The sequence below is a fragment of the Triticum dicoccoides genome, chromosome 2B (assembly GCF_002162155.2).
Source record: "Triticum dicoccoides isolate Atlit2015 ecotype Zavitan chromosome 2B, WEW_v2.0, whole genome shotgun sequence".
Lineage (NCBI taxonomy): Eukaryota > Viridiplantae > Streptophyta > Magnoliopsida > Poales > Poaceae > Triticum > Triticum dicoccoides.
In genome coordinates this window covers 96,498,609-96,558,112 of record NC_041383.1, presented here as the reverse complement: position 1 = coordinate 96,558,112, position 59,504 = coordinate 96,498,609, and the positions used below count along the sequence as shown (strand labels likewise).

General features: G+C 48.1%; 1 long non-coding RNA gene across 1 annotated transcript; it reads left to right on the top strand.

The window, feature by feature from the left end:
• Positions 1-30,229: 30,229 nt before the first annotated feature.
• Positions 30,230-31,194, top strand: LOC119367239. The gene is made up of 3 exons (XR_005176240.1): positions 30,230-30,435; positions 30,610-30,873; positions 30,971-31,194. It is a non-coding gene; the product is annotated as an uncharacterized LOC119367239 (long non-coding RNA).
• The last annotated feature ends 28,310 nt before the right edge of the window (positions 31,195-59,504 follow it).

Sequence of the window (59,504 nt, the reverse complement as noted above, 5' to 3'; positions counted from 1 at the left end):
GCACGCTTCTTCCCCTGGCTATAGGGGCCTGTTGCCAGAAGGCTTGGGGCGTAGCAGAGTGGGGGGGGGGGATGCCCCCCTCCCCCCTAACAGATTTTTTTGTCCAAAAAGACCACCTGCCGAGATAAAGTGGTACCTGATGAAGTCATGTACCTAGGGTAGGGTCATGGACCTGTCCAAGGTACCCTTCCCAAGGACATCTATAGAAGAAACTCCCTTTCAGTCGACCTGGAAGGATTCCACTCGATGGACTCGAAGACACTTGACCATGAAGATTCACTCGACCACCAGGAATCCAAGAGCCACTCTGTATACAAACGGTCTATAATTAAGTAGTCTTTATGGCCATGATGACACTTTATGTAATGCGTTACCTGTAACGCCAGGCCTTAATGTACTTTAAACCCTCCGCTACGTGGGCTGGCTGGGTCCTGGCAGACACTATATAAGCCACCCCCCTCCACTGGCAGAAGGGTTCGCACCCATGTAACTCATACACTTATAATCCAGTCGACCGCCTCGGGCTCCGAGACGTAGGGCTGTTACTTCCTCCGAGAAGGGCCTGAACTCATAAATCCCTTGCGTATACAACTACTCCATAGCTAGGTTCTTGCCTCTCCATACCTACCCCCCATTCTACTGTCAGTCTTAGTACCACGACAGTTGGCGCCCACCTTGGGGCCGGTGTCTTAGCGACTTATTGGAGAAGTTGCAATTGTTCTGATCGCCTTCATCATGGTTTTTGGCGGAGTTTTGGTCGAGGCCGCGAGATCCGTCTCGGCGCGCTCACGTTCATCGCCGACAACTCCGCTTGGCTCCAGGAGGCTCCACTCGACATCGACGCGCTTCCCGTCTGCGGGGCGACACATTTTCGTCCATGTGTCTGCGGCGTCCTGCTGCGGCAACCGTCGGCTCCGTATCGGTCGACTCCTGTGTCGTCCTCCCTCCCTGTCTCCTGCTAGCGCAAGCGCTCTGGTCGGTCCAGGCTTCAACGGTGGGTGAGACACGCAGTGGCTCGTCAATCGGTCACCATCCAAGTCGCGGCAATCGAGCCCGACGAATCTCTCTATGGCCTGTTCAATCTGTCGACTGGCTCCGTAGAGACTGCATCCGAGTGCGACAGCAGCGATGCAGCGGCGGAGGTCCTGATGGTCAATGGGCCTCGTAGTCCTCCCGGCTTCCCTCGCACCGATGGAGCGGACGGCAGAGGCGACCCCGCTCAGGTCCACGAAGAGTATCAACCCGAGCCACTCACTTCTCTGCAAAGGGAAGATCTTCGCCGCCGAAATATGGATGCTCTGCATACTCCCATCATAGGAGAAACCCCCGAGGCTCGTGCCTTGGAGGATGCGCGTTTGGCCAACTTGGCTAAGCGCACTCGACTAGAGAACCTCCAGCGAGCACTCGACGAACGCGCGCGGCAATGAGTACCCGACTCCTGTCGACGTCAACTCTTTCCGCAACCAACTTAGGTATATCGAACCCCGATTCAGAATCTAGCAGCTGCTGCCCGTATAGCAGAGTCAATTCAGCCCTCTCAGTCGGAGGCTGGAAGAGGCTTGATGCAGATCCGAGATTTGCTCCGGGCAGCAGGAGATCAGAATTCAGCTGTGTCACAGTCACGTAATAGGATTCACAGTCAATCCGTCGCAGTGAATACAGTCCAGTCGGCTCATAGCCCAAGATCGCCTCCGCAGCGTGAGGGATGCGGGGGTCGACGTGATCAGTATGATGGCCGATTCGATCGCGATGATCGGCGTCGAGTGCCCACTCCTCCCCCAAGGGGTGGGTCTTACGCCCCTCGACAGCAAGATGACAGGCGTCAGCATAGTGTTGGGCGGAGAGCTCCGGTCAACCCCAGGGAACCAGGCTTTGACGCGAGATCCATCATCGTGCAAGGTTTGGTTGACCGGAACAGAGCTCATCGAGAAGGCCACAACAGAGATGCACCCACCAAAGCCGAGTCCATGTTTCAGGACCAGAATGTTTCAGCAGAGCCATCAGGGCCGCGGTGATCCCTCCCAACTTCAGGTTGGCGACTGGCGTGAGTAAGTTCACTAGTGAGTCCAAGCCCGAAACTTGGCTCGAAGATTACCGAGTGGCTGTGCAGATTGGCGGTGGCAATGATGAGGTGGCTATGAAACACTTACCACTCATGTTGGAGGGTTCGGCCAGGGCCTGGTTGAATCAGTTGGCTCCTAGCAGCATTTACACTTGGGAAGATCTTGCCCGAGTGTTCGTCAAGACATTTGAGGGAACTTGCAAGCGACCAGCAGGACTGACAGAGCTGCAGGTCTGTGTGCAAAAGTCGAATGAGACCCTGAGAGATTACATCCAGAGATGGATCACATTGCATCATACGGTGGAGAACGTGTCTGATCATCAAGCAATCTGTGCCTTCAAGGATGGCGTTAAGAACAGAGAGTTAAGTTTGAAGTTTGGTCGGACCGGAGATATGACCCTGAGTTGAATGATGGAGATTGCCACCAAATACGCCAATGGTGAAGAAGAGGATCGACTTCGGAGTGTCAAGTACAAGTCGAGTCAGTCGGAAAAAGGAAACTCCAGTCGGAGGCAAAAGCGGAAAGCCGAGCTAGCTGCTCCTGGAGAGGCCCTGGCCGTGACTCAGGGAAAATTCAAAGGGAAGCCCAAAGGATCCTGGAACCCCAAGAAGGTAAAGGATAAGGAAGGAAACGACGTGATGGACCTGCCATGTCACATCCACACGAAGAAAGACGAAGAGGGTAACTTCATCTACCCAAAACATACCACTCGCCAGTGCCGGCTCTTAATCCAGCAATTTCAAGGAAAACAGTCCAAGGATAAGGAGAAGGAGAAGGAGTCGGACAAAGATATGGACAAAGAGGACAGTGACGAAGGGTACCCCCATGTCAATTCCACCCTGATGATTTTTGCTGATGTGGAGAGCAAAAGTCGATTCAAAGTTATCAACCGTGAAGTAAATATGGTTGCTCCGGCGACACCAAGCTATCTGAAATGGTCTCAGACTGCCATTACATTCGACCAGTCTTATCATCCGACACACAAAGCCACCCCTGGGAGGCAAGCTTTGGTGGTCGACCCAGTCGTCGAAGGCACTCCACTGACTAAGGTTCTGAATATATTGTATGCGGAGACGCTAAAGGGAATGGGCATTCCGATGTCCAGACTCAGCTCCAGCAACATGAGTTTTCATGGAGTTATTCCTGGAAAGAAGGCCGAGTCACTCGGCCAAATAGCTCTAGATGTGGTTTTCGGCGATTCGAAGCATTTCCGCAAAGAGAAGCTGACATTTGAAGTTGTGGATTTCCAGAGCGCTTATCATGCTATTTTGGGCAGGCCAGCTTATGCATGGTTCATGGCTCGACCATGTTACGTATACCTCAAACTGAAGATGCCTGGCCCCAAGGGTGTGATCACCATCACTGGCAATCGGAAAAAGGCAGAAGAGTGCTTTCAGAAGGGCTCAAAGATGGCCGATGCTCAGATAATAGTGGTGGAACTGGAAGAATATCAGAAAAATGCAGATCCGAGTGATTTATTGCGGGCCAAGAAGCCCACCACAGAGTCAGCATTCCAGTTGTCTGGTGAGACGAAACCCGTTCACATTCACCCGACCGACCCCAGTGCTACTCCGACTCATATTTCCACAACACTCGACTCTAAATAGGAAGAAGCGCTCATCCAGTTCCTCCGTGAGAACTGGGACATCTTTGCATGGAAGTCTGCTGACATGTCGGGTGTTCCCAGGGGGCTGGCTTAGCATCGTTTACCAGTCGACCCAAAAGCAAAACATGTCAAAGAACATCTTCGATGGTCCGTCGTCCAGAAGAGAAAGGCCATTGGCGAGGAGGTGGCTCGGCTCCTGGCAGCAAAGTTTATCCGAGAGATTTACCTCTCCGGTGGCTCGCCAATGTTGTCATGGTCCCCAAGAAGGACAAGTCACTTCGCATGTGCATCGATTTCAAACATATCAATCGGGCCTGCCCGAAAGATCATTTTCCTCTTCCTCGCATCGACCAAATTGTCGACTCGACTGCGGGATGTGAGAGATTGTCTTTTCTAGATGCCTATTCTAGGTACCATCAGATCCGTCTGTATGGACCCGACAAGATCAAAACAGCTTTCATCACTCCATTCGGGTGCTTCTGCTATGTCACCATGCCATTCGGCCTCAAGAATGCCAGAGCCACGTTCATGAGGATGATTCAGAAGTGTTTACTCACTCAAATCAGTTGGAACGTGGAAGCGTACATGGATGATATTGTGGTCAAATCATGGAAGGGTTCCGACCTGTTGACTGACCTCGCTAAAACATTTGCCAATCTCAGGAGGTATGATATCAAGCTCAATCCATCAAAGTGCACATTCGAAGTTCCTGGTGGAAAGTTACTCGGTCTTCTCGTTTCCGAACGAGGAATCAACGCTAACCCAGAAAAAGTTGGCACTATACTCTGAATGAAACGCCCTGTGCGTGTGCATGATGTCCAGAAGCTTACTGGATGCTTAGCCGCGTTAAGTCAATTCATCTCTCGCCTCGGTGAAAAGGCATTGCCTCTTTACCGACTGATGAAGAAGTCAGACAAGTTTGAGTGGACTCCAGAAGCTGATGCAGCGTTTGCAGAGCTAAAAGCTCTGCTCTCCACCCAGCCGGTGCTTGCTGCTCCAATCAGCAAAGAGCCTCTGTTGCTTTACATTGCAGCCATAGGACAAGTCGTCAGTACAGTACTTACGGTCGAGCGGGAAGAAGAAGGGAAAGCCTTCAAAGTTCAGCACCCTGTGTATTATCTTTCCGAAGTGTTGACCCCATCAAAGCAAAGATACCCTCATTATCAGAAGCTTATATATGGGATCTACATGACCACGAAGAAGGTTGCTCATTATTTCTCTGATCATTCCATTACAGTCATCAGCGACGCCCCACTGTCAGAGATTATGCACAACAGAGATGCAACCGGTCAAGTGGCGAAATGGGAGATTGAACTCCTTCCCCTTGATATCAAGTTTGAGGCAAAGAAAGCCATTAAGTCCCAAGCAATAGCAGATTTCCTTGCCGAGTGGATTGAACAACACCAGCCGACTCAAGTTCACTCGGAGCATTGGACCATGTTCTTTGATGGCTCTAAGATGTTAAATGGTTCCGGTGCTGGGGTAGTATTGGTTTCCCCCCGAGGAGATAAGCTCAGATATGTGCTCCAGATCCACTTTGATTCCTCCAATAATGAAGCAGAATACGAGGCACTTTATATGGGTTGCGCATGGCCATTTCACTCGGCGTCCGTCGCCTTATGGTTTATGGCGACTCGGATTTGGTGGTCATTCAGGGATGAAGGAGTGGGACGTTAGAAGCCCAGCCATGACTGGATACTGCAATGCAGTGAGAAAGCTTGAAAAGAAATTTGAAGGGTTAGAGCTCCATCATATACCCCGACTGAAGAATCAAGCGGCTGATGATTTGGCGAAGATAGGTTCCAAGAGAGAAGCCATTCCCAGTGATGTGTTCTTGGAGCATATCCATACTCCATCAGTTAAAGAAGATCCTTTTACCGAAGAATCTCCGCAGCCTAAAAGTGTCACAGATCCGACTGAAGTTGAAGTTCCAGCAATGGTCGACCTGATCATGGAAGCATTGGTGATCACTCCCGATTGGACAGTGTCGTATATCACGTATATCCTAAGGAAAGAGCTCCTGGAGGATGAAGAAGAGGCTCGACAGATCGTCCGCCGATCTAAAGCCTTTACCGTGATAAGGGGACAGTTGTACAGAGAAAGCGCGACTGGAATTGGTTAGAAATGTATAACGCCAGAAGAAGGTCGGATAATTCTTGACGATATCAACTCGGGGACCTGTGGCCATCATGCGTCCTCTCGGACCATTGTGGCCAAAGCATACCGAGCAGGGTTTTACTGTCCAAGAGAGAATGAAATGGCAAAGGAGATAGTCGACAAGTGTGAAGGATGTCAATTTTACTCCAATATGTCACACAAGCCCGCCTCAGCTTTGAAGACCATTCCACTCGTCTGGCCTTTCGTTGTATGGGGATTGGATATGGTTGGGCCATTGAGAACAGGCAAAAGTGGCTTCACCCATGTGCTGGTAGCAGTCGACAAGTTCACCAAGTGGATTGAGGCTAAACCCACCAAGAATCTTGATGCTGGCACTGCTGTCAGCTTCATCAGGGAATTGGTATTCAAATATGGAGTTCCACACAGCATCATCACTGACAATGGGTCAAACTTCGATTCCGAGGAATTCAGAGCCTTCTGCACATCTCAGGGCACACGAGTCGACTATGCTTCAGTCGCTCACCCCCAGTCGAATGGACAGGAAGAACGAGCAAATGGCTTGATTCTCAAAGGATAGAAACCCCGATTGATGCGCGACCTCAAGCACGCTGTTGGTGCATGGGTCGACGAGCTTCCGTCAGTACTTTGGGGATTAAGGACCACACCTAATCGGTCGTCTGGAAGAACTCCGTTCTTCTTGGTCTACGGAGCTGAAGCGGTCTTGCCGAGTGACCTGCTTCACAACGCACTCCGAGTCAAACTCTACACTGAAGCTGAAGCAGAGCAAACCTGGCAGGACGCAGTCGACCTTCTGGAAGAAGAAAGAGAGATGGCCTTGATCCGATCGACCATCTATCAGCGGGACTTGCGTCGCTCCCACGCCAAAAATGTGAAGAGTCGAGCCTTCCAAGAAGGAGATTTGGTTCTCCGAGTGGATCAGCAGAAACCACACAAGCTTGCTCCTACTTGGGAAGGTCCCTTCATCGTCACCAAGGTTCTCCACAATGGAGCATACCGCCTTTATAATGTCGAGCACCAGATTGACGAGCCCCGAGCTTGGAACGCGGAGCTGCTCCGCCCCTTTTATACTTAAGTATGCATTCGGATGAGATGTAATAAAAGTACTTCTGTAGTTCATCTTTCAAAGAAAATAGTGTTATAATTTTCCCAGTGATTTTTATTACTTTTGTTCACATAAAGGTCCCCTAGTGGGTGGCTTAGCGTCGAATCCGTTTCGCCTAAGTTTGAAAAAATCCTACCGAGTGGTGAGCCAGTCTCCCACTCGGAGGCTTAGCTGAGAATCCGTTTCACCTAAGTTCAACAAAATCCTACCGGGTGGTGAGCCAGCCTTCCACTCGGAGGCTTAGCTGCAGTCCAGGTACTCGCCTAAGTTTCAAAGAAATCCTGCCGAGTGGTGAGCCAGCCTCTCACTCGGGGGCTTAGCTGCAGCATAGCGCTCGCCTAAGTACAAGTATAACGTACGCTCCGCAAGGAAGACGAGGTGCAGGACGACTGCTACCCTCCCCTTCCGAGCTACGCCACAAGTATAATGTGCACTCTGCAAGGAAGACGAGGTGCAGGTCGACTGCTACCCTCTCCTTCCGGGCTGCGTCACAAGTATAACGTGCCCTCTGCAAGGAAGACGAGGTACATGTCGACTGCTACTTTCTCCTTCCGAGCTACGCCACAAGTATAATGTGCGCTCCGCAAGGAAGACAAGGTGCAGGTCGATTGATGCCTTCTTCTTCAGAGGTACGCCACAGAAATCCTACCGAGTGGAGAGCAGACCTCCCACTCGGGCGCTTAGCTACAGCCCAGTGCTCGCCTAAGTTTTTGAAAATCCTACCGAGTGGAGAGCAGACCTCCCACTCGGGGGCTTAGCTGCAGCCCAGTGCTCGCCTAAGTTTTTGAAAATCCTACCGAGTGGAGAGTAGACCTCCCACTCGGGGGCTTAGCTGCAGCCCAGTGCTCGCCTAAGTTTTTGAAAATCCTACCGAGTGGAGAGAAGACCTCCCACTCGGGGCTTAGATGCGGCCCAGTGCTCGCCTAAGTTTTTGAAAATCCTACTGAGTGGAGAGCATGCTTTCCACTCGGAGGCTTAGCTGCGGTCCAGTGCCAGCCTAAGTATGACGAGGTGCAGGTCGATTGCAACTTGTGCTTCATCCCTACCTGCAAAGGAACATCGCAAACACTTGCATATATACCGAGCGAGGAATATGTTTGTTCGAAGGCAAATGCAAACATATTCAAACGGCGAATCCAAAGTTTAGATAACGTCCTACGGAACCAGAAGTGCTCAGGCACAAAGCCTGTTAAAGTTTATCGGTTACAAGAACCACTCGGCATACCGAGGCAAATTTAAGGTATCAAGCATAGAAGTTTTTTTACCCCTCCTGCGGAGGGCTGGAAGGCGCAACGAACTCATCCAGGTCGATTCCATCTGCGATCCGAGTGGCAGCAGTGATGAAGGTCTCCATGAAGGATTGAAAGTCATGCTTCTTGGTATTGGCCACTTTGAGAGCCGCCAACTTGTCCTCTCGTGCGTCCTTGCAGTGAACACGGACCAGAGACAGAGCAACATCGGCACCACATCTGGCAGAAGACTTCTTCCATTCTTGCACTCGACTTGGGACTTCGTTCAGTCGAGTCATCAGAGATTCAAGGTCATTTTGAAGAGTTTCTCCTGGCCAGAGTGCTGTGTCGATGCGCGACGTTGCAACCTTCAGTCTTGCAAGATAATCGACCATGGCAGCAACGCGAGACTCGAGTCGGAGCACGTTCATGGTAGCTCCATCCTTCACAGGAGAGTTGATAGGATCTAGGCTTGTCTCCAATCGACCAGTCTCCTCCTCAAAGTTCTGGCAGAACTCTGCAGACACAACCCCAAAGTTAGGATAGCAGTTTGATGGCAAGATCATAGTTAAAAGGCATGTCTGATACAAAGGATTACCTTCGAGCATGAGGAATAGCTTCTTGGCGAGTCCTCCCAGATAAGCCTCCAGATCATTCTTATTTCCCGCCAACTCGCTGGCCTTGTCACTCAAAGCAATCTTGTCATTCTTCAGTCGACTGACCTCCTTGTTGGCCGCATCAAGAGCAGCTTTCAGATTGGTATTTTCCTCTTCAAGCTTGGTGATTGAGGCCAGCTTTTCTTCTGCGAGCTTGGTTTTCTCTGAAGCTGCTTTCTGCGCCTCAGCGAGGCCAAGATCCTTCTTTTTCAGAGAATCCCTCAGTTTATCTGCAAAATCACAGTGAAATCAGACTCAGGAATGAACAAGAAACAAAGGCAGTCATCAAGGTTCTCACCAAACATACCTTTTGCCTCCTCCTTCGCCTTCGTGAAGTTCTCCTGGACAAGCTTCAGATCAAGTTTGAGCTGGATATGCTTGTTCTCCAACTCAGTATAACAAGCTGCAAGCTCGCAAGATTTCTGCGAAGAACCAATCGACAAACATCAAAGATAGGTCACTTCCGAGTGACTAAGGAAAAATCGTGGCATTTCTAAGACTACAGCCGAATCTAAACATTCGACTGTAGTCTCGGGGACTACACCCAGTGGGTGCACTCAGCGTGCCCCCACTAGTTCTATTAGCCAGAGTCGATCAGTCGACCAAAAAAGACAGAAAGGCTAACCACCAACAGATAGCCACAAAAAAGGAGGTGTTCTTCAGACTGTAGTCGACTGCCAGCAGTCGACCACAGTCTCGGGGACTACACCCAGTGGGTGCACTCAGTGTGCCCCCACCAGTCTATGATTCCATTCGACCTCATCGAGTAAAGAAAAAGCTTAAGACATAAAGAGTATGGTCGACTGCCAGCAGTCCACCATAGCCTTGCGGACTACAACCAGTGGGTGCACTCAGCGTGCCGCCACCAATCCAGAATTTCAATCGACGCACCTAGTGGGTGTACGACAGATACTAAGATTTTCAGAAAGAAAAGTTTTCAGGTGTCATATCCTAACAGAACAGGTGGTGATCGACTAACATGAACATTGCTCTGAAGAGCTGAACTGGCGTCATAAGCCGCTTGACTGGCGTCTCAGATCACCTTCACTTGCTCCATCATGACCCCCGCCTGGCGTATGGCTTCTTTAGCAGTGCTTGCTTGGTCTTCTGGGACGTGGTGGGTCGAGAAAAGTGAAGGCTGATCAGCACTCGACGACGAAGGGCGTGCACTCGTCAGCGGCACCGCAAAGGATACGGTAGGCCGAGTGATGTTGTCCCCCTCCACAACCAACATCTCGGGTACGGACACGACCTGAGCTGCCTTGCCAGTAGACGCTTTCCTATTCCTCCTCTGCCTCAGTGGTTCCTCATCATTGTCATCAGGAAGGTCAATGATGATGTTAGTTGGAGCTGCAGAAAAGAGTCAAAGTTAAAAATGAAGATCCTACCGACTGAAAACAAAACTACAAAGTTCATACCAGGGTTGGAAGTGACAGCATCCTCCATTTCTTGATCTTCAGGTCTGGTCGAGGTATTGGAAGTAGCAGCACTGCAGTTTCAGAAGTCAGTCGGTCAGCTCATGAATCGACCAAGAATAAATCCATGTGAAGCAAGAAAACTCAAGTTACGCCATTACCCAAAGATAGTGGGGATCGCCATCTTCATCTTCGGCAAGACCTTCGTCGGCTTCGACGACGCCACTCGAGATTGCTTTGGCGCTTTCTTAGTCGGCACAGGAGAAGTCGTCCGAGGATGCTTGGTCGACTGCACGACAGGCGCGACCCCCTTCCCGCGCTCAGCTGCAGGGTCATGGACAAGCTTCATCATCTTTCAGAACGGGGAGGTGCGACTTCCTCCTCCTCCTCCTCCTCCTCCTCTTCCTCCTCATCAGAGCCATCATCTTCATCATCATCATCACCATCCGATTCCCACTCCTCCGGACTCTCGCCTCCACTTCCTTCTTCTTCCGCAGTCTTCGCTTGCGCCCCGTTGGGCATCGAATACAACTCAGTAGTGATCTGAAAGACAACAAAACAAGATGAAATTCAGTCGACTGAGTTGCAGCAAAACAGAATGAACAGAACATGATTACAAGCGGAGATAAGTGGTGATACCTTGTCTGGTTCATAAGACTGGTCGAGTGGTGGGATCCTCCTAGCCCCACGAGGGTTATCTTTGTTCCCTGTGATGGCAGTCATCCACCTCTCCAAAGTGGCGTCGTCGACCTCCTCTGGGTGGACCCGAGTGGTGTCTTCGGTATCAGAGTACAACCACATCGGGTGGCCTCGGTACTGGAGTGGTTGAATACACCGTCGAAGGAAAACCTCCAAAAGATCCATGCCAGTGACCCCGTCGCGAATGAGTTGGACTACACGCTCCATCAACATTTTAACCTGAGCCTTCTCCTCCGGAAGCACCTTCATGGAAGATGGCTTGTTCACTCGATCCATGGAGAACGGAGGGAGACCAGTCGACTGCCCCGGCGTCGACTCGTCTTGGCAGTAGAACCAGGTCGACTACCACCCTCTAACCGACTCGGGAAGGGTCATGGCTGGAAAAGCACTCTCACTCCTCATTTGGACCCCAAGACCCCCACACATCTAGATTACTCTTGTCTTCTCGTCATTCGGACTCGCCGTTTTTCACCGTCTGAGAACGACAGGTGAATATGTGCTTGAAGAGACCCCAGTGCGGCCGACAACCCAGGAAGTTTTCGCACAGAGACACAAAAGCGGCGAGATAGGCAATGGAGTTGGGAGTGAAGTGATGGAGTTGTGCCCCAAAGAAGTTCATAAACCCTCGAAAGAAAAGATTCGGCGGCAGAGAGAACCCGCGATCGACATGGGTGGCTAAGAGAACGCACTCACCCTCCTGAGGCTGCGGTTGCCATTCCGCCCCCGGAAGCCTTGCTGACCCATGGGAGATCAGTCCCTCATGGGCCAGATCGTTGAGATCCTTCTGGGTGATGGTCGAGCGGATCCAGTCTCCTTGGACCCAGACTTGCGGCAGGCGGGACCATGACGAAGATCCGCCCCGACTGGTCGCTCTCCCCTTCGCTTTCACCGTCGCCGTCGCCTTCTTCGCTCGCTCCAAGGCCACCGTCTTCTCCTTCACCATCGTCGCTGGCGAGGCGCGCGAGGAGCAGATGAGTGGAGGTAAAAGCGGGCACAGCGGGCGAGGTTGAGGAAGGGGGAGAGGGGAATGAAGATGCACTGTATAAAAAAACCCGTCCGACGCCTTATGTAAGGTCACTTCCGAGTGGCTGACCGGTAGGCCCAGGCAATCCCGTCAAATCCCGCAACAGTCACGCGAGCGATACGTGGCGAAAAAGCGGCATGGAAATTGAGGCATCTCTGCCTTATCCCATCCGAGTACCGCGGTCTTCTCTGCTTCGCGCGCTTCCCAAAATTCGGATCCCGCTAAATCCGCTAACAGCAGAGCAACTTGTCAGACGGGAGATCTCCTACGATCCGTCGCTCGGAAGTCTCCAAGTTCATAAAGTTCACTCGGCAATTATAAAGAATGGATCAAGGCGATTGAAAGAGAAGTTGACGCCATCACTAAGAAGTCATTGATCCATAGTGAGACACACTCGCAGCACAAAAATCAGGTCGGAAATACTATCAACTCCTTCCTCACTCAAACCTCGATCCATTTGGGGGCTAATGATGAAGTCATGTACCTAGGGTAGGGTCATGGACCTATCCAACACTACTAGGGAAAAGCCTATACACAGAATCTTATCAGCAGCGCGCTTCAAAATAACTCGCTGCTGCTAACTAGTAGTAGCGCGGACAGACGAAACTCGCTGCTGAGACAAATATAGCAGTAGCGCGTCCTCCCAAAGACGCGCTGCTGCTATAATTCCTACGAGGCTGCCGCGAGGCTAGTTATAGCAGCAACGTGTTATAGTGATGCGCGCTACTGCTATGTAGCATAGTAGCAGCGCATTTCTCAGATAAGCGCTACTGCTAAGTTTCCTACAAAAATTTAGTCCCACCTCGCTCTGTGAAGAGAGTTTCCACCTTAAATATGTTACTTCTCAAACTTTGACAAGCACTTGATCTTCATTAAACTCTATGTGTAGAATTTGTGGCTACAATATGAGTCTTCACCTGTTCCTAAACCGGTGAGGACTCATATTGACAAATCAGATTGCACACAAAAAGATCGTTGATGATCAATGTGTTTTTGATATATTGAACAAAGTCTATTTTTACATGCTGACACATAGCAGTAGCGCTTATTGTGAAAGGCGCTGCTGCTAGATAGCTTAGGAGTAGCGTCTTTTCCTGAAGAGCGCTACTGCTAAGTCATTCATCTCCCCCATCTCCTCCATTCCGATCCACTCACACACACAGCCACTCAATCCTCTCCGATCCGTCTGCGCCGCGCGCCCCCGTCGCCCCTCCTCCGTCTGCGCCGCGCGCCGTCACCTCCTCCTCCTTGCTGGACTCGGTACCGGCCTCCTCCTCCATCCTCCCTCTCCACTCGCCGCTGGCCGGCCCCTCCTCGCTCCGCCTTCCTCCTCCGTCCTCCCTCAACTGGCCGCGCCGACCGGCCCCTCCTCGCTCTGCCTTCCTCCTCCGTCCTCCCTCAACTGGCCGCGCCTGCCGGCCCCTCCTTGCTCCGCCTTCCTCCTCCATCCTACTCTCTTCTCCCTCCTCGAGTCGCCCCTCCTTCTCCTCCTGCTCATATGCAACATTTTGATTTAGTTGATATAATTTAGTTGACTTAGTAGGCTAGTTGATTTAGTTGACTTAGAACATTTTGATTTAGTTGATTTAGTAGGCTAATTCATTTAGTTAATTTAGTTGACTTAGAACATTTTGATTTAGTTGATTTAGTAGGCTAGTTGATTTAGTTGACTTAGAACATTTTGATTTAGTTGATTTAGTAGGCTAATTCATTTAGTTAATTTAGTTGACTTAGAACATTTTGACTTAGTTAATTTAGTAGGCTAGTTGATTTAGTTCACTTAGAACATTTTGATTTAGTTGATTTGGTAGGCTAGTTGATTTAGTTGACTTAGAACATTTTGATTTAGTTGATTTAGTAGGCTAGTTGATTTAGTTCACTTAGAACATTTTGATTTAGTTGATTTAGTAGGCTAGTTGATTTAGTTCACTTAGAACATTTTGATTTAGTTGATCGTTAATCCTTTGCTCATATTGCTTTAGGAAGAATGGCGCCACCACCACCACCACTATGTCAACTGTGCAAGTCAAGATGCGCCAGCAGCCTTGCAACTGGCAAGCTGTTCGGCATCTACTTCCAGCCGAGTTTTCGTCATGCAGCGGTAAGAAATTAGATGAAATGTAATAACTATTTTATTTTTAGTGTTGGCATTACTGCATTGTGTCATTTTGCTTATTTTACACAAATCCCATGCAATGTGAGGCTGAAAGTCAACAAGCTGACAGGAGACACTGTGACATTTGAGGCTCCTGGGGGGCGTACACTATGGAGGTCGAGAAAGGACGCAATATGTCGTAGATTGGAGGAGATGGATAGGCCCGTTTCGTCGCTCGCATGCATCTTACTGGTGGTGAGTTGATCAGCTTCAACTTCCGAGCAGAAAGACCCAAGCTAGCTGTCATTTATCTCAACCTGGTGGAAGATGATGAAGATGACGAAGATGATGAATATGATGAAGATAATGAGGACCCACTCGATGAAGATGATGAGGACCCACTTCATGAAGTCATCGTAGCTCAAAGAACAAGGCTGAGTGAGGAGGAGGTGTCCAACCTGTGGGACATAATTCCGCCACGTGCTGACTTTGTCGGGGTGCCATTCGTGACCCGCTTGACAAATACCATGGTTGATCGACATGATATGGTATGTTATACTTACAAATGCAAATTAATAGTGTGAATTACTTAGTGTACAGTCCAATGATATGGTATGTTGTGTGGAATCTAGTCAATGATATATATGTTTTAGCGTAGAGTTCGATCACATGCTTATTAATTGATATGTTTTTCTTATTCAGAAATTGGCAAAGAGCATATCTGTGAGTTATGGTATCGAGCCTGATGAAGAAGGCTCAGCTGGACTACGCCTTACTGCAAGGGGCTCCGTCACAACCTGTACTTACCGCGTGGACACGGACGGTCGCACACACTTAAACTCGGTTGGGTGGAAGAAATTCCTCGATGGCAAGAATCTTCGTGTTGGACAGGCCATCCTAATTACTATCAGGAACACCAACCGCCCAGGCTTGAGGATGATGATTGTCTTCGATATCATCTAGAACTACATATGTGTGTGTGGCTATATCATCTAGAACTACATATGTGTGTTGTGTGGCTATATCATCTAGAACTACATATGTGTGTGTGGCTATATCATCTAGAACTACATATGATGATCGTCGTCGATATCATCTAGAACTACATATGATGATGGCCGTTGATATGACCTTGTACTGCTTGAGGATGCATGTTGGGTATGCATGAAATTATTATTTAGTACTCCCTTCATTCCAAATTACTCGTCGTGGTTTGAACTAAAACCACGACGAGTAATTTGGAACGAAGGGAGTACTACCGTACCTAGTAATGGTTTATGAATTTGATATCTACTAGCAGTACCTAGTATCTAGTATCTGAAAGGAGAACTGAAAGGGAATGGGGCAGTGGGAAAATGATGAAAGATATAGCAGTAGCGAGGGATGGCGAAATCGCTACAGCTAGTTAATAGTAGCGCGTTCACAAAAAGCGATGCTGATATCGTCAACAGTAGTAGCGCGGGTTAGGGCCGCGATACTACTATGAGTTAGCTGTAGCGCCTTATTAGTAGCGCGGCCACCCGCGCGGCTGCTAGCCTAAAAACCCGCTCTGCTGCTAGCCTTTTCCCTAGTAGTGCAAGGTACCCTTCCCAAGGACATCTATAGAAGAAACTCCCTTCCAGTCGACCTAGAAGGATTCTACTCGACGGACTCGAAGACACTCGACCTTGAAGATTCACTCGACCACCAGGAATCCAAGAGCCACTCTGTATTCAAACGGTCTATAATTAAGTAGTCTTTATGGCCATGATGACACTTTATGTAAGGCGTTACCTGTAACGCCAGGCCTTAATGTACTTTAAACCCTCAGCTACGTGGGCTGGCTGGGTCCTGGCAGACACTATGTAAGCCACCCCCTCCACTGGCAGAAGGGTTCGCACCCCTGTAACTCATACGCTTATAATCCAGTCGACCGCCTCCGGGCTTCGAGACGTAGGGCTGTTACTTCCTCCGAGAAGGGCCTGAACTCGTAAATCCCTTGCGTATACAACTACTCCATAGCTAGGATCTTGCCTCTCCATACCTACCCCCCATTCTACTGTCAGTCTTCGTACCACGACAGTACCCTCAGTTACCAATGCTTATATACTCTGGTCGGCAGCAAAACCATATTTACATTCATTGGCATATGCCGTTAACCGAGAAGACTACCAACTAGTATATATATATAGGGCCACACACAATCCGGCGCACAGAGGCCACCGTCGTCACAAAGCCTAGCTAGCTTAGCTAGGAGACTGTCTTTATTTAATTATTGTGTTCAATTATATTAGTGTGTTCATCTGTGCAGTAGTAGAATAGAATTTGTAGATTATTGGAAATTGGACTTCTTTTTCTCTCTCAATCGTTTCAGCCGTTTGGAATATTTTTTGGAGTATTATAGAGGTAGCTCCGGATTGCACAGAGATTCATGACGGCGACTATCCATTGACTGGCTTGCAAATTGCATATTTTTCGCCATGCTTGCAACATCAACCTTTACAGGTTAACTGACCACTGAGCACTTCCTAGCTAACCCCATATCCAAAATAATCATATACATACACTAGATCACTAAAGACCGGTGTGGCCGCCGGTCTATTTTGACGATAGAATGGTAGTATGCCTTCCCTTTTTATTTAGTTCGCATATTAGCTTTGGTCAAAGTCAAGCTTTACAAACTTTGACCAAGTTTATAAACAAAAATATTAAGATATACAATAACATATCAACAACATTAGATTTATTATTGAATGTACTTTCAGATCGTATAGATTTATCATGATAAATGTCTATATTGTTTTCTATAAACATGGTCAAACTTTACGAAGTTTGACTTCAGTCAACTCTAATATGCAGAGTAAATAAAAACGGAGGGAGTAGAAATTTCTAACAAAGACTATCATAAATGAGCAGATGCTACATGATCAACTATTCAACTTATGAAGTCCTTAGAATTTGGTTGTGCTTCTAGGCAACAATGCTGCGAGATAGCATTTTCGCTCTTATAACTGCTCACAACTTGCAAAGGCTGTGATACATATAAGCATACATAATTAGAGTCACTGATCTTTCATTCTACAGCTAGCACATGCCAAAAAGATCCGCGAGATAAACAATAAAGCAACCATCAAAGCAGCAAATTTAACAAAATGACATCTCTGGATTTATCCAAAGAAAGTAAATTTTGATAGTAAACCGATTGATTTCTGTGACCTAAAATCCGCTTTGGACCCATTTAATCGGTTTCAAGCCTTTATGTGAAACTACAAAATGGACTGCAAGAGTTGTACAGTTAAATCAGTGTAAATGCAACCTAATCCAGGTTCACTATCAATTGACTATGACTGTTACGTAGTAGCAGCTATGTGCTGGTTATGCACGCTGTCAGTGTCAAAACCGGCAGATCTCGGGTAGGGGGTCCCGAACTGTGCGTCTAGGAGGATGGTAACAGGAGACAGGGGACACGATGTTTTTACCCAGGTTCGGGCCCTCTCGATGGAGGTAAAACCCTACTCCTGCTTGATTGATATTGATGATATGGGTAGTACAAGAGTGGATCTACCACGAGATCAAGGAGGCTAAACCCTAGAAGCTAGCCTATGGTATGATTGTTGTAATGGTTGTTCGTCCTATGGACTAAAACCCTCCGGTTTATATAGACACCGGAGAGGGCTAGGGTTACACAGAGTCGGTTACAATGGTAGGAGATCTACATATCCGTATCGCCAAGCTTGCCTTCCACGCCAAGGAAAGTCTCATCCGGACACGGGACGAAGTCTTCAATCTTGTATCTTCATAGTCTTGGAGTCCGGCTGACGATGATAGTCCGGCTGTCCCGACACCCCCTAGTCCAGGACTCCCTCAGTAGCCCCTGAACCAGGCTTCAATGACGATGAGTCCAGCGCGCATATTGTTCGGCATTGCAAGGCGGGTTCCTCCTCCGAATAATTCATAGAAGATTGTGAACACCAGGATAGTGTCCGGCTCTGCAAAATAATTTCCACATTTCCCCGTATAGAGAATATTATGTACACAAGTTCAATCTGCTGACGTATTTTGTGGCGTGATGTCACACCACTACCAAGCCTTTACTTGAATCGTTTTTTACTATACCACCTCAGCGCATTTAGCGAAGCGGTTTCCTTGGCACGTCTTGTCGAAGCGGAGATCGTGTTCCCCTTATTCCGGGATTCTCATCAATACGGACGTGGGTAACTCAACCGCGCCCGTCGCCACGCCCCCTCTATCGAAGGCGAGTCCCGGACGGTCACGGAGACGGCTCTTGGTATTCTCCCTCTTTATAACGGGACCAAGGCTCGTTTCTTTTCTTCAATCCTCCATCGAATCTTCTCCTTGCTCCAAGTTCCAACACCCAGAGCCCCAGATTCGAGCGCTTCGGACCTTCAACAATGTCCGGCTCCGACTTTTAGGGCCGGTGGATGCCCTCCTCCGTCACGGAGGAGGACATGCTAAAGCTGCGAGAGGCCAAGTACCTGTCTTACGAGATTTCGCACAGGTTGCCCGCCGAAGGGCAGGCCATCCCCACCCCTGAGCCCGGCGAGTACGTCATTTTTGTATCCCACCTTCGTCGGGGTTTAGGCTTCCCGATGGATCCTTTTGTGAGAGGGCTCATGTTTTACTATGGGTTGGAATTCCACGACTTGGCTCCGGAGTCCATCCTCCATATTTCCGCATTTATTGTCGTCTGCGAAGCCTTCCTCCGCATCACCCCCCACTTCGGCCTGTGGCTAAAGACCTTCAATGTGGAGCCGAAGATGATCGAGGGGCGTCATGCAGAGTGCGGCGGGGCCGCCGTAAGCAGGAGGGTCTATGCCCCGTGGCTCGAGGGCTCCTTCCAAGAGGAGCTCGGCTTGTGGCAGCAGGAGTGGTTCTATATTACCGCTCCGAAGGGCAGCAGGCAGAAGCCGCTGCCCTTATTCCGCCCGGGACCTCCACGGCGGTTGATGTCGTGGGTCAACCAAGGGCTCAACTGGGGGCCGTCAAAGGACTTGCCCCTACTGCAGGGCCGGATTCGAGACCTCCAAGCGAGGGAGATCGATCTGGTTGTGGTAATGCAGGTCATGCTGATTAGGCGTCTCCTGCCCTGCAAACGCCGCCCTCTCCGGTTGTGGGAGTTTAATCCGGAGGGACCACGGATTCTTCAACACTTCATGGGTATGACACCCGTGGAGATGTACAAATTATTCTTCGGATCACGAGAGGCGTGTCCGGAAGTGAACGAGGACGCTGGCCTAAGCTGCAATCGCCCGGATACACAAGTAAGTAGCTCCGAATCCGGACATACCGTTTGTTTGCCTTTCTATGATTCGCCTTTTGACCGATTTCCTTCTAAACAGGAGTGGATGGCGCAAGCAAAACTGATACGGTGTTCTGCCCCCCTCCTAGAGACCGCGCCGGATCCCGTGCTGGTCCGGATGCTGGAGGTTGAGCCTTCAGAGGAAGGCGAAGGGAAAAATAGAGGAGCTACCGCCTTGTTCAAGGAGGCTCTTGAAAAAGGGGGGATCGAGAATCCCTCCCCCCAGGGGGAGAAGAGGACCGCCTCCGAAGACCCGGAGGCCCAAGCCCCTAAGCGTGGGAAGAAATCTTCACCAGAGGGTCCTGCGTCCGGGGAGGTCCCGGCCGCACAGTCTCCCCTAAAGAATCAGCCCTCCAGCGAGCCGTGAGTAGAAAAAGGGAGTTTGGTAATAAGAGACATCCCTATTTGTGCTTCTGAGGATAACCAAAGTTTTTACCTTGTAGTTCGGATCTCCGACCTTCGCAAATGAGCTCGTCTTCGGGGGACCTTCGTCCGGAGATGGTGGGGAGCGAGACGCCTCCGTCTGCTGCGCCGTCGGATAGGGCGGACGAGCCTGAAGTGTCATCACGGAGGGTATCCCCGAGCCCGGCAGAGCCGAATAGTTCGGCGCCGAATAGAGTTCGGCCAGGGGAGCTGAAGGATCTACTTGAGAGGGCTTCTATCTCAGAAGATCACCATGCATTGAAGAGTATGGTGATTGGAAGGATCTCGTCCGCCGAAAGCGGATTGCATAATGCCGTCAGGAGTTTGCTGGCGGGGTTTGAGGTACGTAAAAACGACACACCTTTTTGACAGTTTTGCACGTAAACGTGCGCCCTGTATGGATAGTAGCCCCTGAGACTCGGTAGGTTGTCGAAAGCGACAGTGTGCCGAGGATCAAAATCGCAGGTTTTAATTTTCGCCGTTCCTATGCAGGTGGCGGATCGTCCGGGGGCCAGCCGGACTGATGGAGTTGCTGAACTAAAGCGGCAACTCGACGTTGCGGATGCGGACATCGCGCTAGTCAACAGGCGACTTGATGAATCGCAAGGTAAGAGTTTCTTTGCGGTCACTTAGTAAGGGAGCCGAAGCCCACTCCTTACAACATGTGTGTGAAATGCAGATGGTGCCGCTGCTGTGGAGAACCTTCGGGCCAAACTTGCTCAAGCCAAGGAGCAAGCCAGAAGGAGTAATGTGGCAGCCTCGAGGGCGGCCGAAGAGTTAGAAGCCGAAAGGGGTGCACACTGCCGAAGCAGGGAAGAGATGGCCGAAATGGCCGGGAAGTTAAAAGATGCTACCGACCGCAATGAGGCTCTTGAAAAGGAGCTCCTTGCGGGGCGAGAAGACCTAGGGAAGGCCACCGCCGAAGCCAAGGATGCTCGTTCTGCAATGCGGGCTATAAAGGAAGAGCTGCACCAGGCCGGGGACATTGTGGCTGGCAAGCCTTTTCTGCTGTGTTGAAGGTTTACGGATCCAAAGTATGCTCAGCTTGGCCAGCTATGGGGTCCGGAGGATCCTTATATGGACTTAGCAGCGAGTGCGGCGGATGCCGTTGTGCACTTCCGAAGCCAGAAGGATCACAAGACAGAAGAGTTGTTTTCGTCTCAATTCCATAGTCCGGAGCGTTCACTTCCGCTGACTGACCAGTTGGCCGAGTGGGCTGAGCTGAATAGGTTGTCCGGGCTTGCCATGACAGATATTGTGACTCATGTCTGGCCGGATAGGCCCAAGCCGAAGAGCTATTTTGGCTTATTGCAGCAATTTCTTGGGGTGGTGCCGCATATCAAGGCGATGAAGCGGTCGGCCTGCATAGAGGGTGCACGGATGGCACTCGCCCGTGTAAAGACACATTGGACAGAGATGGATGCCACCGTTGTTGCGACCCAGGGTTCGGATGAGAGCCGGTTACCCGCCGAGCACTATTTTGGGGAAGTTCTGCGTGGTGCTCGTGTAATAGAGTCGCAGTGCTCAAAAAATGTCACGTTCAAATGAACATTTTATTTTGTAAAACAATGTTTATGATTTAGGCGCTTTTTATACTTGTGCGTTCAAGTATTGAAATATCTCCTATGCGGCCATTTATGTATACGTGTGTATAACCTGAAAGATGGCAGTGGTCGGCTTCAGCCCCCACGCACAAGGTGCGGGGGTGTTCGCAAAAATAGCGCATTTTCACACTTAATCTGACGTCTCGGTCCTGTGAAGGAGCTGGTAGCGTAGCAAACGAGGCAACCGGACTATAATGCTTTATCACTTTCACTTAGCCATGGGAGTTCGAGGGTGGGGCTACGATATAGCCCCTGGGGGCACCGCGCTCTCGGAATTCGGGGCGCGTATGTGCCTGACCGGGAAACGGTCCTTCGTCAAAGCGGAGGAATTCTACACATTCCATTGGTCGATCGAGTGGTTGACCAGTCTCTCGTTGTATCATGACAGTCAGTTCTCGGCTTTCTCTACTGAGGTGCTCGCCCAGCCGAACTGGGGCACAATCGCAGTAGTTCTCCTGGTGCCGCGTTAGCCGATGATACAGAACGTAAGGCAGCAAAACACAGGAGCCGGGCAAACCCAACATTTGACCAAAGACATGATTCGAAGCTAATGCATATAAGGCCTAACTCGAGACGCCGAACACTCCCGAAGGTGTTCGGTCTTTATGATAACGGGCAGAACAATGCCCTAAGCCCCTAGTGTCCAGGTATGGGCGAGGTCCTCTGACGCGGCCGATGCCAAAACGCTAGTCTCCTCTCTGGTTATAATGAGAAACCACGGGATTATAGCAACAAGAGACAGTAAGAAAGGTTTACGCAGGGTCTTAATCTGAAAAGAATCCTTGAAACGGGTCCCTCTGCACGTCTGCGCCTGTGTCTCCGTTGTGCCGTATCCTGGACGGGTGTGCATGTTGTTCATCTGTAAAAAAAGAGGAACTTAGTTTGAAAAGAAATCGTGCGAAAAGTGCATAAAAATTGAAATATTAATAAATTAATAAAGCTGAGCCTATATTAGCTCATTATTGCTTATATGCACAGCCCCTTGTGAAGGGGTGTGCGGCTAGGGAGCTCCTAGCTTATTTGTGCCGGACTCGTCTAGCCGTGTCCGGGGTCTTTGAATGACCCTTTAATGAGATGATGCCACGTGGACCGGGCATTTTAAGTGTAAGAGGCGCGTAATGTGGTATTGCATTAAAGCGGACAAAAGCTTCACGTCGAAATAGTGCTTGATAGCTACTTTTAAATGGGGTGACATGAAAGATTAGCTTTGCGCGTCTGAAGTTGTCGGGTGACCCGAACACAACTTCTAGTAGTAAGGAGCCTGTGCACTTGGCGTAAGGGCCTGGCGCCACTCCTTTGAAGGAAGTGCGGCTATGTCGAATTTTAGCAAGGTCTATCCCCAACTTGCGGATTGTGTCCGGATATAGCAGGTTTAAATCGCTGCCGCCGTACATCAGGACTTGTGTAAATTGCAGTCCATCGATTATAGGATTCAATATCAGAGTAGTCCATCCTGCGTTTCGAATACTTCTGGAATAATCCAGGTGGTCAAAAGTGATTGGTTTTGACATCCAATCTCGAGGTTCCGCTAGGGTGGACCGTGCGACACCTATCTTAGCGGGTGCCGCATTGTTTTTCCGTACTATCACATGAAGTGAGTTTACTGCTTTGACTTCTTGAGGGAAAGTCTTTTGTTTTCCGGTGCTCTGCTGGTGGGGTTCGTCATCGTCCTCGCTTGGCGCATCGAGCCCCTTGTGTTCGGCGTTGAGTCTGCCGGACTGTTTAAAAACCCAACAATCTCGGTGGGTGTGGTTTGCAGGCCTTCCGGGGGTACTGTGGATTTGACATATCCGATCCAAGATTTTGTTTAAGTTGGATAGCTCATCACTGTTGTCCTTAAGAGGCAGTGTTTTATTGTTTGGCCGCGAGCTTTTGAATCCAGCGTTGACCGCCGTGTTCTTTGGGCTTTTTTCTTTATTCCCGCGCTGATCCTTTCTGCGCCGTGATTTTCCGTTTCCATCTCTGATCTCGGATGTACTCGGGTCGCTGGTGCTGCATCTTGCTAGCCAGCTGTCTTCCCCCGCGCAAAAGCGGGTCATGAGGCTTGTTAGCGCGGCCATTGTCATCGGCTTCTCTTGGCCGAGGTGTCTGGCGAGCCATTCGTCTCGGACGTTGTGTTTAAAAGCTACTGAGGCTTCAGCGTCCGGACAGTCGACTATTTGGTTCTTTTTAGTAAGGAACCTGTTCCAGAATTTGCGCGCTGACTCTTCAGGCTGTTGAGTTATATGACTTAGATCGTCTGCATCCGGAGGGCGGACATAAGTCCCTTGAAAATTTGCTCTAAACGCGTCCTCAAGCTCTTCCCAACTTCCAACAGTGTTTTCTGGGAGGCTTTTGAGCCAATGCCGAGTTGGCCCTTTGAGCTTGAGGGGTAGATATTTTATGGCGTGGAGATCATCTCCTCTAGCCATGTGTATGTGTAGTATGTAATCCTCTATCCAGACTCCAGGGTCTGTTGTTCCATTGTATGTCTCTATATTTATGGGTTTGAACCCTGCTGGAAATTCATGATCCAGCACCTCATCGGTGAAACATAGTGGGTGTGCGGCGCCCCTGTATTTGGGTGTGCCGCTGTCTTCGAACACTTGGCGTGTTGTGTTGCTTCCTGGGGCCCTCTTTTTTGGCCCATAAATGGACCTGGATGGGCCATCTGTTTTCCCAGGATCATGAGTCGGCTTGTGTGCGGCGCCGCTTGTCGCTTTTGGCCTGTCATCTGGCCGTCTATCCGGCCAGGCGGCCTCTTTGTTCTTTGACTGTGGGGGCTCTATGGCTTCCTCGTCAAATTCTGGCAGCAGCTTGCGCTACGGGTAGCTCTTTGTTTGGTGGCCATTGCCATATTTGTCTGCGGTCTTGAGTACTTTGCTCCACCTCATTCTGAGTATGTCTTCCGCTGTTTTGAGCTTCCGTTTTTCCTTCTTCAGACTTCTTGCAGTGGTGACGAGTCTTTTGTGAAGGTTCTTATGCTCCGGTGGTGTGTCCGGTGTGAGGTCGTCCGGACTGTTGGTTTCGCCGGGCATGGATTGATTATCCGATTCGTCCTGTTTGGACGGTTGCTTGGTTGCATGTTCGTCGTCCACTGGTTTGCCCTGCTCTATTGCTGGGTCATTAGGAATGTTGTTTTATGTCGAGGCGGGACTTAGGGCGGCGTCTGCGTCGCTGTTTTGGTTGTTTGTCGGCGGGATTATCCTTTGCCGCGCCCCGTTGTTCCTCGTTATCGCTTCCTTTTGGGGTGTCCACCATATATACGTCATGTGTTGGGGTGGTCTTCCAGTGCCCTGTAGGCGCTGGTTCTTGATCGTCTCCGGCATTGTCGTCCATACCGTCGATGTCTTCGGAGTCGTAGTCTAGCATGTCGGTTAGATCGTCGACAGTGGCTACAAAGTGGGTGGTGGGTGGGCTTTGAATTTCTTCGTCGTCCGCATCCCAACCATCCTGGCCGTAGTCCAGCCAGGGCTCTCCGGATAGTGAGACAAGCTTTAGCGAATTTAGGATGTCGCCAAAGGGTGAGTGCTGAAAGATGTCCGCAGCGGTGAACTCCATGATCGGCGCCCAATTAGATTCGATCGGCAGGGGTGCAGGAGGTTCGGAGTCCGGCAGGGAGTCCGGCACCTCGGAGTCACGAGCTTTATAAGGGACGAGGTCAGTGTTCGGCTCCATCGCCGTGGAAGTTGCAGCTCCTGAGGCGGTGTCCAGCCACCCGTCCTCGATCTGCGCGATCGGCTCCGGACTATGTGTCGGAGCGGATTCGTGTGCGGCCCCCAAGGTACTGTCCGGCGGCAGAGTTAGATCATGCCCATCGTGACAGTGCGGCACGATCGACTGCGGCTCGGATCCATCGAAGATCAAGTCTCCGCGGATATCCGCCGTGAAGTTTAGGCTCCCAAATCTGATCTGGTGGCCAGGGGCGTAGCTTTCGATCTGCTCCAGATGGCCAAGTGAATTGGCCCGCAGCGCGAAGCCGCCGAATACGAAGATCTGTCCGGGGAAAAAAGTCTCACCCAGGACTGCGTTGTTGTTGATTGAAGAAGCCATCAAGCCTATCGGTGACGACATAGAGGAACTCTCAATGAAAGCACCAATGTCGGTGTCAAAACCGGCGGATCTCGGGTAGGGGGTCCCGAACTGTGTGTCTAGGCGGATGGTAACAGGAGGCAGGGGACACGATGTTCTTACCCAGGTTCGGGCCCTCTCGATGGAGGTAAAACCCTACTCCTGCTTGATTGATATTGATGATATGGGTAGTACAAGAGTGGATCTACCACGAGATCAAGGAGGCTAAACCCTAGAAGCTAGCCTATGGTATGATTGTTGTAATGGTTGTTTGTCCTACGGACTAAAACCCTCCAGTTTATATAGACACCGAAGAGGGCTAGGGTTACACAGAGTCGGTTACAATGGTAGGAGATCTACATATCCGTATCGCCAAGCTTGCCTTCCACGCCAAGGAAAGTCCCATCCAGACACGGGACGAAGTCTTCAATCTTGTATCTTCATAGTCTTGGAGTCCGGTTGACGATGATAGTCCGGCTGTCCGGACACCCCCTAGTCCAGGACTCCCTCACACGCCATCTCTAATGTCCTTTGACACCGCTCGATGACTTCCCGTCCAAGGACTTGCCGTCAAGCGGTTCATACATGCTTGGCTTGGCTCCATTTGTGGAGTGAGACGGTGCTGGCGGCGCGCCATTAGCCTATCCTGGAGGTGGTGTCCTTGTTGTTCTTTCCGTGTTAGGGTACTGCGGTAATGTTCGATTATTAATTGTGAGCTTCCAGCTCTTTCCGCAACCCCCCCCCCCCCAAAGTATATATAAGGAAAAAAGAGGGCAATCCTATTTGACGCATTATGCATCAGTTAAAGACGTATTTCTAAACAGGTGCACACCCTCTCTCTAAGCTGGGCCGGCCCATTAACCTTTTTTATGTTTTAAACCAAAAAAAGGTGCGTGTGCAGGTTTCAAACTCACGATCTCTACATTCAAAGAGAAACAAATCACTTATGCATAGAAACTTCCATTTTTTTTATTTATACTTTCTCCAGTTCCCCGAAGCCCTGGTTTTGGAAAGATTCCAGTCGGGTTTTCTTTTTTTTGCGGTTTTTTTCCTGGATCGTTTTTTATGTGGTTCTTTCTTTCTTTTTCTAATTCTTTTCTTTAGTGGCCGATCATGCATGCACGCTTCTTCCCCTAGCTATAGGGGCCTGTTGCCAGAAGGCTTGCGGCGTAGCAGAGTGGGGGGGGGGGCGATGCCCCCCTCCCCCTAACAGATTTTTTGTCCAAAAAGACCACCTGCCGAGACAAAGTGGTACCCTCAGTTACCAATGCTTATATACTCTGATCGGCAGCAAAACCATATTTACATTCATTGGCATATGCCGTTAACCGAGAAGACTACCAACTAGTATATGGCACGAATATATATATAGGGGCACACACAATCCGGCGCACAGAGGCCACCGTCGTCACAAAGCCTAGCTAGCTTAGCTAGGAGACTCTCTTCATTTAATTATTGTGTTCAATTATATTAGTGTGTTCATCTGTGCAGTAGTAGAATAGAATTTGTATATTATTGGAAATTGGACTTCTTTTTCTCTCTCAATCGTTTCAGCCGTTTGGAATATTTTTTGGAGTATTATAGAGGTAGCTCCGGATTGCACAGAGATTGGTGACGACGACTATCCATTGACTGGCTTGCAAATTGCATATTTTTCGCCATGCTTGCAACATCAACCTTTACAGGTTAACTGACCACTGAACACTTCCTAGCTAACCCCATATCCAAAATAATCATATACATACACTAGATCACTAAAGACCCGTGTGGCCGCACCGGTCTATTTTGACAATAGAATGGTAGTACGCCTTCCCTTTTTATTTAGTTCGCATATTAGCTTTGATCAAAGTCAAGCTTTACAAACTTTGACCAAGTTTATAAACAGAAATATTAAGATATACAATAACAAATCAACAACATTAGATTTATTATTGAATGTACTTTCAGATCGTATAGATTTATCATGATAAATGTCTATATTGTTTTCTATAAACTTGGTCAAACTTTACGAAGTTTGACTTCAGTCAACTCTAATATGCAGAGTAAATAAAAACGGAGGGAGTAGTAATTTCTAACGAAGACTGTCATAAATGAGCAGATGCTACATGATCAACTATTCAACTTATGAAGTCCTTAGAATTTGGTTGTGCTTCTAGGCAAACAATGTTGCGAGATAGCACTTTCACTCTTATAACTGTTCACAACTTGCAAAGTCTGTGATACATATAAGCATACATAATTAGAGTCAGTGATCTTTCATTCTACACCTAGCACATGCCAAAAAGATCCACGAGATAAACAATAAAGCAACCATCAAAGCAGCAAATTTAACAAAATGACATCTCTGGATTTATCCAAAGAAAGTAAATTTTGATAGTAAACCAATTGATTTCTGAGACCTAAAATCCGCTTTGGACCCATTTAATCGGTTTCAAGCCTATATGTGAAACTATAAAATGGACTGCAGGAGTTGTACAGTAAAATCATGCAACCTATCCAGGTTCACTATCAATTGACTATGACTGTTACGTAGTAGCAGCTATGTGCTGGTTGTGCACGCTATCTGTTATAGTTCTTGTACCATTCAGTATGCGGATGGTTCATATATGTTAGAAAAATTATTGACTGGTCAATTGATTTTGTTAATCAACACGCAGCACTTATCCAGTTGTATAAGCTTCATAGATAGAGTCAAGTAAACTAGAAGATGTAGCTTAGAATAAGCTGCAAACAAATACTTACCTTTTCAGGATCAGATTGTTTGAATATCAAGATTTTTTTTACAAAGAGAAGTTAACTTTTGGGAAGTTTGGAAAAACACCAGCTTTCAAAATGCATATGAAGATGTATGTTTTTTTATGGGGGTGGTCCATAATTCTATACAGCCAGTAATGCATTCAAAGGTACTGGAAAAAAGTATTTCAAATAACAGAACCTGTAAAATGACAAACTTGTATGCACAAGTTAGCAGGTAACCATTACCGTATAAGCTTTTTTTTAACAATGAAAAGCATTGAAGGTGACAAATTCATCCGGCTAAAAAAACATTGTACACTATATACAGGATAAAGAAAGACACCCTGGAGATTTACAGAAGAGAGGAGAGAGATTACATGGCATGTTCTATATACCAGAGAGATTACATGGCATGTTCTATATACCTATGAGCTGAACCAAAACAGCTAAAAACGGGTTCAATGAAACGATTCAGAACCTAATGAGCTACATTATGATCAATACCATTGATTTCTCTAGAGATGTGAAACACCTGTAGCTGCAATTCTTGGGTGGTCCTGTAGAAATGAGCAAGATGCTTTCTGACGGACCAAGGAACAGTGTCAGCAGTGACATTCCTAGATACCGCCTCCTTGGCAAGGGTGAGATTATCTGTGAGAAAAGTGGGCTGATAGACCTGGAGGAGTTGGGATATGTTGGCTGCAAGAAGAAGTGCTTGCGCTTCTGCCTGGAGTGGTGAAGAAGTGGCTAGGGCAGATGCTTGAATCTGTACCTGAATGTTCGCTTCTTCCTGCAAAAAACCGAGAAAACACACCAATGCTCATGGCTGTGTTGCCATTAGTTAAACCTGAGATTTTTGAGCTTTTTAAAGATACATCAGAGTAGATCTTAGCTCTTGAAAGAATAATGTCAGTTCTAATGGTGTATCCCTGCTGCAACCTCACAATAGCCATTGTTGTGATACAGAAGACATAAAAACTAGTTGGTACATCCAAATTGAGATACAAGACAATCATATCAGTAGGCTAAAGTCTGATAGGTCCGATATGGACATCTATGAACCTAGAGCTGGCACATCAAAATAAATTTTTCTATATGGATGCTTACGGCAAAACAGAAGCCATTCCCATACTTACTTGGAGAATATATCGATAGGTGAATCTGCATAAGATCAATTTAACTTAGAGAATGATCATATCAACAAATAAATAACTTTAGAACACAATTAACAACCGTTATCCATTAGAGATGGGAAACTGAAGAATTCCCCAAGCGCGGCTAAACTGAAGAATTCCCCAAATCAAAATGCCAAATCAGTGCATACTCCTTACTAAGAGGCAATTCTATGTGGCCAGTGACATCAAGCAATGGCCCTGGTTGTACTAATTTCTTCCGTCTTCTGAATTTAATACGGGCGAAACCATTTTCATTTGAATGTCACGTTGGGTAAAATTATCCACCGAAATTGGACTTTGCTCATTTATTAGTACAGGCAGAAGATGTTGAGGCTTTGGCTCCCTCTACGACGGAATGGTTACATCTTTGCGCATTGTAATACTACTTTTCTAATTCACATGTTCCATACAGCAGCATGATACGAATACCAGAGGAACGAGAGCGGCGTTGATGTGGACGAGCTCGCGCGCTCCCGATAGCTGGACCAACAATGCGGTGACGCGTAGTGTATTGTATTAAACTCCGGCCCACGCGTAAGCGGCTCGCGCAGCTACGGATCCGTCCGAAATTTCGGGCGGCCCGGTACATAACAAGCGTCGTCGGCCAGGCCCATCAAAGACGCCGTTCGCCGAATGGGTGAGTGGGCCCCACAGTGTGGGCCTGAGGTTCACTGTGCATCACCGAAAAGTAAAACAAATCTATCCTCTCCCTACCAGCACCGCCTAAGACCAGAAGTGCATGGCTATGGAGATGACGACCACCGGAGATGTTGAAGTCGAGTTCTTGTCAGATCCGGTCGACAGGTAGCTTCCTCCGCACCCAGTTTCTATTCCCTGTTGTAGAGGATGCATTTCGAGCGTTTTCCATACTGACATGTTGCTTCTCTTCACAAAGATTTCCCCTGCCGGATATCGGCGGCGGAGAGCCCTTGGTCGCCTACGACCCATGCCAGTCGATGTTGTGTGCTCCTGCTGAGTCCAGCATTGGTGAGGCCGGCGACGCTCCGGTGAATGCCCAATTAGAGTTGGACATCACTTGCGAGGGAGTTGCCCTGACGGCACCAGCCTCGGAGCAATCTGCAGGCAGAGACAAGCCGGAAGCCCCAGCCTGGACGAAGAGGTACAGTGCTTTGCCAAATACTCAGCTGTCGTGGCATATGAATATGAAGTCTTCAAAAATTGTGTTAATCCACACTGATAAGCTAGCTAGCATACTGAAATGCAAACGTTTTCACATGTTCTTCCTCGACGCACTTGAGCATGACCCTGAATTACATGCTTCTAAATTATGCAGGATCCGTGTCAGTCGTTCACCTACTGAACGACCGCCTTGTGCTGCCAGGATGAGTGCTTTGGAAGCAACATTATGCAGATATGCAGAAAAAAAACTGACACTATCATAGTTCCTGTTGTGGGAAGCAACTTTGATTCACTGGGAGAAGCCTACGATTAGTACAATCTCTATTCTTGGGAGATTGGGTTTGGAGTAAGATATGGAAAGAGCAGGCTAAATGTCGAAAGAACAAAATGTATGCAAGAGATAGTTTGTGGCTGCTATGTAAGTACTGAATTCATACATATTTGTCTAGCTCACGTGTTCTGTAGCAGAGCATACCAATAAGATGACACACTTGCGCTTGTTCCGGCTATTGCAGGGAATCCCAAAAAAGAGCAACACACGGACTTGTCGATGCAGATGCCCCGCAATGATAAGATTGCTTCGATCAAGCGATAATGGGTGGTACATAAATGAGTACAGGCCAGATCACAACCATGCACATACTGAAAAATATGGTGAGAAGGTATACTGGCCATGCTGTCTGCAGAACAGTGGACAAACAATCGAATCATTTGTTTGGGTCCATAACTCCTGCAGACAGCATGGCCAGTCATCTCCAGGCCGTAAGGTGCTTTCAGTGAAACCCATTTCCTGTTGTTGAAATGAGAAAGTTTTAGTCATTCTTATAATATAGTCAGTTATGTGTACTCAGGAATTTCGTCTGTATTTTTAGCAGGAATCAAGGTATGAGTAAGAGCCAAGATAATTTGAGAGGTATGTGCATGGTTGACAAAGCTTATTGTAGAGAATTATGCAACTCACGATATATTGATCGGGTGCAATATGCACGTATATATAAGTACAAAGGGTAGCCACGTCCTCGACTATACATGGAAGGAGGAGGGCTTGTTGTACAAGAAATACACATATGTTATCTACATCTCAACACCCCCCCGCAGTCGAAGCGGCACCACGGTCGACGCAAAGACTGGATCGGAACTCCTCGAAAGACGTAGTAGACAAGCCCTTGGTCATGATGTCAGCAAACTGTTGGGACGTAGGTACATGTAGCACGCGCACATGACCCAAAGCGACCTGTTCCCGAACAAAGTGGATATCAATCTCAATGTGCTTGGTGCGTCGATGATGAACCGGGTTGGCGGAGAGGTAGACCGCAGAAACATTGTCACAGTAGACAATCGTAGCCTTGTCAACCGGAGACAAAAGCTCATGCAATAGCTGACGAAGCCAGGAACACTCGGCGACGACGTTGGCAACGGCGCGGTACTCTGCTTCAGCACTGGAGCGGGAGACGACAGGCTGCCGCTTGGACGACCAGGAGATGAGAGATGGTCCAAGATAGACGCAATAACCAGAGGTCGAGCGGCGCGTGTCAGGGAAGCCGGCCCAATCGGCGTCAGAATAAGCCGTCATGTCCAAAGATGATGAAGCCTGAAGTGACAATCCAAGATCCAAGGTGCCACGGATGTAGCGCAGAATGCGCTTGACCGCGGTCCAGTGAGCATCACGTGGAGCATGCATATGGAGGCAACCCTGCTGCACAGCGTACTGGAGCTCCGGTCGAGTAAGAGTGAGGTACTGAAGAGCACCAACAATTGACCTATAGAAGGGAGCATCTGAAGCAGGAGAACCATCTATGGCGGAGAGCTTGGCCTTCGTATCAACAGGTGTGGCAGCCGGTTTGCAGTTAAGTATCCCGGCACGATCCAGAAGCTCATGAGCATACTTCCGCTGATGAAGAAAGAAGCCATCTGCTCGACGAAGAACCTCGATCCCGAGAAAATAGTGCAGAGGACCTAGATCCTTAATGGCAAATTCAGCACGAAGACGATCAGTGAGCTGTTGAAGAAGAGCAGGCGAGCATGCTGTCAAGATGATGTCGTCAACATAGAGCAGAAGGTAGGCAGTAGCATCACCCTGGTGGTAGACAAACAGTGAAGCATCGGAGCGAGTGGAGCGGAAGCCAAGCTGAGTGAGAAAAGCTGCGATGCGCTGGTACCAGGCGCGAGGAGCTTGCTTAAGGCCGTACAAAGACCGAGAGAGCAAGCACACATGATCCGGAGAAGACTCATCAACAAATCCAGTCGGCTGCTGACAGAACACCTGTTCCTCAAGGTGACCATGAAGAAAAGCATTCGAAACATCCATCTGGTGCACAGGCCATGAGCGAGAGACCGCGAGCTGAAGAACAGTCCAAATCGTGCCGGGTTTGACAACCGGGGCGAAGGTGTCGGTGAAGTCAACACCTGCTCGTTGACCAAAACCGCGAACGACCCAACGAGCCTTGTGTCGGTCGAGAGTACCATCCGGATGAAACTTGTGTTTGAACACCCACTTCCCGGTAATGACGTTGACCTGAGGAGGACGGGGGACGAGCTGCCAGGTGTGATTGCGTTGCAATGCATCAAACTCCTCCTTCATCGCGGCGAACCACATGGGGTCACGAAGCGCGGAACGGGCGGAGGTCGGCACGGGTGATGGCGATGAAGAAGTCGAAGCGACGCAGGTGTACACGTCCGGTTGGTAGCGAGTGCTGGGCCGATGGACGCCTACCGTGACCGCGTGACAGGGCCAGCAGGCGGTGGCACAGCAGCCGCTACCGGAGAAGGCGCCGAGCCTGGTGGTGAAGATGCCGGCGACGCGCCCAGCTGTGAAGAAGCCGGGACAGAGGATGACGACTCCGGCGAGCGAGCCGACCCAGTGGCCGGTGAAGTCGACGAAGCCGGGGAGACCGGCACAGAGGCCGGCGCGAAGCCCGGCGATGAAGCAGCCGGAGAGGCCGGCGCGGAGGCCGGCTCGGATGCCGGCGCGGAGGCCGGCTGGGAGGCCGGCTCGGAGGCCGGCGCAGCTGATGAAGCGGCGGGCAGGAGCCGAAGCGCCGCACGTCCAGGGGGCGCCCTACGCCGGGTGGTTAAACCAGGGCGGATAGGGTCGACCAAGGAGGGACCGGGCGCCGAGGAAGAAGCCTCCTGTTGTTCCTGTTTAAAAGGAAAAGACAACTCGTCGAAATAAACATGCCGGGATGTGATGACACGGTGGGAAACCGGGTCATAGCATCTATAGCCTTTGGTGTTAGCCGGGTAACCAAGGAAGACACATGGAAGGGAACGAGGAGCCAGTTTATGAGGAGTGGTGGCGACAATACTAGGGTAACAGAGACAACCAAATATACGAAGACCGTCGTATGAAGGAGGAGACCCGAAGAGAAGGTGGTGAGGTGTGAAGTTCCACCGGGTACGACATGGACGAAGGTTTATGAGGAGAGTGGCAGTAGCGAGAGCGTCAGGCCAGAAGCGGGGTGGCATGTAGGCATGGAAAAGGAGGGTGCGGACGCAGTCGTTGAGAGTGCGAAGGATGCGTTCGGCCCGACCGTTCTGCTGTGAGGTGTATGGACAGGTAAGACGGAAAACAGTGCCATGTGTGGAGAGAAGGTTGCGGATGGTAGTGTTGTCTAATTCTTTCCCGTTGTCAGTTTGCAAAGCTAGAATGGGACGACCGAATTGTGTGGCTACATAAGAGTAGAAAGCCGTGAGAGTGGCAGCAACATCGGACTTCTTACGTAATGGAAAGGTCCACACAAAATGAGAAAAGTCATCCAAGATAACAAGATAATATGAAAAACCAGTGTTACTAGCAACAGGAGAGGTCCAAACATCACTATGGATTAACTCGAAAGGTAACGACCCAACTGTGGATGAAGTACTAAAGGGAAGGCGAACATGTTTGCCCAGACGGCATGCGTGACAAGAGTGCGCATCCGTTTTATTACATGTAAAAGAAAAATCCCTAATAATATGACGAAGAGCGGTGGAGCTAGGATGACCGAGACGTGCATACCAGAGATCAACGCCGGCGGAAAGTGCAACTGGTCTAGCAGGTGAAGATGATGGAGGCTGGACGGAGTATGTATCGCCGGGACTGTCACAGCGGTGAAGAACCATCCGTGTGAGGGCGTCCTTAACAGAAAAACCAGCTTCGTCAAATTCCACAGTTACAGAGTTATCACGAGAAAGTTTACGAACACAAACTAGATTCTGAATAAGCTCGGGAGACACAAGAACATTATTGAGATAAAGTGGCCGAGAGTTGGAAGGAAAACTTGTGGAACCAATATGAGTGATAGGAAGACCAGCACCATTACCGACAATGATACGAGAAGAAGTGTGAATAGGAGACACGGAGGAGAGGTTACCCGGGTAAGCGGCCATGTGCGAAGATGCACCGGTGTCCATGAACCAGTCACCACCGCCGGAGTAAGCCCCGGTCGGAGGCTGTTGATGAAGAGCAGCAAGCAGAGCCGGATCATAAGAGGCCGGCGCAGGGTACCCTGAGTAGCCGGTCACGCCATTGCTAGCGGTTGGCCCGCCATAGCCAACCGGAGCAGGAGCGTAGTAGGTTGATGGAGCGACCGGGCCGGTTTGCTGACCGGCAAAGAAGGCCTGATGCCCGGAAGGACCGGGACCGAGGAGGCTTGGAGCGGGGGGGCGGGGCACGGGCATAGTGTAGGCGTGCACAACCCCGGTCCAGGGGTTGTGGCCACCCCCCCAAGGTGGCGTCGGCTGCTGCTACTGGTGGACGGGCCCGGCGGCGGCTGTTGCTGCTGCTGTTGGCCTTTACCGCGGCCACGGCGTCGCTGGCGCGGCTGTTGTTGCTGCGGCTGCTGCGGCAAGTGTTGAGGAAGAGCCGCAGGGGCACCAGGGACCGGTGGCCGCTGCTGGTACGGGGCGCCGTAGGCGCCGTTTGGCGCTGAAGCAGTCGGTGGCCGGGGCGCCTGGAACGGCGCGGGGAAGCCGGGGGGAGCACCCGAGGGCGGAGGGCCACCGCGTGAGTAGCCGGCGGCGAAGGCGGTGTGAACGGCACGGGAGCGAAGATGCTTCAACCGGCGTTCCTCGAGACGAAGATAAGCCACCGCCCGCTCGTAGGTAGGGTTCGCCATGAGTGTGAGGTTGGAGGCAGCGTTGCCGAGATCCTCATTGAGGCCGGCGGTGAGGGTGGAGAGGAGCAACTCATCGCCCACCTTGAAGCCGATGTCATTGAGCTCGTCGGAGAGGGTCTTGAGACGCATGCAGTAGTCGTCGACGGAGGAGTCGTTTTGATGACACCCGAAGAACTCCTGCTGCAGGAAGACGATCCGTTGGAGCTTGTTGTCGGTGAAGAGACCGACGATCTTGTTCCACACCGTGCATGCATCGTCCTTGTCGCGAACGACAGTGTGGAAGATGTCTTTGGACACGGTGAGAAAGAGCCACCGGATGATGGTGGCGTCGATCGCCAGCCAGTCGGTGTCGCGGTTGAGGACGAAGAGGTTGGCGGTGCCGTCGATGTGGTCCTGCAGATTATACTCACGAAAGAGGAGATTGAAGTATGTCTTCCAAGCATAGAAGTTCGCCTCTTTGTGGGAGAGGATCACCGGGACGCGACGTTCAATGGGAACATCACGGATGTAGGCGGGATCGGGAAGGGTGGCGGTGGAGGAGCCGGAGGAAGAGTCGAAAGGGTTCGGCGGCTTCACCACGGGAGGGGTGGAGGCGGCGGACCGGTCGGAAAGAAGGTTGGAACCCGACATGGCTAGGGTTTAGGTGCGGCTAGGGTTAGGCGGCGGCCGGGGCGGGTTTGGGTAGATGGCAGCGGGTAGCGAGGGTGTTAGGGTTTGGGTTGAGTGCGGCTAGCGACGAGAAGAAGGGATCGCGAGCGGAGCGGCGGCAGGGAGCCAGCGACGCGGGAGGGAGAGCTACGGCGGCGGTGAGGGTTCGGCGACGCGGGCGTAGGGAAGCGGCGGCGGCTGGGAGGCGACGCGACGCGCTAAGGGAGGGTGGATCGGACTAAGGTTGATACCATGTAGAGAATTATGCAACTCACGATATATTGATCGGGTGCAATATGCACGTATATATAAGTACAAAGGGTAGCCACGTCCTCGACTATACATGGAAGGAGGAGGGCTTGTTGTACAAGAAATACACATATGTTATCTACATCTCAACACTTATAACCTCCAGGTGTAGTGTTTTGGTTACATTCCCAAGGTAATCAAGGTTCAAACAAATTTCATTCATGAGCAGGAGATTTGATACTTGATGGCAAACACTGGAAAAATAGCTTTTGATGAAATCTAATGGTGATATGAAAAGGGATAGTGCAGCACCTTTCATGGTCAGTTTTGCCGCATTTTATCATAGTCTTGTAGCAGTTGTGGACATCGGAAGAAGATGGTTTGTCTATTGTTATCGTCTGAAATCTTGGAACCACAATGTCCGGCTCTAACTTCGGTGCAGATGGTATGGTAATATTTCCCATGTCTTGCCAGTTGCTAGGACCAGCTCCAACAGAAGACAGCAGTTTTTTGACAGTCGTCTCATGCATAACGCATTGTGAAAATATGAAAGAGGTACATGGTAATGGCTGAAGTTATTTGAGGCCAAGTGGACGTTTGGTTGATCGAGCTTACCATTGCTGATCAGGTATGGAGGAATATGAGATGCACTTGGAGCAGGAGCACATACAGTTCCCTGTGCTGCTGTGTTTGGAGAAGGACATGCGATGCTAGGAACTCCAAGTGCGCAAGTTCGTTTTATTATAGATGAGGTGCAACTGAGCTTTACTAAATCCGGGTATTACACGACACATGAATTCGAATTCAGGGCCCAAAGGTGTGCTACAATTATAGATGGAAGTTAATTTTACACAAATTTTGGAAAGTTGATTTAAGTATGGAATCTGTGGAAATATACTCTAATGCCAAAGATACATTTGTTTGGATGTAAATGCATGAAAGTATCTATTACATGGTTGGTTTAAACGGCGTGATTATGGTTGTTTTTCATATAAAGAGAGCAAATCCAGTTGCCGGGGAAATGGTGACGCGTGGCGTGCGTGTATAGTTTTTATGACCATGTGGTTGACTTGCAGAGTATATGTGAACTTCAAGTTTGGGCAATCATGTTTTTTCAAGTGTGGTGCAGTACAGCTATCAGTTTCGCATGAGCATGATATGATGGTTTGTATGTGGCTTAAGGGCATGGAGGGTGAATTGAGCACACTAGTGAGGGAGTACCTTCGTGCCGAGACAGTGTATGAACAAGAGCTGCCTGGACGATAGCGCCATCTCCAGTTGTGGGCACCACAGTTTCGGCAGAAACATTAGTATACCCGACAGCTGTATAGGCAGACAGTCAAATTTTTGCGGCATTAGCTGAATGCTCCCTTGGGGACCATGATTTTCCCTTTTTTTGTAAAGTGTAGATGAGATTCAAGTGTTACCTTGTATCAAGAGGTCAATACGTTCGTTTGAGCTGCACAGAGCTGCAGCTGGACTTGAATCCCAAAGTGGTGGATTTCCTGCACGCAGCCAGCCGCAAATTCAAATGGCAGGTAAATAAGCATGTATTGGGAGTTAGGTATTGTATCCATTTTCACAATTGCATTGCAAAACTGACCCAAATAAATGAGTACTGGCCATGCTGTGTGCAGAACAGTGGACAAACGATCCGTTACAATCCACCGTCAACCCTGTTCCGACGTCCGCCCCAACATCGTCCCCCACGGCGTCTCCTGCCCTGTCACGTACACGTATTAACTCTCCTCACCTGCCACCTGAAATACAACGCACATCCCGCATCTCCAGGGCAGCGAACGACTGGCGATACCGAGATCGCGCGAGCTCGTCCACGCCGAGCAACTTTCGCGAGAGGAACATGTTATTTAAGCAATTTATGGTGTAGTATTAAATTTGATAGAAAAAGATGAAAGGATAATGTGCGGAGTAATTATCTGTCCAAAAGACATTCGAGATGATGAACGGCCAAGTACAAAAATGGACAGTAGGATGCTGCAGAATCTGCCCAAATTAATTGTCCACTCGTAGTATGAACATCATATGGACATATTTTTGTTCGGAGAGGATATGAGTATCTTTTCTGTGAGACGATATGAGGACATTGTAATTGTTTGATGCAATTTACAGGTAACATACATGAGCATGTCGCTGGAGAAGATGTTGATGCTGGAGTAGGGTGTGCATAGACAGCCAGGGAGGGAAGCATTATATAGTACTTTACCAGCCATGAATGAATAATAGGCCATGATTGCGAGCTTCAAGGAGAGGAGAGCAGTTTCCAGCAGAAGAGGGCCATGATTGCAAGCTTGAAGGAGAACATAGCAGTTTCCAGCAGACGAGGCGTCTGCCATTATCTCCCTCGCCCCCACCTTTCTTCACGTGCATCGTGCGCGTCGGCTGATTCAGTAGCACACCTCTGCAACGCGCTGGATTGGATCGGCTCGATACCTCCCTTAGGCAAACCCTTGTTCGACTTAGGCGACTCGATAGCCGCCGCCGAGACCTCACCAACGACCTGTTGCTCGCCTCCGTCATCCCCTTCCTACCCACCAAGGACGCTACCTGCACCGCCGTGTTGTCCCGGCGATGGCGCCCTCTATGGCTGTGCACGGACGCCCTCAACCTGGACTCCAGGTCCTACGGCGGCCGCGGTCCCAATCTACATGACACATCCTACCGCAGCCTGGTAGCCTCTGAGCTCACGGATTGGTTCTTCTCCGACGCCGGCACCCCCCTCCGCGCGTCCGGCCGATGCCCCGTCAGGAAGCTCTCGCTGTTCGTGGAAGGACCCGACGACACATACTTCCACAATGTCATGAGCGCCACCAACGGGAGTTTGGGGCTTGGACAACCCTCACGACTTGCTGGTCGCCCTACTCGTCGTCCCGGAGCATCAAGGAGGCGCGCCTTGGTTTCTACTACGCCAAGAAGAAACGAGGGTCCCTAAACTTCCTGTACAAGCTGGACCCTGCGGTGTTACCGGCCAACAGTCTCCGGGTCCTGGACCTCGCCCGCACAAGGATCACAATGCCACGGCCGCAAGGCACCTTCCTCCTCCCTCGCCTCATCTTGATCTGCCTTCGCAATTGCTCGTCCCTAATGAAGGATCTCGAGGGCTTCATCCGTGCCGCGCCGAGCCTCAAGAGCCTGCATACCGACTCCCTGGATATTTTTTCTTCCCCTCATGACCGCACGGCCAACCCTAAAAGCATTACCAACATGCAATAATCCCAAGCCCTCACGCATCTACATCGCAAATAAATCACCAATGAGAACACCTTGAATGTAGACAATTAACACCACCAAAACCAAAGTGATAAGCTAAACCATGATGACGACCCAAAAGACCAAGGAGCAACTACTAATTAGCCGCATACGTCTTTCCTATGACGTCCAGGTCCGTCGATGAGGGGGAGAGGTCATCCAGGCATGAGCTGGCCATTTTTTCTTCCTCTTCTTGGTGGTACATTTGGATGCACTCTAGTGGCAAATCTTGCATGCACGCTTCTTATCCTCCCCTACCTATAGGGGCCTGTTGCCAGAAGGCTTGGGCCGTAGCAGAGTGGGGGGGGGGGAGATGCCCCCCTCCCCCTAACAGATTTTTGTCCAAAAAGACCACCTGCCGATACGAATTGACAACTTCTTGTGTCCGACAAAGCCACCAGCACCCTCCGTTCTGGAAGTGGTACCCTCAGTTACTAATGCTTATTTACTCTGATCGGTAGCAAAACCATATTTACATTCATTGGCATATGCCGTCAACCGAGAAGACTACCAACTAGTATATGGCACGAACAATATATAGAGGCATGAATGATATATAGGGGCCCGCACAATATTAATATGCTATCATCCTAATGATGGCCGCATATGCCTACCCTCGCCTGGCCCGCTTGGCCTTCATCTTCTTGCACTCCTCTGGAGTGTGGCGAAGAGTGGTCGTGGCTTCATTGAGAAACTCGCCGCAATGGGTGGGTGAGGCGTTCCTCCTCCACTGCCTTCTCCTTCTCCTCCTCCCCTTGGTCTCCTTCTCCTTGGGAGGCATCTGAAGTAGAAAACAATCTACTATGTGAGAACGAGAAAACACAAATAGCAAACTATTGAGGGAAGAACAACAATTCACAGATCCAGTTGTAGGGCTAAATTGTCGGTGGGATGCGGGTCGCCGGAGGCTCCCTTTCCTGCTGCGCCGGTCTTCTTGGTGGAGGGAGCTTCTGCGTGGGTCTTCTCTCGCTGGAGGGAGCTTCTGCGGCAGGTCGTCTCATTGGAGGGAGCTTCTTGCCTGCTGCTCCGCTGAGATTCGAATGGATGGGTGGGAAGCTCCTCTTGTGAGAGTGAGTGTGCTTTTATACAATGCCTGACGTTTTCAAAACTCCCAGGTTCTGAGGTCAGTCAAGCCAGCTTCTGTGGTTGTTAAGCTGTGGGTGATCAGTGCACAGAGAGCACTCAGTTCAAGCTCATGATCATAGAAGCCAGCTTCCGTGTGTTGGGGAACGTAGTAATTTCAAAAAAATTCCTACGCACACGCAAGATCATGGTGATGATATAGTAACGAGAGGGGAGAGTGTCCGTCCACGTACCCTCGTACACCGTAAGCGGAAGCGTTAGCACAACGCGGTTGATGTAGTCATACGTCTTCACGATCCGACCGATCCAAGCACCGAACGTACGGGGCCTCCGAGTTCAGCACACGTTCAGCTCGATGACGATCTCCGGCCCTCCGATCCAGCAAAGGCTCCGGAGATGAGTTCCGTCAGCACGACGGCGTGATGACGATGATGATGTTCTACCGGCGCAGGGCTTCGCCTAAACTCCGCGACGATATGACCAAGGTGGAATATGGTGGAAGGGGGCACTGCACACGGCTAAGGAACGATCCGTAGATCAACTTGTGTGTCTTTGGGGTGCCCCCCGCCCCCGTATATAAAGGAGCCAGGGGGGAGGAGGCGGCCGGCCTAGAGGGCGCGCCAAGGGGGGGAGTCCTACTCCCACCGAGAGTAGGACTCCCTCTTTCCTAGTAGGATTAGGAGAAGGGGGGAAAGAGGAGGAAGAGGGGAAGGAAAGGGGGGGCGCCGCCCCCCTTCCCTTGTCCTATTCGGACTAGGAGGGGGAGGGGCGCGCGGCCCCCTCGTGGCTCCTTCCCTCTTCTCCCTCTTGGCCCATGTAGGCCCATTAACCCCCCGGGGGGTTCCGGTAACCTCCCGGTACTCCGGTAAAATGCCGATTTCACCCGGAACCATTCCGATGTCCAAACATAGGCTTCCAATATATCAATCTTTATGTCTCGACCATTCTGAGACTCCTCGTCATGTCCGTGATCACATCCGGGACTCGGAACAGACTTCGGTACATCAAAACTTATAAACTCATAATAAAACTGTCATCGAAACGTTAAGCGTGCGGACCCTACGGGTTCGAGAACTATGTAGACATGACCTAAAACTATTCTCGGTCAATAACCAATAGCGGGACCTGGATGCCCATATTGGTTCCTACATATTCTACGAAGATCTTTATTGGTCAAACCGCATAACAACATACGTTGTTCCCTTTGTCATCGGTATGTTACTTGCCCGAGATTTGATCGTCGGTATCCAATACCTAGTTCAATCTCGTTACCGGCAAGTCTCTTTACTCGTTCTGTAATACGTCATCTTATAACTAACTCATTAGTTATAATGCTTGCAAGGCTTAAGTAATGAGTATTACCAAGAGGGCCCAGAGATACCTCTCCGACAATCGGAGTGACAAAACCTAATCTCGAAATACGCCAACTCAACATGTACCTTCGGAGACACCTCTAGTACTCCTTTATAATCACCCAGTTACGTTGTGACGTTTGGTAGTACCCAAAGTGTTCCTCCGATAAACGGGAGTTGCATAATTCTCATAGTTACAGGAACATGTATAAGTCATGAAGAAAGCAATAGCAGAATACTAAACGATCAAGTGCTAAGCTAACGGGATGGATCATGTCAATCACATCATTCTCCTAATGATGTGATCCCATTAATCAAATGACAACACATGTCTATGGTCAGGAAACATAACCATCTTTGATTAATGAGCTAGTCAAGTAGAGGCATACTAGTGACTATATGTTTGTCTATGTATTCACACATGTATCATGTTTCCGGTTAATACAATTCTAGCATGAATAATAAACATTTATCATGATATGAGGAAATAAATAATAACTTTATTATTGCCTCTAGGGCATATTTCCTTCAGTCTCCCACTTGCACTAGAGTCAATAATCTAGATTACATAGTAATGATTCTAACACCCATGGAGTCTTGGTGCTGATCATGTTTTGCTCGTCAAAGAGGCTTAGTCAACGGGTCTGCAACATTCAGATCCGTATGTATCTTACAAATTTCTATGTCTCCCACTTGGACTTGGTCCGGAATGGAATTGAAGCGTCTCTTGATGTGCTTGGTCCTCTTGTGAAACTTGGATTCCTTTGCCAAGGCAATTGCACCAGTATTATCACAGAGAATCTTCATTGGTCCCGATGCACTAGGTATGACACCTAGATTGGAAATGAACTCCTTCATCCAGACTCCTTCATTCGCTGCTTCAGAAGCAGCTATGTACTCCGCTTCACATGTAGATCCTGCCACGACGCTTTGTTTAGAACTGCACCAACTTATAGCTCCACCGTTTAATATAAACACGTATCCGGTTTGCGATTTAGAATCGTCCGTATCAGTGTCAAAGCTTGCATCGACGTAACCTTTTACGACTAGCTCTTTGTCACCTCCATATACGAGAAACATATCCTTAGTCCTTTTCAGGTATTTCAGGATGTTCTTGACCGCTGTCCAGTGATCCACTCCTGGATTACTTTGGTACCTTCCTGCCAAGCTTATTGCTAAGCATACGTCAGGTCTGGTACACAGCATTGCATACATGATAGAGCCTATGGCTGAAGCATAAGGAACATCTTTCATTTTCTCTCTATCTTCTACTGTGGTCGGGCATTGAGTTTGACTCAACTTCACACCTTGTAGCACAGGCAAGAATCCTTTCTTTGCCTGATCCATTTTGAACTTTTTCAAAATTTTGTCAAGGTATGTGCTTTGTAAAAGTCCTATTAAGCGTCTTGATCTATCTCTATAGATCTTGATGCCCAATATATAAGCAGCTTCACCGAGGTCTTTCATTGAAAAACTTTTATTCAAGTATCCCTTTATGCTATCCAGAAATTCTATATCATTTCCAATTAACATATGTCATCTACATATAAAACTAGAAATGCTACAGAGCTCCCACTCACTTTCTTGTAAATACAGGCTTCTCCAAAAGTCTGTATAAAACCATATGCTTTGATCACACTATCAAAGCATTTATTCCAACTCCGAGATGCTTGCACCAGTCCATAAATGGAACGCTGGAGCTTGCACACTTTGTTAGCACTTTTTGGATCAACAAAACCTTCCGGTTGCATCGTATACAACTCTTCTTCTAGAAATCCATTCAAGAATGCAGTCTTGACATCCATTTGCCAAATTTCATAATCATGAAATGCAGCAATAGCTAACATGATTCGGACAGACTTAAGCATCGCTACGGGTGAGAAAGTCTCATCGTAGTCAACCCCTTGAACTTGTCGAAAACCTTTTGCAACAATCGAGCTTTATAGACAGTTACATTACCATCAGCGTCAGTCTTCTTCTTAAAGATCCATTTATTCTCAATAGCTTGCCGATCATCGGGCAAGTCAACCAAAGTCCATACTTTGTTTTCATACATGGATCCCATCTTAGATTTCATGGCCTCTAGCCATTTTGCGGAATCTGGGCTCATCATCGCTTCCTCATAGTTCGTAGGTTCATCATGGTCAAGTAACATGACTTCCAGAATAGGATTACCGTACCACTCTGGTGCGGATCTTACTCTGGTAGACCTACGAGGTTCTGTAGAAACTTGATCTGAAGTTTCATGATCAATATCATTAGCTTCCTCACTGATTGGTGTAGTTGTCACAGGAACCGGTTCTTGTGATGAACTACTTTCCAATAAGGGAGTAGATACAGTTATCTTGTCAAGTTCTACTTTCCTCCCACTCACTTCTTTCGAGAGAAACTCCTTCTCTAGAAAGGATCCGAATTTAGCAACGAAAATCTTGCCCTCAGATCTGTGATAGAAGGTGTACCCAATAGTCTCCTTTGGGTATCCTATGAAGACACATTTCTCCGATTTGGGTTCGAGCTTATCTGGTTGAAGTTTCTTCTCATAAGCATCGCAGCCCCAAACTTTAAGAAAGGACAACTTTGGTTTCTTGCCAAACCATAGTTCATAAGGCGTCGTCTCAATGGATTTTGATGGTGCCCTATTTAATGTGAATGCGGCCGTCTCTAAAGCATAACCCCAAAATGATAGCGGTAAATCAGTAAGAGACATCATAGATCGCACCATATCAAGTAAAGTACGATTACGACGTTCGGACACACCATTTCGTTGTGGTGTTCCAGGTGGCGTGAGTTGCGAGATTATCCCACATTGTTTCAAGTGTAGACCAAACTCATAACTCAAATATTCTCCTCCACGATCAGATCGTAGAAACTTTATTTTCTTGTTACGATGATTTTCCACTTCACTCTGAAATTCTTTGAACTTTTCAAATGTTTCAGACTTGTGTTTCATTAAGTAGATATACCCATATCTGCTCAAATCATCTGTGAAGGTGAGAGAATAACGATATCCGCCACGAGCCTCAACATTCATTGGACCACATACATCTGTATGTATGATTTCCAACAAATCTGTTGCTCTCTCCATAGTACCGGAGAATGGCGTTTTAGTCATCTTGCCCATAAGGCACGGTTCGCAAGTACCAAGTGATTCCAAAAGCCCATCAGTATGGAGTTTCTTCATGCGCTTTACACCGATATGACCTAAACGGCAGTGCCACAAATAAGTTGCACTATCATTATCAACTCTGCATCTTTTGGTTTCAACACTGTGAATATGTGTATCACTACTATCGAGATTCAATAAAAATAGACCACTCTTCAAGGGTGCATGACCATAAAAGATATTACTCATATAAATAGAACAACCATTATTCTCCGATTTAAATGAATAACCGTCTCGCATCAAACAAGATCCAGATATAATGTCCATGCTCAACGTTGGCACCAAATAACAATTATTTAGGTCTAATACTAATCCCGATGGTAGATGTAGAGGTAGCGTGCCGACCGCGATCATATCGACTTTGGAACCATTTCCCACGCGCATCGTCACCTCGTCCTTAGCTAATCTTCGCTTAATCCGTAGTCCCTGTTTCGAGTTGCAAATATTAGCAACAGAACCAGTATCAAATACCCAGGTGCTACTGCGAGCATTAGTAAGGTACACATCAATAACATGTATATCACATATACCTTTGTTCACTTTGCCATCCTTCTTATCCGCCAAATACTTGGGGCAGTTCCGCTTTCAGTGTCCAGTCTGCTTGCAGTAGAAGCACTCAGTTTCAGGCTTAGGTCCAGACTTGGGTTTCTTCTCTTGAGCAGCAACTTGCTTGTCGTTCTTTTTGAAGTTCCCCTTCTTCTTCCCTTTGCCCTTCTTCTTGAAACTAGTGGTCTTGTTAACCATCAACACTTGATGCTCCTTCTTGATTTCTACCTCCGCGGCTTTTAGCATCGCAAAGAGCTCAGGAATAGTCTTGTTCATCCCTTGCATATTATAGTTCATCACCAAGCTCTTGTAGCTTGGTGGCAGTGATTGGAGAATTCTATCAATGACACTATCATCAGGAAGATTAACTCCCAGTTGAATCAAGTGATTATTATACCCAGACATTTTGAGTATGTGTTCACTGACAAAACTATTCTCCTCCATCTTGCAGCTATAGAACTTATTGGAGACTTCATATCTCTCAATCCGAGCATTTGCTTGAAATATTAACTTCAACTCCTGGAACATCTCATATGCTCCATGATGTTCAAAACGTCGTTGAAGGCTCGGTTCTAAGCCGTAAAGCATGGCACACTAAACTATAGAGTAGTCATCAGCTTTGCTCTGCCAGACGTTCTTAACGTCGTCAGTTGCATCAGCAGCAGGCCTGGCACCTAGCGGTGCTTCCAGGACGTAACTTTTCTGTGCAGCAATGAGGATAATCCTCAGGTTACGGACCCAGTCCGTGTAATTGCTACCATCATCTTTCAACTTTGCTTTCTCAAGGAACGCATTAAAATTCAACGGAACAACAGCACGAGCCATCTATCTACAAACAAACATAGACAAGCAAGATACTATCAGGTACTAAGTTCATGATAAATTTAAGTTCAATTAATCATATTACTTAAGAACTCCCACTTAGACAGACATCTCTCTAGTCATCTAAGTGATCACGTGATCCAAATCAACCAAACCATGTCCGATCATCACGTGAGATGGAGTAGTTTCAATGGTGAACATCGCTATGTTGATCATATCTACTATATGATTCACGCTCGACCTTTCGGTCACCGTGTTCCGAGGCCATATCTGTATATGCTAGGCTCGTCAAGTATAACCTGAGTATTCCGCGTGTGCAACTGTTTTGCACCCGTTGTATTTGAACGTAGAGCCTATCACACCCGATCATCACGTGGTGTCTCAGCACGAAGAACTTTCGCAATGGTGCATACTCAGGGAGAACACTTCTTGATAATTAGTGAGAGATCATCTTAAAATGCTACCGTCAATCAAAGCAAGATAAGATGCATAAAGGATAAACATCACATGCAATCAATATAAGTGATATGATATGGCCATCATCATCTTGTGCTTGTGATCTCCATCTTCGAAGCACCGTCATGATCACCATCATCACCGGCGCGACACCTTGATCTCCATCGTAGCATCGTTGTCGTTACGCCATCTATTGCTTCTACGACTATCGCTACCGCTTAGTGATAAAGTAAAGCAATTACAGGGCGTTTGCATTTCATACAATAAAGCGACAACCATATGGCTCCTGCCAGTTGCCGATAACTTCGGTTACAAAACGTGATCATCTCATACAATAAAATATAGCATCACGTCTTGACCATATCACATCACAACATGCCCTGCAAAAACAAGTTAGACGTCCTCTACTTTGTTGTTGCAAATTTTACGTGGCTGCTACGGGCTTAGCAAGAACCGTTCTTACCTACGCATCAAAAACCACAACGATAGTTCGTCAAGTTGGTGCTGTTTTAACCTTCGCAAGGACCGGGCGTAGCCACACTCGATTCAGCTAAAGTGAGAGAGACAGACACCCGCCAGTCACCTTTAAGCACGAGTGCTCGTAACGGTGAAACCAGTCTCGCGTAAGCGTACGCGTAATGTCGGTCCGGGCCGCTTCATCTCACAATACCGTCGAACCAAAGTATGACATGTTGGTAAGCAGTATGACTTGTATCGCCCACAACTCACTTGTGTTCTACTCGTGCATATAACATCAACGCATAAAACCTAGGCTCGGATGCCACTGTTGGGGAACGTAGTAATTTCAAAAAAATTCCTACGCACACGCAAGATCATGGTGATGATATAGTAACGAGAGGGGAGAGTGTTCGTCCACGTACCCTCGTAGACCGTAAGCGGAAGCGTTCGCACAACGCGGTTGATGTAGTCGTACGTCTTCACGATCCGACCGATCCAAGCACCGAACGTACAGGGCCTCCGAGTTCAGCACACGTTCAGCTCGATGACGATCTCCGGCCCTCCGATCCAGCAAAGGCTCCGGAGATGAGTTCCGTCAGCACGACGGCGTGATGACGATGATGATGTTCTACCGGCGCAGGGCTTCGCCTAAACTCCGCGACGATATGACCGAGGTGGAATATGGTGGAAGGGGGCACCGCACACGGCTAAGGAACGATCCGTAGATCAACTTGTGTGTCTTTGGGGTGCCCCCCGCCCCCGTATATAAAGGAGCCAGGGGGGAGGAGGCGGCCGGCCTAGAGGGCGCGCCAAGGGGGGGAGTCCTACTCCCACCGGGAGTAGGACTCCCTCTTTCCTAGTAGGATTAGGAGAAGGGGGAAAGAGGAGGAAGAGGGGAAGGAAAGGGGGGGCGCCGCCCCCCTTCCCTTGTCCTATTCGGACTAGGAGGGGGAGGGGTGCGCGGCCCCCTCGTGGCTCCTTCCCTCTTCTCCCTCTTGGCCCATGTAGGCCCATTAACCCCCCGGGGGGTTGCGGTAACCTCCCGGTACTCCGGTAAAATGCCGATTTCACCCGGAACCATTCCGATGTCCAAACATAGGCTTCCAATATATCAATCTTTATGTCTCGACCATTCCGAGACTCCTCGTCATGTCCGTGATCACATCCGGGACTCCGAACAAACTTCGGTACATCAAAACTTATAAACTCATAACAAAACTGTCATCAAAACGTTAAGCGTGCGGACCCTACGGGTTCGAGAACTATGTAGACATGACCTAAAACTATTCTTGGTCAATAACCAATAGCGGGACCTGGATGCCCATATTGGTTCCTACATATTCTACGAAGATCTTTATCGGTCAAACCGCATAACAACATACGTTGTTCCCTTTGTCATCGGTATGTTACTTGCCCGAGATTTGATCGTCGGTATCCAATACCTAGTTCAATCTCGTTACCGGCAAGTCTCTTTACTCGTTCTGTAATACGTCATCTCATAACTAACTCATTAGTTATAATGCTTGCAAGGCTTAAGTAATGAGTATTACCGAGAGGGCCCAGAGATACCTCCCCGACAATCGGAGTGACAAAACCTAATCTCGAAATACGCCAACTCAACATGTACCTTCGGAGACACCTGTAGTACTCCTTTATAATCACCCAGTTACGTTGTGACGTTTGGTAGTACCCAAAGTGTTCCTCCGGTAAACGGGAGTTGCATAATTCTCATAGTTACAGGAACATGTATAAGTCATGAAGAAAGCAATAGCAGAATACTAAACGATCAAGTGCTAAGCTAACGGGATGGGTCATGTCAATCACATCATTCTCCTAATGATGTGATCCCATTAATCAAATGACAACACATGTCTATGGTCAGGAAACATAACCATCTTTGATTAATGAGCTAGTCAAGTAGAGGCATACTAGTGACTATATGTTTGTCTATGTATTCACACATGTATCATGTTTCCGGTTAATACAATTCTAGCATGAATAATAAACATTTATCATGATATGAGGAAATAAATAATAACTTTATTATTGCCTCTAGGGCATATTTCCTTCACCGTGGTCATCAAGCTGTGGGTGGTCGGTGCACAGAGAGCACTCAAGCTCGAGCTATGATCAAAGAATCCAGCTTCCATTCTGCTTCTTATCCTCCCCTAGTCATAGGGCCTGTCGCCAAAGGCTTGGGCCGTAGTGGAGTGGGGTGGGTTTGGGGGGGGGCGATGCCCCCCTCCTCCCACAATATGGATTAGTATCACGTGGAACATTTATTTAGATGAAAAGTACTTTGCCTCCTATTCCTAGTGGCAGACTAGGCTCGCATGCATCCTACCATCGTTGAACGGACCGGATTAAGGAACACACCTTTTAGGAACCCTTGCTGGTTCATCATTGAGATGACCAAGCTCTACTGACAGGAACACGAGTAAAACAGCGGCCTGCAGGTTTATCATTAAGACCACCAAGCTCTACTGCCTGGTGATCAAAGAACCCAGGGGGGAAAGCATAATGACGAAGAACATTTAGGGCCTCTTTGATTCGTAGGATTTTAAAAATATAGGAATAGGAAAAGTATAGGGTTGGAATGGCATGCCCACTTGAATCCTATAGGATTAACAATGAGTATTTGATGCCACAAGAAAAACAAAGGAATTGTAAAAAGAGGTTTGAGTGGATGTTAGATATCCTATGAAATGTAGTACAAAAGATTTCATAGGAAAAATTCCTATGGGATCCAATCCTATGAATCAAAGGACCAACATAGAAAAAAATCCTAAGAGTTTCAATCCTCCAGAAATCCTATAAAATTCCTTCGAAGCAAAGGATCCCTTACTAACCCAGCCGAAGCTAAATACAGTGAGATATTTCCCAGAGAAACAATGCACAAGGATCACAATGCCATGGCCGCAGGGCACCTTCCTCCTTCCTTGCCTCATCGTACTCTACCTTCACAAGTGCTTGTCCTCGATGAAGGATCTCGAGGACTTCATCTGTGCTGCTTCGAGCCTCAAAAGCATGCATATCGGCTCCCTGAATTTTTTTTCTTACCCCGACAACATGAGCATCATCGATCGTTTGGCGCTGCACTGTCCAAGCGTCACCACCCTTAAGCTTGGTGGTCAGGGTTGGGGACCGACAAAAGCATTGAGCTCGACATGCCATGCTTGCAAAATATCAAGTACAATGGAGGCCTCGTGGATTTCTCCATGAAATCGTTGGCACCCAAGTTGGCGCTAGTGGAGCTATAATCTCGTTGTCCATGTGGTGTCATGAGATGGTTGGTGCGGATATGGTCATTGTTGTAGTTGGCCGATTGCACATCTGATTGCTTGGTTTTTTTCCACGCCTACACATAGCTTCAGTCTTATCTGACTTTGACATATAACCTTAGGACCTTTTCACGCCTCTGTATGAGCTAGGTGCATATATATCGAGGACCTTTTCTTTTTTCACTCCCAGCTGCAAATTAATACAACCTTGCGGCCAAGTCCCTAATATTTTGCAGCTCACACCCTAAAAATTTTATTTTCATACAAACAAGGCCCTAGCATTTTGCAGCTAACAACCTAAAGTCTTTGTTTTCATACAAACAAGGCCCTAGCATTTTGCAGCTAACACCCTAAAACCGGGAGAATTTTCGCTGGAAATTTCGGCAGCATAACGCGTTTTCATGCATTGAGTGAGCTTTGAAACCCATGGGAAAAAAATCATCTCACCTTTAAATCCAAGTAACGACGGTAAACCATGTTTCTTTGTATATGTATGAAAGGAAGCATCGAACAAACGAACGGTAATGAATATGCAATTTTTCCACCAACCTTCCTTGGCTCGAATTGACTCAAAAATCTCCCTGCTCCAGGCACCTTGCTCTTGCATCTTTCAAAGTGTTATGCCTGTCACCTAGCACCGGCTCCTGCTCGTGAGCATCTTGCCATCACAAATATCAAACAAGTAGTACTCTAAACAACGGCATCTAACTCTATTCGCATCCTACCAAGTAAACTAAGAAAGCTCATCATGCAATACTTATTGAAGATTTAAAACAAGCATCCTGGTTCATTGGTAATCTAAGACAGTGAGGCTCACTATATGTGCTTGCCAAAGGGATGACGCTTAAAAGACAACCAGAGAAATGCCTAATATGTACTTGTTGAAAGTACTACCAATTAATATTGACATGGTATTAGAGAGCTAGATTAGGTGTCACTCGAAAATCCATTAGATATGCATGCACCTAGTCTATGGGATTTTAGAGACAGACATTCAGAGAAGGCAATCAACCACAGAGACGAACTAGCCAGGGACTGCAACACTACTAAAAACTTGTGAAGAAGAATTAATAGGTACCTCTGTGCTGAGTACCTCTGTGCTGAGTAGCCTCTGTGCTGAGTATCTAACCAGGGGCACAGTGTCGAGTAAGTTGAACTCCCTAATCGTATCATTCAATCAATATGCTTTGTTTATTGTTTCTATTCTTGCATATGCAAACACAAATAATGTAACTCAGACATTTTTGCTAACACAATAATAATTTATAATTAATCACAGGAGAATTTATGGAAAAGTATCTTTAAAAAATGAAGACTTCGGCACAAGATGATATAGCTAGCCCATCACATGAACCGGATGATCCTCCAGCTCCACCATATTCAAGTGGAAGTGAAGCAGTTTATTTATTTTGGTAAGAAATCTCGCTGCCATATAATTTGTGTTGTTGGGTGTGTTATTTTATATATATTATTTCTTGGTGTCCATCTTTGTATATGTGATGTGCACGTGGACACCCGGACATTTTTGTTCTGGATCCGCCCCTGTCTAAACCACTGGCTCTCGCTCACGCTGATTGTCCTCCCATCCGACGCCTCTGCGCGTTCCTTGCCCGCTCCTCTCCCTGCTGTGCGCTCTCCTCTCTCTGTATAAATGTCCTTGCTCTCCATCCAATCCCTCCCCCTTGCTGCTCAATCCAAAGTTACAAACTCCAAAGCCAAGTACAGTTCCCACTCAACTGCAACCAATCCATCCTTCAGTTCCATTCATCCATGGAGATATCTTATATGCAATTTGGCTGAGGGAACTCCGCCAAGAAGATCACCTCCGGCATGATGGCAGGCAACCTCTTCTCCATGCCAAGTAAACTAAGAAAATGGTATATCATCTTGCCATCACAAATATCAAACAAGTAGTACTCTAAACAACGGCATCTAACTCTATTCGCATCCTACCAAGTAAACTAAGAAAGCTCATCATGCAATACTTATTGAAGATTTAAAACAAGCATCCTGGTTCATTGGTAATCTAAGACAGTGAGGCTCACTATATGTGCTTGCCAAAGGGATGACGCTTAAAAGACAACCAGAGAAATGCCTAATATGTACTTGTTGAAAGTACTACCAATTAATATTGACATGGGATTAGAGAGCTAGATTAGGTGTCACTCGAAAGTCCATTAGATATGCATGCACCTAGTCTATGGGATTTTAGAGACAGACATTCAGAGAAGGCAATCAACCACAGAGACGAACTAGCCAGGGACTGCAACACTACTAAAAGCTTGTGAAGAAGAATTAATAAGTACCTCTGTGCTGAGTAGCCTGAGTAGTACATAATCGACGGAGATTAACCGAGGAGGGAGAAGAGGTTGCCTGCCATCATGCCGGAGGTGATCTTCTTGGCGGAGTTCCCTCAGCCAAATTGCATATAAGATATCTCCATGGATGAATGGAACTGAAGGATGGATTGGTTGCAGTTGAGTGGGAACTGTACTTGGCTTTGGAGTTTGTAACTTTGGATTGAGCAGCAAGGGGGAGGGATTGGATGGAGAGCAAGGACATTTATACAGAGAGAGGAGAGCGCACAGCAGGGAGAGGAGCGGGCAAGGAACGCGCAGAGGCGTCGGATGGGAGGACAATCAGCGTGAGCGAGAGCCAGTGGTTTAGACAGGGGCGGATCCAGAACAAAAATGTCCGGGTGTCCACGTGCACATCACATATACAAAGATGGACACCAAGAAATAATATATATAAAATAACACACCCAACAACACAAATTATATGGCAGCGAGATTTCTTACCAAAATAAATAAACTGCTTCACTTCCACTTGAATATGGTGGAGCTGGAGGATCATCCGGTTCATGTGATGGGCTAGCTATATCATCTTGTGCCGAAGTCTTCATTTTTTAAAGATACTTTTCCATAAATTCTCCTGTGATTAATTAAAAATTATTATTGTGTTAGCAAAAATGTCTGAGTTACATTATTTGTGTTTGCATATGCAAGAATAGAAACAATAAACAAAGCGTATTGATTGAATGATACGATTAGGGAGTTCAACTTACTCGACACTGTGCCCCTGGTTAGATACGAATCGCAGCGAATTGTTCCCAATTGTGATAGCTTTAAATTTTATGACCCTAGCCATATAATTAGAAAAACAGAAATTGAAAAAATTGAACATTGTAAACACAGTTGGGATTTCAGATTTGAGGGAGATCGGCAATAACCAAGTGCTGAATTGAGAGTTGAGACGTACCTCAAATTTCCAACAATCTGTGGGCGGGCGAGGGTAGAGGCGGCCAGCTAGTGATGTTTGAACAATGGCGACAGGGCGGACCGGCGGCTGGCCGCGCGACTGCCGACTGAGAAGGGGAAGGGGCGAGCACGAGCGATGCTGCGAGGGTTGAGGCGCAGAAGCCGAGCGGACGAGCAACTCGACATACGCACGTACAGGTAAGATACAGCCGTATTGGGGATCGATTAATCAAGATCCATAGCTTTTTTTTTTCAACACGCGCACGTACAAGGACCAGGGATCGATTAATCGATCGATCGGGAGAGGACATTTACGTAGATGGGCTGCACTGCCTCGCTTGTGTAGTTCTGTTTTGTGTATAGCTCGGCTGGCGGGTGTCCAGGTCCAAAAGTTACCGGTGTCCAGCCCAAAAATCCGGGCATTGTACAAGGTAAACACGTACTTTACCCGGTGCCAGTGACACCGGATGGCATAATGTGGCTCCGCCCCCGGTTTAGATCACACCACGCGCACAGCCAAACGAGAGGGAGGGAGGGAGGAGGGAGTAATGGAGAAGGAGGATGAGCGGCGTGTTGGTTTGGGAGAGAATTGAAGATGCGCCTTGGAAGGTGGAACATGATTTGTTAAGTTTAGTTTTTTCTTTTGCTGCTGCCTGTTGTTACCGGTTCTTTTCTTTTCTTTGTTTCTCCATTTTGTCTACTACTACCAATTTTTTTTTGAGGGGTACTACATATATTTTAGAATGGAAGCGTCCCCCTTAAAAAAAGAATGGAAGTGTCAGCCCCTAAAGACAGTTGGAAGTTTTGTGCAGCGTGTGCAATATGTGCTCCAAACAAATAGCGACGGCAGTATGCGGGGCGAGTCCGGCCATGGCGGACTGGGCTTCATTGTCAGACATAACGATGGACAGCTGATGGGAGCCGGTGCCGACTTCTTGCAACATGTCTGGACCCCCGTCAAGCAAAAGCTACAGCCTGCCTTCAAAGCTTATATGCAGCACAGGGTTGGGATGGGGTATGGACAAAGTTCAGGTTCACTCGGATTCAGCTATTGTTATTGTTGCTCTCAATTCCAGTGATCACGATCTGGCGCCAAACGGTAACCTGTTCAAGGAGATCAAGTTCTTTGCTAGTCTTAATCTGCATGTAATGAAGTGGCGAACGCATTGGCGGCGTTTGGTACGTAAGCAGGTCCTGGATCCCCAGCCTTATGGCCGGATCAAGCTCCTGAGTTCGTGCAAGGTCTTGTAGCCAGCGACACTGCTGAGCTGTTTGGCTAACGGAAATTTAGATTTCCAATTTTGAAAAAAAGGTACAGTACTATGATAGATTTGATTCAGCAATTTATGTGCAGATTTAGACAGTCGGAGAATTGACATGTAACCTGAGCAAATCCTGGGCCAGGTTGCTTGACCGTCCATGTAGAATATATCATTATCCTCATTGGCGGCGATCGTCAAATACAGAGTGTAACATCCAAAATAGAGCGAGGACGTCCTTTCATCTTCACCTACCAGCACTATCTTTAATCCATCTCACTGGTTCAAGTCGATGTGTTAATTCTACCTTAATCACATAGTGCGTAATGCAACGACTTCAACCAGCGAGATGGAGGTAGTGGTGAAGATGAAAGGAAGTTCTCCCTCTATTTTAGAGCTGACACTGTATTTGATGGCCACCGTCAATGAGGATGATAATATATATCTACATGGGTAATGAGTTGTAATAAGTGACAACTTGAAGATGTATTGCCGTCTCATGAAACCCAACAATGAAATCCAGACTGGAATCGGCTTTCAGGTAGAAGTATAGTACTACCCGGCTTTCAGGTAGAAGTATAGTACTCCCTCCATAAACTAATAAAAGAGCATTCAGATTACTATTTAAGTTATCTAAATGCTCTTATAATTAGTTTACAGAGGGAGTACTGCCGAGCGATGAGCTGGAAATAACCCATTAGGGTGTCTTTTATAGTGGCTCCTAGCCTCATTTTGTACTCTCCACCATTGCCACCGCAGGATCACAGTCTTCATAACATTTCCATGTCCCCATCCAACCGCCGTACTTCATACACCATGTCACGAGCATTTTGGCATTAATTCACACAGTTTGCACTCTGCACCTAGTTTCCTCATGACACAACCGTCTCAAAATTTGCTTCACCATTTCCCACATGAGAAAGGTGTGCGTCAACCGACACACAACAAATCAGCAACACAAAATCTCTTCATGTAGTGCATGCATTGTTTCGATTTGATACTGTGACTCCATGGAATGAAGAGTTTACTCCAGAAGTGTACACTATGAACCCAAACGATGTCACCGAAAACCCAATGATAGATCAGAGATAAAAGGCAAAATTTTACGCAAACAATGTGCTGCTTATTGTTCCTTATATTCACAGCTGAATGCCAGCAGGAAGTTTGATCATCCTTGATACCAAGATATGCTTGCTTGATAAGCTGCATCGATCAGCCATACGTCAGAATGTACATAAAACAGCAGAGTTTAGCTTGATATAGGAAAATCAAGGGTTGGGGTTATATAGATTACACTCATAACTTGCCTAGACTGAGAAATGCCATCATAAAGAGCAGCTTGGACAAATGCCAGACACACACCTAGATGCATTAATTAAGGCCAGTTAGACTGAACGCCCGGCTAAGATTTTAGCGACCGAAGATGTATACTTTGGTTCTGTGACAATTAATACCAGAACCGAACAGGGTAGATAAGCGTCTTCTTCGGTACAACCCCGCTAAACACATCAACGGACGAGATCTCTCCATAAAACTAGGCGAAAACCAATACAAACGGACCATATGTGGACTACTCTCAAAGTCTGAAACCCCATGACCACAGGGCCAACCCTATAAGCATTCCCAACATGCAACAGTCCCAAGCCCTCACACATCTACATCCCAAAGGAATCCCCAATGAGAACACCTTGAATGCAGACAATTGACACCACCCAAACCACCGTGATAAGCTAAACCATGACGACGACCCAAAAGACAAAGGAGAAACCATTAAGCAGCCGCAGACGTCTTCCCTATGACGCCACTCTTCTTATTTTTGCTCCTGAAAGACTTCTCCACCTTTCTAATCTTGTCTTTGTTAACAATTCCCAGTCTGGATGTACACAATTGTCTTACCAGACCTAGGGCTAGCCGTCTCCAAGCTAGAGAGCAAGTTGCAAAGCTCTTTTGCAAAGAGAGCATCGTAACTAGGTGCCAACGCACCTGCCCCATAACCTCTCCACCTGGAGGCACCACCTGCCTGGTGGCCACAAATGAGTGAGTGACCGCAGCATCCAAACCTGCACACACCACAAAGTTGATCTGGCTAGACTTCAAGGGCGGTGGAGAGGGTGTCATGGGCACCGCCAAAGCCCCTAGCGAGTCCATGTTCTTCGGAAGCAGCACTGAGAAAGGTGAAGTGGTTGTGACCCCATGGACCTGCATACAAGGTTCATCCATTGATTACCACCTCATACAAGTATCAGCATGCATATATGTTCATGGTTGCTTTTCTTTCCTTACAGAATCAGCTGCGCCAGTCGGAGTATGTCACAAAGGTTTTTGGAATGATTGGTCCAATCCATCTAGTATCCAAAGTTATGAGATCGCTTACCTTTGTCACCAATATCACCTCCTGAATAAGAACCTATTAGTGTCAACAAACCTAGCCAGCGCGACGGGACGCTTTCTTGTCCAACCCGATATCCGTGACCTTGTGGCTGCCTCACGCCATCCCATGGATTTTTGCCACCATGCCAGGTGTTCTTCCTGGAGTGGATGGACTTTGGAAGAGCAAATTTAACTGACAAAGTGTGACCGCGGGAGTCAGCCTCGAACGATAAACTGAAGCGGCTATTTAAGCTGGTGAGGTCGAGGAGCAAAATAGAGCTTTTCGAAGTGACCGTATTCTCGTCGATCATGTGCTTTACAACTAGTGACTTTTCCATGGTGCTAATAATAGTTGATGGATAAAAATGCAGACAAAACCATTTGATGCATTGACTTTGGAGGAGCTAGCGGTACATCCCACCCTGTGTCTTGGGAGTGCATAAACAGCTACCGCCATTCGGGATGCAGATGGTCAATTTGTTCATGACGATGTATACCCGATGATGCAGCGATCAAATTCTGCATCTTGCAACACATCACAATGATCACATGCCGGCTGGAGTAGAACTGTCAGTCGAGCACCAAGCTAAGTGTGGTGAATTTGTGCTTCATCTGCTAAATGAGATAGACCAGTGCACCCCGGCTCTGAATGCAGAATCATGGCCAAACTGTAAGTCGAAGAGGCAAGACATTTTAGAGCGCACGTGATAACACATAATGCAGAAGCACCAGCTAGCGAGTGGAAAGACAACTGATGTGGAGACTGCTATAGCACCTCGTAAGGAACACACACCTACATTATTCAGTATTTATACACTTTGCTTCTGGTTTAACATACCCTTTGTTACCACGTTATGACTTGTAGGGGACGTCGTGCAAGATGTGTTAGCAAAGGTGCAAAAAGAGAATCAAATGTGTCTCGAGCATGCTGAACCGAGCAACACCACGGTAGTTTCCGCAACAACAACAACTATCATATATATGAACGTCGTGCACTTTCATGTTGAGTGTGCAACTTCCTCCTTAATGTTTTACTAACTATGGCTCCATAAACTCCAGCTGAGCTGTCTGGGCATTTGAGGGGTCACCGGTCGACCTGGATTGTGTACATTCTGTTATGCAGCTGTCTGGTATGTCAAATCAAGATGCTTGTTGTCAATACAAACATATAATTATGTGACAGTACTAGTATTTCTTGTTTATAGCGCGCGCTTCTTTTTATGTGGTCAAAGCACTAGAAGCCAGCTTGCGCGGACCTTGTGTGGACCATGACGATCAAACCATGGTTTGGGTACAAGGTTCCGACCCTCTTGCCCCTCGTGCACTCATGTTTGAAAGCGCAGTGAGCTTTGCAAGACCGAGTGAAGCAGGTTAGTAATTCAAGGATGACTATCAACCTCTGTTGATTTTTGAGCTGCTTATCTGTCACATGTCCCCTTGTATTGACGTCTGGAATAATATACTAGGTGGCAGCTTGTCACCAATTTGTACCCCAAGTCCAGTCCGTGTCCAGAGTCATGGGATCCTCACAGCAGAGGCGAACACATTCAACCGGCATAAGAAAAAATGGCTGCAAAGGGTCGCAAACATGGCTGCAATTGCGATCACCAAATTATGAGCTAGCCATTTTTTCTTTCTCTTCTTGGTGGTACATTTGGATGCACATTGGTGCCAGATCTTGCATGCACGCTTCTTATCCTCCCCTAGCCGTAGGGGCCTGTCGTTAGAAGGCTTGGGC